General features: G+C 43.6%; 3 protein-coding genes across 3 annotated transcripts; 1 reads left to right on the top strand and 2 right to left on the bottom strand.

Moving 5' to 3' along the window:
- Positions 1-2547: 2547 nt before the first annotated feature.
- Positions 2548-10432, bottom strand: LOC135542406 (zinc finger CCHC domain-containing protein 3-like). Its single transcript, XM_064969336.1, has 3 exons — positions 9857-10432; positions 4353-6026; positions 2548-3589 (listed from the first exon to the last, which is right to left on the bottom strand). Exon 3 carries the CDS (start codon positions 3550-3552, stop codon positions 2560-2562), a length of 993 nt encoding a protein of 330 aa, XP_064825408.1. The 5' UTR covers positions 3553-3589; positions 4353-6026; positions 9857-10432; the 3' UTR covers positions 2548-2559.
- A 13807-nt stretch (positions 10433-24239) lies between these two features.
- Positions 24240-37633, top strand: LOC135542380 (zinc finger protein ZFP2-like). Its single transcript, XM_064969306.1, has 2 exons — positions 24240-24859; positions 34616-37633. Exons 1-2 carry the CDS (start codon positions 24493-24495, stop codon positions 36022-36024), a joined length of 1776 nt encoding a protein of 591 aa, XP_064825378.1. The 5' UTR covers positions 24240-24492; the 3' UTR covers positions 36025-37633.
- Positions 37634-55954: 18321 nt separating this feature from the next.
- On the bottom strand, positions 55955-60905 carry LOC135542394 (zinc finger protein OZF-like). Its single transcript, XM_064969322.1, has 2 exons — positions 60333-60905; positions 55955-57556 (listed from the first exon to the last, which is right to left on the bottom strand). Exons 1-2 carry the CDS (start codon positions 60670-60672, stop codon positions 56505-56507), a joined length of 1392 nt encoding a protein of 463 aa, XP_064825394.1. The 5' UTR covers positions 60673-60905; the 3' UTR covers positions 55955-56504.
- Between the last annotated feature and the right edge of the window lie 11184 nt (positions 60906-72089).

The following is a 72089-nucleotide window of genomic DNA, read 5'->3' as shown; positions in this document are numbered from 1 at the left end:
CTAATGGCAGCCCCCAGAGGCTCCATGTACAGTACGAAGAGGAGGGCCGAGAGTGGGCATCCCTGCCTGACCCCAGACGAGAGGTCAAAAACGTCACCTAAGTGACTATTTACACTAACTCGACACCCCGCTCCGACATATAATGTACGGATCCATCCTATAAACTTCTCCCCAAATCCTAATCTACCTAACTCCCTGAATAGAAAAGATCTATTCACGCGATCAAAGGCTTTCGCCTGATCTAGCGCTGCTACCATTAAAGGCAGCCCTCTATCTTCAACCCAGGCGATGGGGTCCCTGATCAACTGTAGGTTCCATCTTATTGAGCGGCCCTCTACCCCGCACGTCTGATCCTCATGGACGACGTAGGGAAGGGCTGTGCGCAACCGGTCTGCTAAAACCTTTGCAAGAATCTTGTAGTCTACACACAACATGGTCAACGGCCGCCAGTTGCCAAGGTCAGTTGCTTCCCCCTTCTTATAAAGAAGTGACAGCACACCAACAGCCATTGATCCCCCCGGGACACCTGTCTCAAGGATGGCCTTCAAGACTTCGAGGACCACTGGACCAAGTATACCCCAAAACTTGAGGTAAAACTCAGCCGGCAGCCCATCCATCCCAGGCACCTTCCCTTTTCCCATCCTCCTAAGAGCGCTCTCAACCTCTTCTAGTGAGATCTGGGCCTCCATCACGTCTCTAATGTCCTCCGGCAGCCGCCGGGACAAGTGTTCTAAAAACACGTTTTCCTGCTCTACATCTTTCTCCCTTTTTTTAAAAACCCTCGGAAATGATCAGTTGTCTCCCTGACCATTTCCTCTGGTTTTCTAACTATACTACCATCTTCTTTTCTAACTCCATGCATTACCTTCCTACTCTGCCTGGCCCTAACCGACTTAAAGAACATAGCGGAACAAGTCTCATTATGTTCTAGAAAGCCACTATGCGCACGCTCCAGGAAAGCTCGAGCCTTCTGCTCCTGCAGCTCCCTGAGCTGCGCCTTTAGGGTTGCAGATCTCTCCCAGTCAATCGACCTGCCGAGGTTGCCTGCCTCGTACTCGAGTTCAATTAACCTTTGGATACGATCCACCTCCCTCCTTTCCTCCCTTTTTTTCCTTCTACAATATCCTATTATAAAAGCCCTAATCCTCACCTTAACTAAATCCCACCACTCTAACACCCCCTCGCACATGGACCGGAGGCCGTCAAGCCTCCGAAAGAAACAAAAAAATGCGTCAACGAAAGCCTGCTCCTCCAGTATATCCCGATCTAACTTCCAGTACCCCCTACCGAAAAGGCAGACTGGAAACCCCACCTGCAGGAACACCCCGTCGTGATCCGTGAAGAAAACAGGCAACAGCCGCCCAGACAACTGACCCAAAGACCTGGATACAAAAATGTAGTCGAGCCTCCGCGCAACCCCCCTGGAGTTGTGCCATGTAGGACCGACCATTGCCGGAGTAGTGTGCAGGCCACCATCAACCAGACCATGGCAAGCCATTAGCCCAGAGATGGCACCTGCACTGCTATCACCGCCTACCCCTAAATCTATATTAAAGTCTCCTCCTATCACAAAGTGCCTGTTTGTAACACACAGGGGCGCCAGACAGTACACCATCTCCCTCCTGTCTGCCGCCACCTGTGGCCCATACACCCCATTTAACCTATATCTAGCTTCTCTAAACTTAACATCTATCCCCAAAACTCTACCCTGCATTATTACAAAAGTATTCTCTATTTTAACCTCTCTATGCCCACACAAAATCCCTACTCCTGTTGAGTGCACCCCTCCTATGCCCCAAAAAGATTCCCCCTTATCCCACTCCATCTTAAATCTACACAAATCCCCACCATCCCTCAGGTGAACCTCCTGTAAAAAACAGAAATCAAACCCCACACCCTCTAAATAACAAAAAACAGCCCTCCTTTTAACATTATTCCTTAACTCCCTAACATTTAGACTAAAAAAAGAAACAGAACTATTCATTTAATTATTAACAACAAATAAAACCAAAGAAAAAACAGGAGACTCACCCGATGCTCCCCTGGTCCATCTCCACCGGCGGGGACGTCCTCTCCTCTCCTGACGCCCCCCCGTCCTCCATCCCAACCCATGACCCAGGCAGTGTGTTGGGTCCTCCCTCCCCACCCACCATCCCCCCCTCCCTGTTTGCCTCGGAGCTGCATGTAGGGGACCCCATCTCCTCGAACAGGAGTTGGGATCCCTCTAACAAACAGCCCACCGACCCCTCACTGGAGTCATCCACTAAAATGCAAGGGGCTGAGGCAAACCGGGAGGACAAATTACCCTCCCCTCCCCCCCGCCACTCTCTTAGCCCCCCCCCTCCCCCTCCCTCTCACTTCCTGCCAAGCTCCCCCTCTTCATCCCTTTCTTCTTTGGTGAAGGAGGTAGCGGGGAGACACAACGTCCCATCCCCGCTAACTCCTCCACCAAATCCCTCATTTCGACCTCGAGGAAGCCTGGCAGGCTGTCCCCCCACTCCTTCCCCCCATCTCCTCCCACCCCCTCCCCTCCCACCTCCACTCCTCCCTCCTTCTCCGTCACTGTCCCCATTCCCTCTTCCACTCCTTCTCGTACCACTGTCCCCTTCTCCCTCTTCTCTGCTCCTCCACGTTCTTCCACCTTCTTTTTAATCTCTCCTTTTTCCTTCTTTCCATCTTCTCTCCTCTTTCTTTTCGCCTCTTCCTTCTTCCCTTCTTCGTCCTTCTCCGTCCTTTCCCCTGTGCCATACGTACAATCCGCACGCGTCCTTTCTTTTCTCCCCCCATCCCCTGCTCCCCCCCAGCTGCAGACGCGTATGACCTGTGACGAGCCGGGCAATCACGCCACAGGTGTTCTCTGGAGCCACACCCGTGGCAAGCCTTGGGCTCGTCACACTCCCTGGCCTTGTGGTCTTCCGACCCACAAAACCGACATTTCTTGTTACTGCACAAGGCCAGGGTATGGCCGTAGGCCATACAACGCCTGCAGAACGGGGGCTGACGTGCATAGTAGAGTGTTCCCCTGTCAGCCCCCAGGGAGAACATCGCCGGAGGATGGAGGTAGCCATCCACACTCTTCGGGGACTCCCTGAGTAACGCCTGGAACCCTCTCTTTCCGTTCCAGAAACCCAGGGAGTCCCTGAGGTACCTCGCTGAGGAGACATTGTCCATATATCTCCCCAGAAAGGCCCTCACCTCTTCATCCTTCACATGCGGATTGTACATGGTTACGGTGACCACCCTGAAGTTGTTCCTTGCCAGGCTGGTCACCGTGTAATGGCACAGGGGTCCTTCTTCTTTCCCTTCCCTCACCATCTTCATAATCTCGTCATGCTGTTCTTCCAAATGTACAGTCACATCAAACCCTTTCTCCACCGGATTCCCCTGAAGGCAGAGGACATCTTTCACCTTCAACTTCAGATGCCCCATCAGAATGGTCCTTGCAAAGGTTTCTCTCCCCCAAGGCTCCATCTCTCTTTCCCTCCAAGAAAAACGCACCGTATTGGCCAGCCCAACTGCTGGAACCGATCGTGACGCTTTTTCCTGTGCCATCTCCGCAAGGAGAATAGCACACCTGGCTCTCCAACCTCTTCCAAAAAACAAGAAAGAGTTAAAAACAGGAAGTAAACCAAAAAGGTAGCGCAACTAAAGGTGTTGACTCTCCACATCTATCAAGACAACTGGAGCACTGGGCCAGACACTCTTAAATAGAACCTGGACCAGCTCAGGTGAAACACCTTCCCAGTAAGGAGATGGACAAGCCAGCACAGGTGTAACACATACTGACTAACGAGGGGACCCCAATCAGTGCGTCTTACACGCTGATGAGCTAGACGTGCTTGCGAGCTAAGGTTCAACCTCAAAACATAAATGGAGAAACCAAAGCATGTAAAACCTTCCCCTTTAAGACAACAAATATATCCTATATTTTTGTTGGACAAGTTTGCTCACCCCCAACAGAAAACAACTTCCATTTTACATTATAATCAACCACAATGCTTAACATTCACCAATATAAACATGGTGTCTGCTGGCTGTCAACAATTATAAACAATCGTATTATTTTTTCACCTTTTTCTTTCCAAAGAATCCTAAAACTCACTAGCTTCTAGAACTATCGTACCCTTGGAAAGAGCCAAAACAAAACTCAAATCAAATTGTATTCGTCACATGCGCCGAATACAACAGTGAAATGCTTTCTTACGAGCCCCTAACCAACAGTGCAGTTTCAATACGAAAAATATGAGATAAAACTCATAAATTGTGATCATGGTAACACACTGCCTAAACGCAAAACACAAATCTTTTTGACTGCCCACCCCAGAGATAATCAGCAACTACGTTTTCCTTACCACAGACATGTCTGATTTCAAGAGGAAACTCCTGCGATATCCGTAGTAACTTTCCACCTCACTGCGGAGCTTCTCTCTATTTTCAGGGTTCACTCGTTTTCCATGTTGCTGGATCGGGGCCCAGTCCCCAATGTCATGATCTCGTACATTTGGTTTGGCACATGTGAGAATTAACCCTGATATTCTAAAAACAGGGCAACAATGTCAAAATAATTGTACCGAAAATTGTCAGTTGGTTGGATGAATAAATATCACTACCAAATGTTACATGAAATGTAAATATTAAATATTTGATTGCATAGTCATATTTTCAACGTCAGCCTCCAGTATTTTGCTACGTAGTTTGTGTGTCGGGGGGCTAGGGTCAGTTTGAAATATCTGGAGTACTCCTCCTGTCTTATCCGGTGTCCTGTGTGAATTTAAGTATGCTCTCTCTAATTCCCTCCTTTCTCTCTCTCGGATGACCTGTGCCCTTGGACCATGCCTCAGGACTACCTGGCATGAGGACTCATTGCTGTCCCCAGTCCACCTGGCCGTGCTGCTGCTTCAGTTTCAACTGTTCTGCCTGCGGCTATGGAACCCTGACCTGTTTACCGGGCGTGCTACCTGTCCCAGACCTGCTGTATTCAACTCTCTAGAGATAGCAGGAGCGGTAGAGATACTCTTAATGATCGGCTATGAACAGCCAACTGACATTTACTCCTGATGTGCTGACCTGACGCACCCTTGACAACTACTGTGATTATTATTATTTGACCATGCTGGTCATTTATGAACATTTTGGCCATATTCTGTTACAATCTCCACCCGGCACAGCCAGAAGAGGACTGGCCACCCCTCATAGCCTGGTTCCTCTCTAGGTTTCTTCCTAGGTTTTGGCCTTTCTAGGGAGTTTTTCCTAGCCACTGTGCTTCTACACCTGCATTGCTTGCTGTTTGGGGTTTTAGGCTGGGTTTCTGTACAGCACGTTGCGATATCAGCTGATGTAAGAAGCGCTATATAAATAAATTTGATTTGAACTCTTTGTTTGTCAATTTTTGTTAAATCACATAAATAGTACTCTTCCATTTCAGAGCCTGGATTTTTCCCGAGGCTAATATCCATGTCATGTTGAAATCAATTCATAAGGGGGAAAAACGTTTAGGCTTCTACATTGTGAAATCATTAAAATAACCCTACTACAATGTTAAAACATTCCACTTTGTGACATTAATTCATTGAAATCATGAAACAACTCCTTCATGTATGTATTTTCTAATATTTGATCAGAGATCTTTTATCAGATTATCTCTGGTCTCAGCTATGAGATTTTTCTCCTGTGTGTTCTATGGTGTTGAGTCAGCTGGTCAGATTGACCAAAACTTTCCCACATTGACCACAGCTATAAGGTTTCTCTCCTGTGTGTTTTCTCTGGTGTCGAATCAGATGGCTTGATGTAGGAAAACTCATCCCACATTGATCACAGCTATAAGGTTTCTCTCCTGTGTGTGTTCTCTGATGAATTTTAATGCCTGATGAGGAGGTGAATCTCTTCCCACAGTCCGAGCAGAAGCGAGTTCTCTTCCCTGTGGATCTCTGCAGGTGTTTCTTGAGGTGTTTTGATCTGGAGAGACTCTTCTCTGCCTCTTCAGCATCATGAGGTTGTTGAGGATCCACGATAGTCCCCACTCTCTCCTGTGTGAACAACAAAGTCAGATGATTAAAGGCCCACAACAGCGGAAAACCACTGTAAAAGAAAGTTGAGGCCAACAAAGTAGCCATGATGTTGTACAACAATTGATGTCTGTAATGATGGAAAAAATGTTTGACAATTGTCTTAAAATGAGCAAGAATAGTCATATTTGCCTTGTTTTCACATTAGTAGTAACATTGATGACTGTAGACTATTCAGTTATTCATTTTGTTGAAACTCTAAGCAGTGTGCCAGACAACTTTTGGTTTCCAATATAGACCCCTTTCTGTGTTTAATAAAATTGCGGCGCAAGGGCGATGCGTACACAATTTGATTGCAGAAACACCTCCCTGCTAATGAGGAAACCGATAGTTATGGATGTACTATATCTGCCTGGAGCAAAAATGGTGAGCAAAGATTTTAGTTTTTCACAATGTATTCTGAATGTGAATGGGGGAAAACTCAGGGGAGGAACCTCTATTTTCAGGTTGCTTACGATTACATTTCACACTACTTTGGATTATAATTGTAAGGCTTGTTTGAATGTCCTGTTTAATATAATGTTTGCTACAGTATTAAGAATTATGTGTATTTGTTGAACCGCGTTAATGACAGTATCCATTTGGGTGTTGCTAATAAAGTTAAGATTTTATTTTGTATTTCACCTTTATTTAACCAGGTAGGCCAGTCGAGAACAAGTTCTCATTTACAACTGCGACCTGGCCAAGACAAAGCAAAGCAGTGCGACAAAAAAATAAAACAGAGTTACATACACTTGGGATAAACAAACGTACTGTCAATAACACAATAGAAAGTCTAGATACAGTGTGCAAATGGAGTAAGGAGGTAAGGCAATAAATAGGCCATAGTAGTGAAATAATTACAAATTAACACTGGAGTGATGGATGTGCAAATGATGATGTAGATGATGCAAGTAGAAATACTGGTGTGCAAAAGAGCAAAAAAAGTAAATAAAACCAGGGGGATGAGGTAGGTAGATGAATGGGCTATTTACAGATGGGCTGTGTACAGCTGCAGCGATCGGTAAGCGGCTCAGATACCTGATGCTTAAAGTTAGTATGGAAGATTTGTCTCCAACTTCAGTGATTTTTGCAATTCGTTCCAGTCATTGGCAGCAGAGAACTGGAAGGAAAGGAGGCCAAACGAGGTGTTGGCTTTGGGGATGACCAATGAGATATACCTGCAGGAGCGCGTGCTATGGGTGGGTGTTGCTATGGTGACCAGTGAGTTAAATCAGCCTAGCAAAGACTTATTAGATAACCTGGAGACAGTGGGTTTGGCAACGAATATGTCGCGGGGGCCAGGCGACGAGAGCATACAGGTCGCAGTGGTGGGTGGTATATGGGGCATTGGTGACAAAATGGATGGCACTGTGATAGCCTCCTACTTAGCAAACTGGATGCAGTCTATTTTGTAAATGACTTCGCCAAAGTCAAGGATCGGTAGGATAGTCAGTTTTATGAGGGTGTTAGGCAGCATAAGTGAAGGAGGCTTTGTTGCGAATTAGGAAGCCAATTCTAGATTTATTTTTGGATTGGAGATGCTTAATATGAGTCAGGAAGGAGAGTTTACAGTCTAACCAGACACCTAGGTATTTGTACTTGTCCACATATTCTATGTCAGAACCGTCCAGAGTAGTGATGCTAGTCGGGCCGGCGCGGGCAGCGATCGGTTGAAGAGCATGCATTTAGTTTTAGTAGCGTTTAAGAGCAGTTGGAGGTCACCGAAGGAGTGTTGTCTGGCATTGAAGCTCGTTTGGATGTTTGTTAAGACAGTCAAGTGAGCAACAATCACATTTTGTCTTATTTTCACATTAGTAGTAACATCGATGATTGTAGACTAGAAATAAGTTATTAAAGTTGTTGAAATCCTAAAAAGTGTGCCAGACGACTTTCTGTTCGCTGAAATTGAGGAACGAGGGCGATGCTCACACAATCTGGTTGCAGAAAATCCTCCATGCTGATGAGGAAACCGCTAGTTATGTTTGTAGTATATCTGCCTGGAGCAGAAATGGTGAGCAAAGATTTTAGTTTTTAACAATCTATTCTGAATATTACAGCTCACTATCAACGCAAGATCAGGAGTGCTACTCAAGAAACTCACATTGTCTATTCACTAATTTACCACCGTGGGGGCAAACTCAGGGGGGGGTTCTCATAGGCTGACAGCAAAAATAGCCTCTATTTACAGGTTGCTTATGACTGCATTTCACAGTACTTTTAGATTTTCATTGTAAGGATCACTTGAATCTTCTGTTTGTGTTACTGTCGCAAATCAACTGCTTTATACTTTTAAAAAAACACTTCAACCAGTAAAATGCTCTGGCTTTAACATCAGACTGACAATGAGGTTGTACACTAAGTGCATGTCAAATTGGACCATAACTTCACCTAACAATAACACAGACCTACTGTACGACCCATAAATTCACCTAACAACATAGACCGAGGACTATGAATAATTTAATATTTCAGGTGAAACATGTAAACTAAAATGTCTTTGTCATGACATTTCATACCCTGATCACCAGATAATTTTGTGAATAATCCCACCAGGCTAGTCTGTAATGTGTTATCATTCTAAATGTCCTGAATAAAAGGAAAATAGCTCTGTGTGTTGTTCAATAGCTTATTCATCAAGGAACCGTTCTCTACACATTATGAGCAAAGTATCAGACTAACAACTAACGAGACAAACAGACTAACGAGAACCTACTGTAAATCAAGCAGACAATAACACATTATAAACACCAATTTGTTAGTGATGTTGGATCCAACGTGGAGCACGGCATAAATGTCTTTACCAGAGTAATGAATGAAGAAGTACTTTGGTTGTTGTTGCATGTTGTGATGTTTGTCATTTGACTGTCCAAAAAATTGTCCGACAGAAAGATCCAGTATTTAAGTTCATCATATGACGAGCTTAACGTTATGGCTATAACTACTGTTCCCTGAAGGAGGGATACTAAACTAAACGGCCCATGACCTAACCCCACAAGATGCGTCAGTTTTATAAATTTACTCATTGTCTTTCATTTGAAACACTCCTGTCAATGTTGAGTAAGGATGCACACCTGAATACACATATAGAAGTAGGACTAGTCTACCTGGCCTGCATGCAAATGTAGGCCTATAAAATGTGCCCATTTGGGGATGTCTGATAGTATTACTTATTGTCTTAACACACACCACCACTAATGAGTTCTGGAGTTTCTCAAAGTATATGTTCTTCTACAACTCAAACAGCAAGTAAACAAAGTCTTAATGAAATCCACACGGCATGAGTGGTTACATTTCTCCAGCCTCCATCCCTCAGCTCTTTACCAAACCAAGTCTCTGAGCAGCCATTTTGTTTCTATTTAAACCCTAGGTTGTCCCTTTAAAAAAGCCATATAAATCAATCAACCAACTTGCAGTTGAAACAATAACAAAGCTGTAATGCCACCACTGTTTTGCTAATAAGAGAAATGGAGAAATGTAACTACTCTCAAATTCATAGACAGACCTATGGATGCAAGGACAGACCATCCATGATATCAACATTATAGATTTAACCATGTTGAGGCTATACAGTGTTGATTTACATTGTTTCTAAACATTGGCGTAAAAAAAGCTTATTTGGGGTTCTGATGGGGTACAACAGTTGAACTAAGCTCATGAGGCATGTGTTATATTCTGAAAGAATCAATGGCTATAAATAAATAATTTAAAGGTCCAAATATGGATGGAGCAATTGCAGATTTCCCCTTTAACACCAAACATCAGTTCAACAACTGCAGAGTTTATATCTCTGTTTTTATGACAGTACTTACTAGTGTTAATCAGGGAACGTTCATCATTAGAACCATTGGATGCCTTAATATGCCTTTGGGAAACCGGGCCCAGATATCCCGTTTCCTCCTCTTCTTCCCCCTCCTTTTTCGATGTGACAGTCATCTCCCCCTTCTCATCTTTCACTTCAAAAACTGCATCCTCCTCTTCTTTTACTCTGAACACGTCTTCATCTTCTTTCACTGAAACGTCTTCATCTTCTTTCACTGAAACGTCTTTCTCTTCTTTCACGGTAATGGCCTCACCCTCTACTTGTTTTTGTATTGTAACATCCTTCTCTTCCTCCTCTTTCACTTCTTTATCAGGAGAGTAGCTCAGTGACCTCATGGTCGGAGATGTTAGCTAGCTAGGCTAAATGCTAACTTAACCAGCCCGCTAGGTGACTAATAACAACAACACAGTAAATATGAAATGAAATCGGATAAGTAGAGGACAGAATTGGGTTTAAAACACAGTGGCTAATATACACTAAAGCGTCGAAAGTAATGTATTGTTTCAGCTATTTTGTCTAGCAAGCTACCGAGGTGGCGGACAAACTATTGCTGCGGTAAAAAGAAGCGTTCTGTCCACTAGATTATACGTCACACCAGCAGCATCGCCTTAAAGTCGCAGACCGCAATCTGCTGACTGGAGTGGGTAACGCAGTTGAATAAAACGTATATTTAAAATGTTCAGACAAGTTCAATGTAGGAAGCATGAGTTTTAGGTCCCGGGGATAGAAATGTATAAAGTTGACATTACATCATAAAATCAACCTTTCACATCGTACATTTATGTTTTAGTAACTACTGTTGTTGGTTTTGTGTCAAGTAAGTGTTGATGAATAGATACATGAGAAATGAGATCAAGTTGAGACTCTGGACAAGGCGGATAAGGTATAATAAAAGACCGTTTATTCAAGCGTAATGATATCTGGCAAAGCGTGCTGCACGGCCCCTTCGTCTAGCTCTTATGGAACCATCGGAAAAAGAGGCCGAAACATGATGTGCAGTCCCTTTAATACATAGAAATGACATAGGTAGATTCTGGTAGTCCTGGCTTCTGGTAGGTTGCTTGTAGGTGATAGACAGTCCCCTCCAGCCTGGTGTCCGTATCCCATTAGTTCTCGACAGAGGTCTTTGTCCTTGGAGCCCATCCCAAAGGGGGTCGGGTGTTTGTGTTTTAGGAATTTCAGTGTATATGTTCAGTGTATATGTTATCTCAGTCAGCCACCCGTACAGGGTTGTACCAGTGCGATTAGTATCTACAGAAGGACAGGGGGAGGGGAGGGTTATGACACAGTGTGCAAGCCACAATTGCATGGTTAGGCCACAGGCAGACAACAGTCAGTGAATGCGTTATTACATGCGTTTAATATGTTTATTACAAATCCCCCTCTTCACGTCTGAATAGACGTGACAAAAACTAAAGTAAGAAAAATAGAACAGGAAAATTGTAGTCCCCCTCTTCACGTCTCCAAAGAGACGGGAAAACTACTCATATGTGCATGTGTCAAACTCCACCGGAGGATCCTCCTGTAGTAGGAGGGGAAACATCAGTGCAGGGCCATTATTAGGTGCAATAGCAGAGGTAATAACTCGAGAAAGCAGAGAGCGTGCACATGGGATGCAACAACAGCCACAGAGGGTTAATATAGCAGCAAACACAGAGATAGAGACCAGAATAGAAGAGACCAGGACCTTATATTTACCAAATGCATCCATCCAGGAGTCCCACATGACAGTATCAACCCCAGAGTGGGATTTCATTTTACCATTAAGGGTACGCAGGCCTTCTAATGCCACAGTGAGGCTGCCATCAGAGGCTGTGTTATTGGGGATAAATGTGCAACATTGCTCCCCAAACATAAAACATACCCCACCCTTCTCAGCCAGCAACATATCAACGGCAATGCGATTTTGGAAAGCCATAAGGGAGGTGGCAGCCAGTTGACCATGTACGGCCTCAAAACCTTGTTGAGTCCAGTTACCTAATTTTTGGACATTGAAATGTATATAGTTAATGCGGTCAACATTTTTATTAACAGTGCACCACCAGCAGAGAGATGATTCAAAACCTGCTGCGACCTGGTCCACCAGCTTGTACTCATCAGGGAACCCCCTAGGAACACCTATGGCATCAATATACGTGGGATCCCTGACAGTCAGGGCTGCTGCCCGCTTGGTTCTGGTAGGCAGAAACTGTGGGTCCACAGCCTGTATCCGGGTCACCAAATCACCCACACCTATAGGGTAAACAGAGATAGGCAGCAGAAGTGTTACAAGCGCACAAGTACCCGTAGTATCACTGGGAATTCTGTCAAAAACCCGAGTTCCCCCACACCACCAGATGTCAGCCCTGACCACTGGCTTAAAACCACCAACTAATACGATAGTAGTTGCACACCAACCCTCAGGGAGTAACCCCAACTGTAGTACACCCCCTGTCAAGTTAATACAGGAGAATTCGGCCCTGGCAACATCAGAGGAAAATTGTGGTGCCCTGACCATAGCGGAGACAACAGGGTAAACTGCATCCCAGAAGGAGCAATTACCAGTCGGATTGTCTTTGTCCATAAGGGGCATTAAACATCCGACCTCGACAGTGGCCGGAACAATGCGGAGCAATGGTCTGGCGCTCATGCAAACTACGCAACTAGTGGGGGTTGTATTGGCTGCTTGTTCGGTCAATAATAACCAATTGTTAGAAAAACCTGAGACACCTGTAGCAACCTGAATGTTCTCATCCGGGGTAGAGGTAGTGGCCACTAAAACAGCAGAACCCCACCCATCCTTGTCCCGGTGTAGGGTATGTGGCTTTGCCATATCGTCACGCACCGTCACAGAAGTAGGCTGTGGTTGTGGCGTAAAGCAGATATATAGTGTGAAATGGACTTCAGCCCTGCTGCTATCTACATATGGGGCCAACGTAAAAACCTGACAACCCATAGTGGTCCCAGGTCGTACAATCAGCTTTAGTTGAAAACCAGTGCGTGAAAGTGTAAGCCGTTTGCGCCAGGCAAGGACAACCCGTCCCTTAGAATAGCTGGACCAGTCATACCCTCTTTCCACCACCAGGTTTTTCCAAGACCACTCACCATATCCCCCTTTGGTTATATACCAGTTAAAACTGGAATAGGTCCAGGCCGGTAGCCCCAGGCTATTTCGCACATGACCCAAAAGGCTCCAAGGCAGGTAAGCGGTGGTGGTGGCATTGAAAGGCAAACACAAGGTGGTGCTCTTCAACTCCTGGGGGGTGCACTTAGTGACCCCCACCTCACACCTAGAAACGGTATGGTCTTGTGGTAGATAAGAGGGAAGAGAGAGAGAGTTAGTTTCACCTGGCAGAGTAGAATTCAGGGTGTGAGTCTGTAGTGGGTGCATCTGTTGGTCTATAAGCCATGTGAGTGTGCCTACAGTGACTCCCCCTATGAGAAGAAAAGTAACAAACAGGGGTCCCGAGATCCCCAAACGTTCCCAGGGGGAAAAGTGTAATTTAGTCAAAGAGTATGGGGGTGCACCTCCCATTTTCCTTGGCTAAATAGATGTAGAATTTGGGACCGAATGTAGACCACTTAGGTCAGTTCTGACTTCCGTCAGTGTGCGGGAAGGGATTGGAGCTGGTGTGCAATGTGTGAGGTGGTGCCAAGGTGCGCCTGATTTACCTTTGACCTGGACTGAGTGTGAAGTAACCTCCTTCACTTCGTACGGTCCAGTCCACCTGGGTTCCAGCCACTTTCTCTTGTGGACTTTAACCCTCACCCAGTCACCAACCTTTACCTTCAGTGGTGGCGTGTCCCCCGGCAGCTCCCCCTCCTAGACCTTGTGAACCTGGGTAGAGAGTGCTGCACAGAGAACCGTCAGTTTTTTCACATAATTAGACATTACAATTTGTTGTATATCAAGGGTGGGCATATGACCTCCCTCCCTTGGTGGACCAGGCATGACTCTCATGAGGAGAGAGATGGGTGCCTGCTCCTGGTGAGGCTCTCATGGCCATCAACACCAGAGGCAGGACTTCAACCCATCTCAACTTCGTACCTGCACATACTTTAGCTATCTTAGCTTTCAGCCTTTGGTTTAACGTTCCACCAGATTTTGGGACTGGGAGTAGTACACAGAACCAAATCTGTGTGTTATGCCAAATCTTTCTTCCACCTGCCTCAGGTGTTTGTTAAATGTGAACCATTTGTCAAATTTGATTTGTCTTGGGATGCCATACCTGGGTATTAGTTTGGTTTGTAGCCACTTAACGACTGACCTAGCATCCTCACTTGGAAAACCTGTCTACCATTACCAAGAGGTACATTTTCCCATTAACCACATTATCCGCCCCCATGTCTGTGTAATCTATGCTAATGTCCTGAAAACATGCGTCGGGTACTGGGTAGGAGCCCATGGGTATCTGATAGGGTTTCTTAGGATTGTAGCTACCACAAATGCTGCACTCGTCACAGAATAAATCTGTCATATCTTTCATGTGAGGGTGCCACCAGATGTGAGACACCCTCTGCAAAGTCCTTAGTTTGCCTTCGTGGGTGGGCCCATGAGCTTCCCGTATTAGTTCTGGGCATAGATTGGCGGGAGCCACCAATCTGCCGTCATGGCATCTCCACAGTCCATCCGGTCCTTTGGTCGCCCCCTTCTGTCCCCAAACTGAATGTTCATATGGTCCTGCCGAGATCTGGAGCTCTTTTATGTGTTGTTCTGTTAGTTCAGTCTGGGGTGGTTGAGTCTGCAGCACCATTTGTCTTGGAGTGTAACCACCAGCTTCTTTGGCTGCTTTGTCAGCTGCATCATTCCCCTCACTGACTCTGTTTTTCAGTTGTTGATGTCCTTTACACTTCATGATGGCCACCTTTCCGGGTAGAGAAACGGATGCAATCAGTTTTTCCATCTGTGCCTTGTGTTTGATTGGAAGGTTCCCGGTGGTGGTGAAGTTGCGCCTGACCCATTGTGGTCCATCCGTATGAACTGCTCCATGGGCATGTGCCGAGTCTGTATAGATATTCACAGTCTTTCCTTTTCCTCTGATGAGGGCCTGCGTCAATCCGATGATTTCAGCTAATTTGGGCAGGTGCTGGTTGAGGGATGATGGCTGATTCAAGGGTAACGTGTGAGCCGTCTGGGAGTTGCTGCACCATCGCATAGGCTGCTATGTTTCCTCCTTTTCCTTTGTAGCAGCAGCCATCAGTGTACAGCCATTGGTCGGGATTGGTCAGTGGTTCATTCTTCAGGTCTGGTCTCAGTTTGACCTTGTAGCCCTTGGTGGCTAGGAAGTCTTGCAGTGTTTTTGTTATTTGTAGGCAGAGGTCAGATGTAGGAGCGCCTAGTAGTAGATCGTCAACGTATATGGAAACAGATGACACCATTTGGGGGAACTTGATAGCAGAATAGGTGTATCCTGTGTCTACCAGGGATTGGTGGGTCACTCCTTCCACCCCACACAGTACGGTGGGTTCTGTGTGAAGAGGAAAAACCTGACCCCCCTTCCCGTCCGGTGGTGGTGGGCATCTTCCGGGCCAAGGGGCATATTCATCCGACATGCCCTGGAAAGGAGGTGGTGGTTGCTGATTTGGGTCTGGAGTAGGGTGGTTGTATGCAGGTTGAGGGGGAGCTCGTGGTTGATACATTGTTGGTCGGACTCCTCCTCTTGCTCTTGGTGCGTATCCTCGTCCCCTGTTTGCCATCCAGTGGTTTTGGGCCGCTGTCATTGGATATGGGCCCTGTCGAGCCATATGTCCAGCCTGCTTGCAGTTATAACATCTCCCCCATGGTGCAGGGTGGCATGAGTTTTAAACGGGTTGTGTGAGAGGTGTGCGAATGGATTTTGAAAATAGGGAGGTGGCGCTGTAGTTTTCTCTTCCTGTGGCAGTGGCGGGTATAGAGAGAGCGGGGCCAATGGGGTGGTCACGGTGGGCGGTGGTGTGTTGTGGTTGTTGATTGTGCCTTCTGTGACGTCAGCTGAGGCCCCAGCAAGAACACCCATCATATCAGGTTTTTTTGTAAGGGCGTGTCCTCTTTGTCTCCTCTATTGCCCATGTGCCTATTCTCAGCTCAGCCTCCGCTCTCTCTCTCTCTTTTGTTCCTTCCTTCTTGAATAAATGGCTCCTATTTCTTTCTGCATCACTATCTTTTCTGTGCTTCACTGCCTCCTCTAGCTCTCCCTCCATAATGATGAGTTGCTCTCTTGACGGGGCAACTCCACTAAGGTAACCTGCCTGGGTCCATCTCAGTCTAATCCCCCCCCCCATATCTTCCTTATCAATTTATACTCCTGTTTTCCTCCTGCCCTTTCCTGTATTCTCTGATCTAAATATTTGTTGAATTTGAGTTTGGGAACGGTAATTGAGGCCATATTGACGATGCACTATGTCTGGGTCCTATAGCTATCTTCGTGCACTTAGCCCGTCGCTTGGTCGAAACCAGCGATGTATTCCTGGTGCCAACACAAACTTATCTCTTGTGCCTCACCCTCGTGCACAAAGAGTTTTGTAGAATTACTATACTATAATATCGAAAAGGGATATTCGCGAGATAATTATGCGTCTAGGGTAGTTTATTGGAGTAGACTGTACTAAAATATTGAAAAAGGATATTCGCGAGATAATTATGCGTCTAGGGTAGTTTATTGGAGTAATTTTACAACTTCACACACTTCTACTGCCTGGCCAAATGTTAGTGTCCCAAACACCTACTTTTGGGTCAATGACAATGCATTCAAATGCCTTCTGTAATATTTGTCAAATTAATTCTAGGCAACACCAACAGCACAAAGGGAACAAAAATAAATTCGTTACACAGCACGGCGGCCGCACGCCCCCGCCCAAACTTTTGACTCAGCGGTCAAATTTAGAGTCGGTGGTCGGTATCACTCGGTCTCATGAAATGGTCAATCAGTGACATTAATCTGGAGAGATCAGGTTTAATTCCTTCACTCCTAGTCCAATTTTTAACTTATGAACTGATTCTCCTAGTGGGATGTCAACTCCACTAGTCCCAGTCTTGCTTATACGTCTCTATCAATTAACAAAACATTTCATCATCTCATTCACATTTCATTTCACTAAGTCATCAAATTCCTCACTGTTACACCTAGTTGATCGCCACATCCACTAGTGCCAGGCTATATGAATAAGATTTAACAATGTATCACATTTCACATTTCATTTCATTATGCCATCAAATTCCTCACTGTTACCCCTAGCCGATCGCTACATACGCTAATGCCAGACTATATGAATAAGATTTGACAATGTATCACATTTCACATTTCATTTCATTATGTCATCAAATTCCTCACTGTTACCCCTAGTTGATTGCCACATCCACTAGTGCCAGGCTATATGAATAAGATTTGACAATGTATTTACACAGATATCATTACGCAATGCCTTTTGTTATCGGATAATTTTTCATAAATTTAACAGCAATTCATACTCACGCCTCAGTACTACTGATCATAATTTGGGATATTGACTATGATATAATATGCAGATTTTGATTTAACAGGTTCTGCTTACCTTATAGTGTCGAGCTCTTGGATCAGTTTCAGTTGAATCCCTGATGGCTCCTTTCTGACAGGTCGCCCGTCCTTCTGGAATCTGTGGTTAACTTGTCTTTTCTCTCATCAACTCTCTATGGACCGAATTCATGGGTTAAAACCATCCTCTGCTACCATTTTGTTGATGAATAGATACATGAGAAATGAGATCAAGTTGAGACTCTGGACAAGGCGGATAAGGTATAATAAAAGACCGTTTATTCAAGCGTAATGATATCTGGCAAAGCGTGCTGCACGGCCCCTTCGTCTAGCTCTTATGGAACCGTCGGAAAAAGAGGCCGAAACATGATGTGCAGTCCCTTTAATACATAGAAATGACGTAGGTAGATTCTGGTAGTCCTGGCTTCTGGTAGGTTGCTTGTAGGTGATAGACAGTCCCCTCCAGCCTGGTGTCCGTATCCCATTAGTTCTCGACAGAGGTCTTTGTCCTTGGAGCCCATCCCGAAGGGGGTCGGGTGTCTGTGTTTTAGGAATTTCAGTGTATATGTTCAGTGTATATGTTATCTCAGTCAGCCACCTGTACAGGGTTGTACCAGTGCGATTAGTATCTACAGAAGGACAGGGGGAGGGGAGGGTTATGACACAGTGTGCAAGCCATAATTGCATGGTTAGGCCACAGGCAGACAACAGTCAGTGAATGCGTTATTACATGTGTTTAATATGTTTATTACATAAGCCTCACTTTATATTTCAATGAAACAGGCAGGGAGCAGGTTTCGAACCTTCGACCTTCGAGCCCGAGGTCCGGCGCACTGTCGACTGTGCCGCAAAAGCATGGTCGTGCGGCAAAATCGATTTCCGCGCTTATAAACCCTCCTTTCAAAGAGCGCGTCCTCGAGCTAGCTTGCGGCTCTACATCTTAAAGGAACGCGCTCACCGGTCAAGCACACGCACTGTCGTGGATGCAAGGTCCCGATCACTTCCGACACCAATGTAATGAAACAGGCAGGGACCTCGACCTTCTAGCCCGAGGTCCGGCGCGCTATCGACTGTGCCGCAAAAGCATGCATGCTCTAGTCGATTTCCGCTTATAAACCCAGGGTCGTTACATTATGTTATTTGTCCAAATCTCAGTTTTCCATATGGGTTTTATGCTAAAGTCCCCTCTTTCAAGTTTGTAGCTAACTGGAAAATCTAATCAAATCAAAAATCAAATTTTATTAAATCATACATTAGCAATTTATGTTTTAGTATCTACTGTTGTTGGTTTGGTGTCAAATAAGCCTCTCTTTATATGTTATTTGCCGAATCTTAGTTTTCCATGTGGGTTTTACACTAGCTGAAGTTCCCACTTTCAAGTTGGTAGCTAACTGGAAAATCTAATCAAATCAAATGTTATTGGTCATGTATATATGGTTAGCAGATGTTAATGCGAGTGTTGTGAAATGCTTGTGCTTCTAGTTCTGACAGTGCAGTAATATCTAACAAGTAATCTAACAATTTCCCAACAACTACCTAATACACACAAATCTAAAGGGGTGAATGAGAATATGTACATAGAAGTATATGGATAGGCGATGGCTGAGCGGCAGTGGCGGACTGGCCGTAGGGAGAACCAGGACATTTCCCGGTGGCCTGAGGGTAGTTTTGGCTTGAGGGTCATTTTGGCCTGAGGGTCATTTTGGCCTGAGGGTCGTTTTGGCCTAAGGGTCGTTTTGGCCTGCTGTGAATAGTCAACTTGACCAGCGATAATATAGCAAGCAGGAATGAGTTGATGGAGAATCCATGCATCAGGTGCGACTCTCACTCTCTCGCTGCAGTGTCCCTGCGCAGAAATTACATCACTCCGCGACGCACAAGGCAACCGTCAACATGCTTCTCTACCGATAACATTTTAGACAAATCACACTGCGAAATGGACGGTCAGAAAAGGAAAGATGGAGCAGAGAGGGAGAGAATATAAAAAGAGAAAGGCCCTTGCCACAGACGCAGCTAAATGCTGCAAAATAAGCAACGTATTCACCAGTAAGGGACCAGGTCAGTCAAAAACACACACACTGATACACACACACACACGACACCCAGCATGGCTAGCTAAGTAGCCTAGCTAATAATAGTGACACAACGGCCGGTAGGCATTGGAGGAGTACAACACCAGGGCTGCCGCCGCCAGTGATGAATCAGGGGAAGGCTTTGAGGATCCTGATGAAAGTGTGGAGTTGGTGAGCAGAAGTTGTTCCACATGTAAAAACTACCCAATATGCTGCTATCTTCTCCTGGCTCAGTACAATCTGCTCACGGATTTGTATCACATCATTGATTTGGGCTACAAGTTCCTCCTCACCCTATCCATCACTCTGGTGGCTTGTGAGAGGACCGTCTTCACCATGAAATTCGTGAAGAACCGCCTAAGAACCTCCCTCACTCAAGAGAACCTTGAAGCGTTCCTTTAAATGGCAACAGAGAAGGAGATTCTTATGAGACTTGACAAAGATGATATCATTGACAAGATGTCAGAGAGCAGTGAGTTACTGCGCCGCCTACTGGTAATTACTTCCTGGTTACACTGAAGTAGCTTTGCTTTGACTCTTCCTTAACAGGCTGACAAGGGGGAAAGAACATTTGCTGTGAGTTAAGGCTTTTGTACAGAGGCATGTTTTTGGGACTTTCGTATTATACTTGCAGTTATGTAGCCAATGTTCAATTTCATTGACTCAGTGTTTATTTTTGTTCTGTTTGCTTTATGGACACCAGTGAGTGAACATTGTAATCTACATTTTTTTTGTAGAGGAGCTTTTCGACTTTTATATTATACTTACATTGTTGTAGCTTATGTTCAAGTTCAGTGGATGTGTGTGAAGTTTTTTGACACTTTTGATATGCTTGATGCTGGAATATAAAGATAATCATTTGAACATTTCAGCTAACTCTGAATATCTCATTCTCTTTAAAAAAAAGTGTAGGCTAATTGTTTTGTGTGTCTAGCCTTGTACATTTATATGTGCTATGATTGGTGTATTCCTAGTGAGTTTTTGAGGGTGCACCCATAGCCATAGCATATCTGAAAAGTCAGTGTTCAGACAGGCTACTTGTTGGTCAGTCCCAAATGTTTGTATTTTGTAATGTGGATAACTTTCTTCCCAGATAAACATAGTAGCCAAATGTATAACTAGTTTGTTACATGTTACATAAAAAAAAGGGTTAGCCTACAATATGAGCGGTCTGGTGGTTTACGTAAACAGGGTGGCCTGGGATGGAGTCAAATTCCTTGCCTAAATTATTGGTTCAGTCCGCCCCTGCCAAGCGGCATAGGCAAGGTGCAGTAGATGGTATAAAATACAGTATATACATGTGATATGAGTAATGTAAGATATGTAAATATTATTTAAAGCTCTAGTTTGCCAACCTCATGAGGTCATGCTAGGTTGATATCTAGCTCAAAGTTCACCTCATGCTTTTCATGAACTGTGTGGTTGTGTTATCTAGTGGGAACCCGATAGCACTGTAGGCTCTGGTGCCTTCTTGCAGTGGGTTCAAAACGACAGAGGAAATCAACCTGCCTGCTCCTTTTTGTTTTGTCAACTTTTTCATGGGGATGTTACGTTTGATACCGGAGCTACGAGGGATTCATTGAAATCGCTAAGCAGTATACTTCAAAGCAGTATACTTTAAAACAGTGTGCCGATGCCTGTATCCCTTTATCAGCAGCATGTGATCAATGACGTCTGAAGCTTAATTTTGTCGAACAACCACCTGTTTGGTTTGGTACTGGGCCTGTTCGACATTGCAGCCGACAGTGCAGGCGACTGCTGACTGACTGATCTACAAATCACTTTGCATCATAAATAACTACTCATTATTATTTATAAATCAGTCAGCCAGTGACCATTTACCTACAATGCAGCATGGATTTGATGCTCTCGAACAACGGCAGTGGTTTAGTAGGACATAAAGGCTACGCTGCTATGCACTACGGTGTGTGGGACATCATCTTTAAACATGTGGCTGCTCTAAATTGTGTCGCTCAAAGCCTGAATCGATTTTTGACACAATGGGCTCGAAAGCATCAATGCTTCAGGAAGCTTTGTTTCCCATCAGTACATTTCAGCATGTTCTTTGTGAAGTGGACTACAGGAGTTTTGTAAGGTTTTCCACTTTGGCTTACTGCGCGCTATCTGACTGACATCAGAAATCTATCTATTTTGAATGTTTGTGGATTTTCCCTGCCATTCTTCTGTATGTCTCTGCTCTCTTGATCTGCAGTTGGGTTTTGTTAGTTGGGTTCTAACTGGTCTCCGGTAGTTGGGCTCCAGCTCGCTGACCATAGTGTCACGAACCGGCTCGTTGGCTAAATAGCTAATGTTGGCTGCCTGGCTAAGATAACCCTGTATAGAAAATATTCTTTGATATTTGGTTCGATGGCGTTATGTATTTCCAAAACATTGGTTTACTTTAATCGCACAAATCATGAGTGCACACGATTGGTTTAATTTGAAGATATACACTTGAAATTATTTCTGTTGTATTTTACATGACAGGGAATAGAGCCTCCATATTACTTCAAACCTGACTTCGCCATTCTGATCGGTTTTATGTAATAAAACATAACTGCAACTTTTAAACGTTATAAACAATACAAAACATACACATACAAACATTAATTGCATCACACCTGCCCAGAACCACTAGAACACACCTCCATCTCCATTAACTACATCACACCTGCCCAGAATCACTAGAACACACCCCCATCTCCATTAACTACATCACACCTGCCCAGACACACTATAACACACCTCCATCTCCATTAACTACATCACACCTGCCCAGACCCACGAGAACACACCTCCATCTCCATGAACTACATCACACCTGCCCAGACCCACTAGAACACACCACCATCTCCATGAACTACATCACACCTGCCCAGACCCACTAGAACATACCTCCATCTCCATTAATTACATCACACCTACCCAGACCCACTAGAATACACCTCCATCTCCATTAACAACATCACACCTGCCCAGACCCACTAGAACACATACCCATCTCCATTAACTACATCACACCTGCCCAGACCCACTAGAACATACCTCCATCTCCATCAATTACATTACACCTGCCCATACACACTAGAACACACCTCCATCTCCATGAACTACATCACACCTGCCCAGACCCACTAGAACACACCTCCATCTCCATGAACTACATCACACCTGCCCAGACACACTAGAACACACCTCCATCTTCATTAACTACATCACACCTGCCCAGACCAGCATCAGCACCATTTTATTTCTCTCCGTCACTTTAAACTTTTAAATAATAAAGCATTTGACGTTTCTATTGAATTAACAACAGAGGATTGGTTGATTTCCAGGTATTAATAAAGTATAATTTTTAAGATGATTGACGAGAAAAGTATCGTCCAACTCTGGGGTATCTCACTACACAGACAGATTAAAAGTAATTTTACATTGTATAATTGTACTTCTGACAGCCAACTTTCTAACTCCTCCCGTAACTTTATGACGTCATAACATTCCCAGAAGGATTATTGAGTCATTGTTCGTTTTACACTTAAGACATGACTCTGCCGTTGTGCTGTAGAATTTGTGAATTATGTCTCTTGTATAATAAGGGACTATCATTTGTCCCAACATCACAGTCCACAGACTTTGATACAGTTGAAGAATTCCAAAAGTTTTTCCTCTGATTGAAATCAGCTGTTTTTTTTACACCTGCCAATTTAAAACCATTAAACGAGACAAGTCACCAGACAGGACATATTGCTAATGTTCTTCCTATTGATAACCTGAATGACTATTAACTTGTGGGCGGTGGTGATGACGGCCTATTGGATGACGTCGTCCATCGGGATTCCCCAAAAAAGAAGACACTCTGGATTGATCACTGTAGTCATATGTGAAGGAGGAGGTTGATCATCAGGAGTCAGATGTGAAGGAGGAGGTTAATCATCAGTGAACCTCTAGGATTGTGGCTGGGCTGGTGTTTACACTTCCAGCTTGGTCATATATTTTGATACATTGAATGTTGATATTGTGAACCTCTGTTATATATTTGTACCTCCTGTTTCAGGAAGTGATGTCACTAAGTACTGCCCCTATATTTACAGCACATTTGGAAAGTATTCAGACCCCTTCACTTTTTCCACATTTTGTTACATTACAGCCTTATTCTAAAATGGATGAAATTATTTTTTCCCCTCATCAATCTACACACAATACCCCATAATGACATCACAATACCCCATAATGACAAAGCAAAAACAGGTTTTTATAAATGATTTTCATTATTATTTTTTTATTTCAAAGACAAGGACATTTCTAAGTGACTCCAAACTTTTGAACGGTACTGTACATCTACATCGTGTATTGTTACACCATGTATGAGCAGTATAGACCTAGTCTGTTCATGATATACATCTACATGATGTATTGTTACACCATGTAGGAGCAGTATAGACCTAGTCTGTTCATTATATACATCTACATAATGTATTATTATACCATGTAGGAGCAGTATATACCTAGTCTGTTCATTATATACATCAACATAATGTATTGTTATACCATGTTGGAGCAGAAAAGACTGACAGTAGCTAGCTAATTATTTAGAATAAGTTAGACTTAATGAAACTGCCTTAAATGTGCTGTAGTAAACATGTTTTATTCACACTAATCAATCAACACATTCAGGTCTTTGTGTGTCTCAATATAATAGTATTATTTAATTAAATCAATTTAAAATAATCTTTGTCTGAAAATAAAATATGATCCTCAACTGAGTTTCCCCTCCAGTCAGCAGACGGCGATGTGCGTCTTTCAGGCGACGCTGTCAGCGTGACGTATAATCTAGTGGACGGTTCTTCAGAAACAGCTCGTCAACCACCTCGGTAGCCTGCTAGACAACATAGCCGAACGATTCAAGCTATTTATACGTTTTCTGTCTATATTAGCTACTGTGTTTTAGACACACTTCTGTCGTATCTACTTGTTAACATATTTAATTTAATATTACGTTATTTTGTATTAGTCAGCTATAGTATCTGGCCGGTTAAGTTAGCACTAGCCTAGTCGCTAATGATAGCTAGCTAACACCCCCGACCATGAGCTCCCTAAACTTCTCCCCTCCTGTTAAAGAAGAGGAGGTCTGCTGGATGGAGAAAGAAGCTCTGGGGCTGAACATTATCGTGAAAGAGGAAAAGGAAGAAGAGGATGTCACAGTAAAACAAGAAGTAGAGTGTGAGGCTGTGACACTGAAAGAAGAAGAGAAAGACGTTTTAGTGAAAGAAGAGGAGGATGTTACTGTGAAAGAAGAGGAGGATGTTACTGTGAAAGAAGAGGAGGATGTTACTGTGAAAGAAGAGGAGGAAGAGAAAGGGGAGGATGCAGTTTTTGGAGTGAAGATGGAAGGGGAAATTACTGTCACATTGAAAGATGAAGAGGTGGAGATAGGAGATCTGATTAACACCAGTAAGTACCGCCTTAAATTTGTTTTTAACTTTGGATATTCAGGGTTGGCTCGTCAATACCTCTTCAACGGAGGGCCCTAGGATGATGACATATATGTCTAGAATCAGACGAGGTAGAGAGTAAGCTACCCCTTGTTTTCTCAGTTCCGTTTCCAAAAAGTGACTTAACATGGGTGGGTATAATTTGTGGAACGTTCCAACAGGAATATGTTCCAAAAACTTTGTAACAAATAACGCATACAATGTAGCACGATCAATTAACCTTGCTAACGAATAGGCATCAACTCACCACGTAGTTTATTCTTAATGTTTGTCCATAGGCTACCAGAGTGAGGACAGACATTTTTTGGAATAAACGTGGTGGAGTTAAACACTTAATGAAATAGCCCACTCCCTCCCTACCGGGTATCTTATTCGGCCGCAATACGACTCTGTATGCGTTGTTTGTTGGAAACCTTGTTTTTTACGAAGTTTTTTGGAACAGATTCCAGTTGGCAAGTTCCACAAATTATACCCACCCACTTAACATATCTATTTGAGAAGGGTCAATCTGCTGACCGCAGACTGGGGGGCACGGCATGTAGTGATTTTTCATGTAGTGATGTTTTACTACACACTGTGCCCCCCAATCGTGTCATGTGAGTTTGATTGGCTACACCAAAGATTATGGATATACTGACAAGATGTCTCTCAGCCATAACAAGGGGAGTTGATGTCCACAAAGCTGCACTGCGGGTTGTCTAGCTCCGCCTATCCTGTCTTTGGATTGGTGAATTCATCTTTTTATTGTAATCTATTGTTTATATTCTATGAGGGTTGTTGTCGTCAACCGCCTGTATTCAATGGAGAGAGATGCTAAGCTACTAGCATGAATATGCATAGTGATCTGGAGACAACTCCTATAGCTTTTCTATCAAAGTTGTCAGTATGTCACGTGTCCACATAACAACTTAAGCATTACGAAACTTCTGTTGGCTCAAGTAAACTTCACGCATCAAATAAGCCTTTCATTTTGTTGTTGACCAAATTCAACACTTTCCACATTAAATTGATAATTGTTTCCACTTGGATACAACCTACTGTAGCCTACTAGCAAGACCTAGAGAGTTACAACCTACTGTAACCTACTGGCATGACCTAGAGAGTTACAACCTACTGGCATGACCTAGAGAGATACAACCACTTGGATACAACCTACTGTATCCTACTGGCATGACCTAGAGAGATATAACCTACTGTAACCTACTGGCATGACCTAGAGAGTTACAACCTACTGGCATGACCTAGAGAGATACAACCACTTGGATACAACCTACTGTATCCTACTGGCATGACCTAGAGAGATACAACCTACTGTAACCTAATGGCATGACCTGGAGAGCTAGAACCTACTGTCGTCTACTGGCTTGACCTAGAGAGATACAACCTACTGTAACCTACTGTCATGACCTAGAGAGTTACAACCTACTGGCATGACCTAGAGAGTTACAACCTACTGTAGCCTACTGGCATGACCTAGAGAGTTACAACCTACTGTAACCTACTGTCATGACCTAGAGAGTTACAACCTACTGGCATGACCTAGAGAGTTGCAACCTACTGTAGCCTACTGGCATGACCTAGAGAGATATAACCTACTGTAACCTACTGGCATGACCGAGAGAGTTACAACCTACTGGCATGACCTAGAGAGATACATCCTACTGTAATCCACTGGCATGACCCACAGTGATAAAACCTACTGTAACCTACTGGCATGATCTGGAGATATACAACCTGCTGTAACTGACAGGCATGACCTAGAGAGATTGTAGCGGTATTTATTAGATAGGGGTAAAGAAAGATTTTGTTCGGGCAGGTATTAACCATGCCGAAAGGAAAAGAGTAGAATAGAGAGAGTACCACTACCAGACCCACACACATCAGCAGAAGAGACTGCCTAGAGTGTAGCCTGTTTACCAGATAGCCAGTCGAGAGAAAAGAGAATACACACCATATAAAACCCACATTACAGCACAGGGGTAACCCCAACAAGAATACCTCATACAATAATACTAATAATGGCAGAGCAATTAAACAGCAACTTCATACAAGAACGAATCCAGTCATCAACAGAGGATTTGCAATAATCTGTATTATTTTCTAGTGGATGAGCGCAGAGGGTATGAATGTGGGGGGTGTTCATTGACACAACAACGGCCTTAAAAATGTCCACAGTCTTCTTGGCCACATGTCATTAGCACACCTCACCTCAATACAGTTCACATAACAATACACAACTTGCAAGCAACCTCCCTTTTAACTAAAATGTACATCAAAATACTTCTGGCAGTCTGTTGCAGGGTAAAGCACTGGAACGAGAGGGAAGAGAAAGAGAGAGAAAAAGAGATCTTAGCTGTGGTCTTCAGGCCTGCCGGTGTACGGTCTGACTGTCCGATGGTTTGTTGGTTTGTATGTTAAAGCTTCGCAACAATGTTGCTACTAATCAATGCGATCCATAAAGGGCGCAGTCCCAAACAAAAACAACCACGATCTAAAGCGATCACACCGATGATCGAGTTAAATACTTTATAAACTACAAACGCTGAAAACAAACAAAATGTCTACAGCACACACAATCAAACTGTCGCTCCAGCCAAGATCCCCTCGCCAAAGAGCTGAACGAGCTCTCTTTATTTCCTCCTTCCTTACTGCTCATGCGTTCTTAAAGTGGCAGTGCACAGTGAAGGCTCCGAGCAGATTTCGCTACAAGATAGAACCTACTGTAGTCTACTGGCATGACCTAGAGAGAGAGTTACAACCTACTGTAACCTACTGGCATGACCTAGAGAGATACAACCTACTGGCATGACCTAGAGAGATACAACCTACTGTATCCTACTGGCATGACCTAGAGAGTTACAACCTACTGTAACCTACTGGCATGACCGAGAGAGATGACCTAGAGAGAGACAACCTACTGTAGCCTACTGGCATGACCTAGAGAGCTAAAGTTGTAAAATTCCTGGATTTTAAATGAATATTTTCCAGTAATAATGATAATATGTACAGTGGGGCAAAAAAGTATTTAGTCAACCACCAATTGTGCAAGTTCTCCCACTAAAAAGATGAGGCCTGTAATGTTCATCATAGGTACACTTCAACTATGAGAGACAAAAATCCAGAAAATCACATTGTAGGATTTTTAATGAATTTATTTGCACATTTTGGTGGAAAATAAGTATTTGGTCAATAACAAAAGTTTATCTCAATACTTTGTTATATACCCTTTGTTGGCAATGACTGAGGTCAAACGTTTTCTGTAAGTCTTCACAAGGTTTTCACACACTGTTTCTGGTATTTTGGCCCATTCCTCCATGCAGATCTCCTCTAGAGCAGTGATGTTTTGGGGCTGTTGCTGCGCAACACAGACTTTCAACTCCCTCCAAAGATTTTCTATGGGGTTGAGATCTGGAGACTGGCTAGGCCACTCCAGGACCTTGAAATGCTTCTTACGAAGCCACTCCTTCATTGCCCGGGCGGTGTGTTTGGGATTATTGTCATGGTGAAAGACCCAGCCATGTTTCATCTTCAATGCCCTTGCTGATGGAAGGAGGTTTTCACTCAAAATCTCACGATACATGGCCCCATTCATTCTTTCCTTTACACGGATCAGTCGTCCTGGTCCCTTTGCAGAAAAACAGCCCCAAAAAGCATGATGTTTCCACCCCCATGCTTCACAGTAGGTATGGTGTTCTTTGGATGCAACTCAGCATTCTTTGTCCTCCAAACACGACGAGTTGAGTTTTTACCAAAAAGTTATATTTTGGTTTCTCTGACCATATGACATTCTCCCAATCTTCTTCTGGATCACCCACATGCTCTCTAGCAAACTTCAGACGGGCCTGGACATGTACTGGCTTAAGCAGGGGGACACGTCTGGCACTGCAGGATTTGAGTCCTTAGCGGCGTAGTGTGTAACTGATTGATGGTAGGCTTTGTTATTTTGGTCCCAGCTCTCTGCAGGTCATTCACTAGGTCCCCCCGTGTGGTTCTGGGATTTTTGCTCACCGTGCTTGTGATCATTTTGACCCCACGGGGTGAGATCTTGTGTGGAGCCGCAGATTGAGGTAGATTATCAGTGGTCATGTATGTCTTCCATTTCCTAATAATTGCTCCCACAGTTGATTTCTTCAAAACAAGCTACTTACCTATTGCACATTCAGTCTTCCCAGCCTGGTGCAGGTCTACAATTTTGTTTCTGGTGTCCTTTGACAGCTCTTTGGTTTTGGCCATAGTGGAGTTTGGAGTGTGACTGTCTGAGGCTGTGGACAGGTGTCTTTTATACTGATAACAAGTTCAAACAGGTGCCATTAATACAGGTAATATGTGGAGGACAGAGGAGCCTCTTAAAGACAGAATTACAGATCTGTGAGAGCCAGAAATCTTGCTTGTTTGTAGGTGACCAAATACTTATTTTCCACCATAATTTGCAAATAAATTCATTAAAAATCCTACAATGTGATTTTATGGATTTTTTTCTTCTCATTTTGTCTGTCATAGTTGAAGTGTACCTATAATGAAAATTACAGGCCTCTCTCATCTTTTTTTAAGTGGAAGAACTTGCACAATTGGTGGCTGACTAAATACTTTTTTGCCCCACTGAATCTTCCTATCCACATGTGGAATCTCTCCTTTGTCTTCCTCTCTACACCAATAACAGACAGCTACTGTGGGATCCCTCTCCTTTGTCGTCCGCTCTACACCAATAACAGACAACTACTGTGGGTCTCTCAATCACAGCCGGATGTGATACAGCCTGGATTGGAACCAGGGATTGTAGTGACGCCTCTTGCACTGAGATGCAGTGACTTAGACCGCTGCGTCTGTGTGTGTTCACTTTTTAACTGTACTAGAATGCTTAAAAGGCCACTAAAATTTTAAATATCAGTTATCGGTATTGTTTGTTTGGGGCAAGGAAAATATTGGCCAAAAATGTCATATCGGTGCATCCCTTTATTCTAAAATTGATTATTATTTTTAAATCCCCATCAATCTTCACACAATACACCATAATGCCATCACAATACCCCATAATGCCATCACAATACCCCTTAATGCCAAAGCAAAAACAGGTTTAGATTTTTTGCAAATTTATTAAAACTATTCCCCAGGATAACTCGTCTGAGTAATGTAAGATCCCAGGATAACTAGTCTCAGAGTAATGTAAGATCCCAGGATAACTAGTCTCAGAGTAATGTAAGATCCCAGGATAACTAGTCTCAGAGTAATGTAAGTTTCAGATAGTTTAACCCGTTATAGCCTAAGCCTTGTCTGAGGGGGAGGTCCTTCAAAGCTATGTGGAATTGTTTTAAGAAGGTTTAAATAACACAAAGGGCTTTTCCAGTATAGTACTGTAGAAACACCCTCCAACATGAAGGGCTTCCCCAGTATAGTACTGTAGAAACACCCTAGAACATGAAGGGCTTCCCCAGTACAGTACTGTAGAAACACCCTCCAACATGAAGGGCTTCCCCAGTATAGTACTGTAGAAACACCCTCCATCATGAAGGGCTTCCCCGGTATAGTACTGTTTTAAGGTTATACCAAGGATAATTAGGCTTTCTGATTTTGAATTGTAAGACTCCTTGAAGTATCAACCAAAAATATTCACAAGTTAATTTATGTCAAATGATTAGGCCATACTGCTATAACCCATAGTAACACATTGGATAACATTCACAACATGGAACAACAGTAACACATTGGATAACATTCACAACATGGAAAAACAGTAACCATAGTAACATTGTTTCCCCCAAAACATCTAAAGGAAGTTTATTCTGAAGTGTCTGGTTTCCTAATTAGCAGTGAGGAGTTTCTACAACCAGATATACCACATCCATAACTAGTGGTTTCCTCATTACCAGATATACTACATCCATAACTAGTGGATTCCTCATTACCAGATATACTACACCCTCATAACTAGGTGGTTTCCTCATTACCAGATATACTACACCCATAACTAGGTGGTTTCCTCATTACCAGATATACTACATCCATAACTAGTGGTTTCCTCATTAGCAGATATACTACATCCATAACCATCGGTTTCCTCATTAGCAGGGAGGGGTTTCTACAACCAAATTGCATTTGCATCGTCCTCATGCCGTAATTTTATTAAACGCAGAAAGGGGCCTATATTGGAGACCAAAAGTCATCTGGCACACCACTTACAGTTTCAACAACGTTAATAACTTATTTCTAGCCTACAATCCTTGATATTACTACTAATGTGAAAACAAGACAAAATATGACCGTTCTTGCTCATTTTAAGACACATGTTAAATAATCATTACATTCATTACAGATGTCAATTGTTGTACAACTTCATAGCTACGCTGTTGTGGCATCACTTTTTACAGTGGATTTCCACTGTTGTGGACCTCTTGCAGCTCCCCCCCTACTTTGTGCAATTTCCGCCTGAAGACATACCCAAATCTAACAGCCTGTAGCTCAGGCACAGAACCAAGGATATGCATATTATTGGTACCATTTGAAAGAAAACACTCTGAAGTTTGTGTAAACGTGAATTGAATGTAGGAGAATAACACACAATAGATCTGGTTTAGATAAAACAATGAAAAAAAGCATACGATTTTTATTTTTTTATCATCATCTTTAAAATGAACAAGATAAAACAAACATTCAGATAGGATGATGGGGACAATTTCAGTGAAAAATATAAGAGGGCAACAGTACTTGTGCAAAGTTTCAGAATGATAACTTCCAAAATGGGTGTGCTCCATGACATTTATCATCAAGTCACCCAGGTGTCCCACACAAGTAGCCCAAGTGTACCCAAGTAGCCAAATTGGTGAAGGTATACATTTTGAAACAAATGACTATATACAAAATGGTATTCTAACACCACCCCCCCCCCCCACAAAAAATGAGAAAAAAATGGGGGGAAAACATCATTATTGATACAAAAATATATGATATATATATATATATATATATATATATATATATATATATATATATATATATATATATATATATATATATATATATATATACATTTACAAAATAACATGGGTAACTATTTACACACTTTCAATATTTGGAAGACCCTCAGTCCTCTATCAAATCTATTTATATAGCCCCAGCCTAAAACCACCAACAGCAAGCAATGCAGGTGTAGAAGCACAGTGGAACAGTTTAGGGTTCCATAGCTGCAGGCAGAACAGTTGAAACTGGAACAGCAGCAAGGCCGGGTGGACTGGGGACAGCAAGGAGTCATCATGGCAGGTAGTCCTGAAGCAAGGTCCAAGGGCTCAGGTCCTCCGAGAGAAAGACGGAGAGAAAGGGAAAGCAGACTTAAATTCACACGACACCGAATAAGACTGGAAAAGTACTCCAGATATAACAAACTGACCCTAGCCCCCGACACATAAACTACGGCAGCATAAATACTGGAGGCAGGAGGGGTCAGGAGACTCTGTGGCCCCATCCGATGAAACCCTCGGACAGGGCCAAACAGGAAGGATATAACCCCACCCACTTTGCCAAAGCTCTACACAATATTGTGCTGCTGATGCCAGGTGCCATAGCAGTCTCTTTCTGCTGTAAAGCAGAGGGTCACCAAGCATGTGGTGCAAGTGATCGGGGACTTCATCTTGCAAACAACACAGCGACGCCTCCATGCTGAGCCCTTTTGGACCTTAGGCACATCCATACCTGCAGAAATAAATAAATTACCTGCAGATGAGCAGAAGGGACAGAGGTAGAGTAGGTAGGTCTTCTCCCCATACTTATTTGTGTTAGACACGAGCGACTCGACAACGGATTGGGTGAAAAATAGCTGAAAAAGCTGAAGGGGGCTGTAAGTTGATGTCATGCTCACCTGAGGTCCTGGCTCCCTTTTTGGCCTAAATGTTGCTTGAGGTGACTCCATATCATCTAGGACAGTGTGCCAACGCCCTTCTGTCCCTTCATTTGCAGGTGGCACACTTCCCCTCCTCCGCTTCTTTGTCAGTGCCTTCACACCTCTAGATGGCCCGGGAGGTGTGGAGCCGGAGACAACAGGTGTCCGGCTGGATGAACCAGCTTCAGTGGGGGATAGACACCATGGCACTCGGGGCTCCCATTTGGAGTCAGTGTCACTGTGAAAGAAAATGTTCAGTTAGAATAGTTTTACATTTGAGCCCTGTATCAACAGGTATAATAAACAGATATATAGAGTACAGGGAACATAAAGTGCTGTTCCATTTCACTTTGGCCATTGTAGTGGGCCTGCCCTCCCCTCAACAGCCTCAAATAGGCTATTTCATGTGGGGGTGGGGTGGACCGGCAGACACACGCATCTCAACCATGCTCCCTCTAATCCATAATATGTAGACTGAGAGGAGGAAGCATGGTCGCTGTGTTGCGATGTGTGGGTTTGCTGTTACATTCTACATAAAAAAATATATATATATATATATATATATATATATAAAATACACACAAACATAGGCTAAGGGTCATTCACATACATACAAACATACCCCCACGCACGACGCATAGACAATGTGTACTTTACACATTTCATTAAATTTGTATATATTGCAAATAAAATGTTTTAAAAAATCGCAAAGAATATTTTATATTATTAATTTCAAACAACAGCATTAGCATGAGAAGAACTTACCAGTCCAAAATGATGTCCTCGCCGTTCAAAAAATATGCTTCCATTTTGGAGTCAAAGCTATGGTCGCTAGCTGAATCTTCTTCCAAAAGAAGATCTGTTTCACTGTCACGATCAATTTCCTCTATAATTTTGTCTACATTTGTATATCTAGTCTTAGATTGAGCTTTTCCTGACTTATTCGCCATGATGTTAGATATATAAACAGCTGAAGATGCGCGTTACCGAAAAGGAGCTGTGTCACAAGCCTGGCTCCTTCCAGTATGACTGTTCAATGGCGAATGACCGTCTTTACGCAGGAGTTTCCTACATGGGTTGGTCTTCCAACACATAACCATTGCATATTGCAGTGTTCCTCAGCTCATTGGCTATCTACCCAGCTAGATTTCAAGACGATAAGTGGTCATTGGGATAAAATTCAGTCAATCAACGAAACAGCGGGCAAATCATTGGTGCACAATGATGTCATGACTTGTTGTCTTCAAATCGGTTTTTCACAGTCAATATGTTCTGCGAAATGACCCATCAAGTTTGATTGTGTTACAAACAAACCAGTTGATTGTAGTGAAACCAAACATGACTGGAAAAGTCACATTCTGTGTGGGTTATTTACCTGGAATGTGTCGTCGAAAATGGAATGAGACGGAATTCACTACAAGCGGTTCACAAAATGTTTCGTGTTAGGCTACAAAAACGGATTTTATCAAACAAAAGATCATTCATTGTGTAACAGTGAGGATTGGGATTGCAAACAGACGAAGATCGTCAAAGGTAAACGATTTATTTTAATGCAGTTTGTGTTTTCGTTACACCTGTGCTCGTTTAAATGTTGTTGTTTTTTATGGGGCTCTATGCTCAGATAATCGCATCGTGTTCTGTCGCAGTAAATCCTTTTTTAAATCTGACAACGCAGTTGGATTAGCAAGATTCTAGGCTTTCGATACATGTGAGACACTTGTATTTTCATGAATGTTTAATATGACTATTTATGTAGGGATCACCGTATGTTGTAGAATTTCAGCCCGCTAGCAGGTTCCGTGCTCAGAGAGGTTAACCATCTGTCTGACTTTGTTGTTCACACAGGAGAGAGACGGGACTACCGTGGGTCCTCTGGGGAGCCTCAACAACCTCATGATGCTGACAAGGCAGAGAAGAGTATCTCCACATCAGAACACCTCAAGAAACACCTGCAGAGATCCACAGGGAAGAAATCTCACTGCTGCTCTGACGGTGGGAAGAGACTCACCTCCTCAGCAGGCATTAAAATTCATCAGAGAATCCACACAGTGGAGAAACCTTTTGGCTGTACTCAATGTGGGAAGAGTTTTACTCATTCAACCAGCCTGATATCACACCAGAGAACACACACAGGAAAGAAATCTTATATCTGTAGCTGTGGTATATGTGGGAAGAGTTTTACTCGGCTGAGCACCCTGATATCACACCAGAGAACACACACAGGAGAGAAACGAGAGAAACCGTATAGCTGTGATGAATGTGGGAAGAGTTTTGATACATCTAGCCATCTTACTGTACACCAAAGAACACACACAGGAGAGAAATCGTATAGCTGCACTCAGTGTGGGAAGAGTTTTTTTACATCTAACCATCTGAAGATACACCATAGAACACACACAGGAGAGAAACCTTTTAGCTGTACTCAATGTGGGAAGAGTTTTACTCAGCTAAGCAGCCTGATATCACACCAGAGAACACACTCAGGAGAGAAACCGTATAGCTGTAATGAATGTGGGAAGAGTTTTACTCACCTAAGCAGCCTGATATCACACCAGAGAACACAGACAAGAGATAAACCATATAGCTGTAATGAATGTGGGAAGAGTTTTATTAGCCAAAGCAGCCTGATGTCACACCAGAGAACACACACAGGAGAGAAACCTTTTAGCTGTACTCAATGTGGGAAGAGTTTTGTTCAATCTGGCAATCTAAAAGTACACCAGAGAACACACACAGGAGAGAAATCTTATATCTGTGGTCAATGTGGGAAGAGTTTTTCCTCATCTAGCATTCTGACTCAACACCAGAGAACACACACAGGTGATAAATCTTATATCTGTGGTCATTGTGGGAAGAGTTTTACCTCATCTAGCAGTCTGACTCAACACCAGAGAACACACACAAGAGAGAAATCTTATAGCTGTAATAAATGTGGAAAGAGTTTTAATACATCCAGCATTCTGACTCGGCACCAGAGAACACACACAGGAGAGAAGCCTTATACCTGTGATCAATGTGGGAAGAGTTTTACTCAGCTAAGCGGCATGATATCACACCGGAGAACACACACGGGAGAGAAACCGTATAGCTGTGATCAATGTGGGAAGAGTTTTGCTACATCTGGCCAGCTTACTTTACACCAGAGAACACACACAGGAGAGAAACCCTATAGCTGTAATCAATGTGACAAGAGATACTCTGATAAAAGGTGTCTGATCAAACATCAGAAAATACATGAAGGAGTTGTTTCATGATATCAATGAATTAATGTTGAATGTTAACACTTTGTAGTAGGAGTATTTTAATAATGTCACAATGTAGAAGCCTAAACGTTTGCCCCCTTATCATTTGATTTCAACATATGGATATTAGCCTCAGGAGGAAAATCCAGGCTCTGAAATGGAAGTGTACTATTTATGTGATTTAACAAAAAGTGACTAACACAAAAAGAGTTGTGTTACATTTACCATGTTGGTGACCCACTTGAATCAAAATGCAACACTTCAAAATGTATCTAGCTGTTTTCTACAAATTGTCCTCTAACCAGGGATGTACACATTACTCCCTGATTCCGTGTGGTTTTTGAGCTGTTAGTGTGGTTTTTGAACAGGATGTGCAAACTCATCTCCCTCCTCTCGCTCAATTGATTTTAACATGATATCGATGAGTTATGACAAATAAGTGTTGCATTCCTTTGTTTAGCGACACCTACATTTAAATGCATCACTCCAAAATGTGGCTAACTGTCTTCGGCAGGTTGTCCTAGAACCAGTGAGCTAAAAGATATCTCCCATTTCCATGTGTTTTTTTTAGATGTTAGTTTCAACAGCAAGTACAACCTGATTTCCCCACAAATCGATATCAGTGATTTATGGCTACTTGTCAAAACAATAGGGGTTTTGGTGCTTGTGTCCATGGTGAGGACAACTTGGTTTCTGATTGTCTCAAGGTTGGGCAGTCAAAAATATTTGTGTTTTGTGTTTAGCCAGTGTGTTCCATGGATCACAAATTATTTTGAATTTCCGTATTGGAGATGAGTTTTGTTTGGGCTCATTCCAAGGGGACGAGAGTTCTAGAAGCTAGTGGGTTTTAGGAAGGGAAAAATTCACATTTTTTCTTGTTTTTAATTGTTGATAGCCAGTAGACAGCATGTTTATATTGGTGAAGGTGAAGCATTGTAGTTGATTATATTGTGAAATGGAAGTTGTTTTCTGTTGGCGGTGCGCATTCTTTTAAGGTGTTAGTCTTTGTTTTTTCCATTTATGTTTTGATGTTGAACTTTAGCGAGTATAGCTCGTTAAGCTCGTTAGCGCTAGGACGCACCGATTGGTGTCACCTCCTTAGTCAGTATATGTTACACCTGTGCTGGCTTGTCCATCTCGTTAGTGGGAAGGTGTTTCACCTGAGCTGGTCCAGGTTCTATTTAAGAGTGTCTGGCCCAGTGCTCCAGTTGTCTTGATAGATGTGGAGAGTCAACACCTTTAGTCCATCGACCTTTTTGGTTGGCTTCCTGTCTAAGTTTGGTGTGGGTTTTTCTTTCGTTTTTCTCTTCTTGGGCATATTTAGTGGGTCTCTTGGTGGGTGTCTTTTGGGTCCCTGTTGTTATTACTAGTCAACTTCCAGTGGACACCCCCATAGTGTCTTTCAGAACCCCTCCTAAAAAACAAGCTAATATTTTGGGTTGGATATTTTAACATTTTAATCAATTACATTTCCTTAGGATGCTCATTTGTCTTTAAGTTTTTTTTATCCTCTTATGTTTGTGTACTAAATATTTCTGTTTTTCTGTTTTTTCCTGTGAAGCCATTGTGTTGCATCCATGTCTGAAATGTGCTGTATAAATAAAGCTTGATTTGATTTGAATATATTGCAAAACAAATTAACCCAATGACTGACCAATCAACAGACTAACAGTCCATCTTAGTATGAAAAACAGTATCAATCCCACTTTTCCAGCCTGCTGAAGGTGTGGTGGAGTGGTAAACACCACCCCCGGCTCTACCAGGGGCTTGAGGTGGTCTCCCACAGCTCTGCTTATGTCATGTTCTGTGGTCTTGCCGTTCCATTTATTGACTGCCCCTGCAACACAGAAACACATTTAGTCATATTATCAAACACTCAAAGTAATGGATATGGAGCATCTATAGCCTCAGATACACCTGGCACCTAAATGTGACTTCTGTCATCTGATCATTCCAAGCTGCATTAGGTTCAGATCTACCAGGATGGGCCTTTGACATTGTCTGGAAGTAGCCAGACCACTGAATATGCATACGCAATGTCAAAAGATGAGTGGGGAAAAGTACATTTTACACAAGTGACCTTCATAATAAATCAAATCATATGTTATTGCGGGTGTAGAGAAATGCTTGTGTTCCTAGCTCCAACAGTGCAGTAATATCTAACAATTTCACAACAAATACCTAATACCTAATACATATACCGTATTCTCCGGTTCCGGGTTGGAGCGAGCGGTCGCATCTACACTTCGGTCCGAGGGTAGTATAACTTTTCATTACATTTCATTATAGTACAACGGTTTGATTTATCTAATCTTAGCAATTTCTTCTTAGCTAGCTACATAGCCGTCTTTGTATCAAAGATAATTGCGTAATTATCGTATTTCGTCGTCCTAACGTAGTCTACACTGCTATCTGCCCAGCAGCTAGCTAACGTCTACCGTCTACTAGCACTGTAGAAACTATTACACTTAACTGAACGACTCGATTAGTGTAGTGTTAGCTAGCTACATAGTTGTCTTTGCTGTCTTCGTATCCAAGATAATTGTGTAGTTTAGAGTGTGTAGACTTAGAGTGATTATCTTAATTTACCGAGGTTAGCTAGCCAGCTATTTGTCGTCCTTAACGTAAGAGTTACTGCTAGCTAGCTAGCCAACAGCTAGCCAACGTCTACCGAATTAACTTCAACAACCCGGTCAACATTCCGCTTCGCTCCACAGGTAGTATCACATTTTCATTTCACTTCATTACAGTATAACGGTTTGATTTGTTTGATTGTAGCTAGCTAGCTACATAGCTGTCTTTGTATCTAAGACAATTGTGTAGTCTAGAGCGATTTTCTAGGTTAGCTAGCCAGCTATTGTCGTTCTTTTAACGTAACGTAACGTAATCAACACTGCTAGCTAGCCAGCTAGCCCCCGAATAGCAGCACTGTAGAAACTATTACACTCGACGGAACGACTTGATTAGTGTAGTGTCAACAACGCAGCCACTGCCAGCTAGCCTACTCCAGCAGTACTGTATCATTTCAATCATTTTAGTCAATAAGATTCTTGCTACGTAAGCTTAACTTTCTGAACATTCGAGACGTGTAGTCCACTTGTCATTCCAATCTCCTTTGCATTAGCGTAGCCTATTCTGTAGCCTGTCAACTATGTGTCTATCTATCCCTGTTCTCTCCTCTCTGCACAGACCATACAAACGCTCCACACCGCGTGGCCGCGGCCACCCTAATCTGGTGGTCCCAGCGCGCACGACCCACGTGGAGTTCCAGGTCTCCGGTAGCCTCTGGAACTGCCGATCTGCGGCCAACAAGGTAGAGTTCATCTCAGCCTATGCCTCCCTCCTGTCCCTCGACTTCTTGGCACTGACGGAAACATGGATCACCACAGATAACACTGCTACCCCCACTGCTCTCTCTTCGTCCTCCCACGTGTTCTCGCACACCCCGAGAGCTTCTGGTCAGCGGGGTGGTGGCACCGGGATCCTCATCTCTCCCAAGTGGTCATTCTCTCTTTCTCCCCTTACCCATCTGTCTATCGCCTCCTTTGAATTCCATGCTGTCACAGTTACCAGCCCTTTCAAGCTTAACATCCTTATCATTTATCGCCCTCCAGGTTCCCTCGGAGAGTTCATCAATGAGCTTGATGCCTTGATAAGCTCCTTTCCTGAGGACGGCTCACCTCTCACAGTCCTGGACGACTTTAACCTCCCCACGTCTACCTTTGACTCATTCCTCTCTGCCTCCTTCTTTCCCTCCTCTCCTCTTTTGACCTCACCCTCTCACCTCCCCCTACTCACAAGGCAGGCAATACGCTCGACCTCATCTTTACTAGATGCTGTTCTTCCACTAACCTCATTGCAACTCCCCTCCAAGTCTCCGACCACTACCTTGTATCCTTTTCCCTCTCGCTCTCATCCAACACTTCCCACACTGCCCCTACTCGGATGGTATCGCGCCGTCCCAACCTTCGCTCTCTCTCCCCCGCTACTCTCTCCTCTTCCATCCTATCATCTCTTCCCTCTGCTCATACCTTCTCCAACCTATCTCCTGATTCTGCCTCCTCAACCCTCCTCTCTTCCCTTTCTGCATCCTTTGACTCTCTATGTCCCCTATCCTCCAGGCCGGCACGGTCCTCCCTCCCGCTCCGTGGCTCGACGACTCATTGCGAGCTCACAGAACAGTGCTCCGGGCAGCCGAGCGGAAATGGAGGAAAACTCGCCTCCCTGCGGACCTGGCATCCTTTCACTCCCTCCTCTCTACATTTTCCTCCTCTGTCTCTGCTGCTAAAGCCACTTTCTACCACTCTAAATTCCAAGCATCTGCCTCTAACCCTAGGAAGCTCTTTGCCACCTTCTCCTCCCTCCTGAATCCTCCTCCCCCTCCCCCCTCCTCCCTCTCTGCAGATGACTTCGTCAACCATTTTGAAAAGAAGGTCGACGACATCCGATCCTCGTTTGCTAAGTCAAACGACACTGCTGGTTCTGCTCACACTGCCCTACCCTGTGCTCTGACCTCTTCCTCCCCTCTCTCTCCAGATGAAATCTCGCTTCTTGTGACGGCCGGCCGCCCAACAACCTGCCCGCTTGACCCTATCCCCTCCTCTCTTCTCCAGACCATTTCCGGAGACCTTCTCCCTTACCTCACCTCGCTCATCAACTCATCCCTGACCGCTGGCTACGTCCCTTCCGTCTTCAAGAGAGCGAGAGTTGCACCCCTTCTGAAAAAACCTACACTCGACCCCTCCGATGTCAACAACTACAGACCAGTATCCCTTCTTTCTTTTCTCTCCAAAACTCTTGAACGTGCCGTCCTTGGCCAGCTCTCCCGCTATCTCTCTCAGAATGACCTTCTTGATCCAAATCAGTCAGGTTTCAAGACTAGTCATTCAACTGAGACTGCTCTTCTCTGTATCACGGAGGCGCTCCGCACTGCTAAAGCTAACTCTCTCTCCTCTGCTCTCATCCTTCTAGACATATCGGCTGCCTTCGATACTGTGAACCATCAGATCCTCCTCTCCACCCTCTCCGAGTTGGGCATCTCCGGCGCGGCCCACGCTTGGATTGCGTCCTACCTGACAGGTCGCTCCTACCAGGTGGCGTGGCGAGAATCTGTCTCCTCGCCACGCGCTCTCACCACTGGTGTCCCCCAGGGCTCTGTTCTAGGCCCTCTCCTATTCTCGCTATACACCAAGTCACTTGGCTCTGTCATAACCTCACATGGTCTCTCCTGTCATTGCTATGCAGATGACACACAATTAATCTTCTCCTTTCCCCCTTCTGATGACCAGGTGGCGAATCGCATCTCTGCATGTCTGGCAGACATATCAGTGTGGATGACGGATCACCACCTCAAGCTGAACCTCGGCAAGACGGAGCTGCTCTTCCTCCCGGGGAAGGACTGCCCGTTCCATGATCTCGCCATCACGGTTGACAACTCCATTGTGTCCTCCTCCCAGAGCGCTAAGAACCTTGGCGTGATCCTGGACAACACCCTGTCGTTCTCAACTAACATCAAGGCGGTGGCCCGTTCCTGTAGGTTCATGCTCTACAACATCCGCAGAGTACGACCCTGCCTCACACAGGAAGCGGCGCAGGTCCTAATCCAGGCACTTGTCATCTCCCGTCTGGATTACTGCAACTCGCTGTTGGCTGGGCTCCCTGCCTGTGCAATTAAACCCCTACAACTCATCCAGAACGCCGCAGCCCGTCTGGTGTTCAACCTTCCCAAGTTCTCTCACGTCACCCCGCTCCTCCGCTCTCTCCACTGGCTTCCAGTTGAAGCTCGCATCCGCTACAAGACCATGGTGCTTGCCTACGGAGCTGTGAGGGGAACGGCGCCGCAGTACCTCCAGGCTCTGATCAGGCCCTACACCCAAACAAGGGCACTGCGTTCATCCACCTCTGGCCTGCTCGCCTCCCTACCACTGAGGAAGTACAGTTCCCACTCAGCCCAGTCAAAACTGTTCGCTGCTCTGGCCCCCCAATGGTGGAACAAACTCCCTCACGACGCCAGGACAGCGGAGTCAATCACCACCTTCCGGAGACACCTGAAACCCCACCTCTTCAAGGAATACCTAGGATAGGATAAAGTAATTCTTCTCACCCCCCCCCCTTAAATGATTGAGATGCACTATTGTAAAGTGGCTGGATGTCAGAAGGTGAATTCACCAATTTGTAAGTCGCTCTGGATAAGAGCGTCTGCTAAATGACTTAAATGTAATGTAATGTAAATGTAAATCTAAGTAATGGATTGAGAATATATAAATATATGGATGAGCGATGTCAGAGCTGCATAGACTGATACAATAGTATAGGATATAATACAGTATTTACATATGAGATGAGTAATGCCAGATATGTAACAATGATTTCAAGTCTGTGTATGTAGGCAGCAGCCTCTCTGTGTTAGTGATGGAAAAACAGCTTCTGTCTCTCGGTCCCAACTTTGATGCACCTGTCCTGACCTCGCCTTCTGGATGATAGTGGACTGAACAGGCAGTGGCACTAATATAAATAAACATAGATAAGGGAACATATTCCCTTTTGCTTACGTGATGAACTGCTAAGGGGACATAAATATTTACCATCTAAACCATCTGTGACCTCTCACCTCTCTGTCTGTAGAAGTGTTCTTCATAACCAGTCCCTCAACAGCTCTCTGACTGAGCTCCACCCTCACTGGGTCTTCAGAGGAGAGGAATGCTGAGGAGGGATGGAAGAATGAATGGATCAATCAGTCGATAAAGTGTAGAGCTGCTGTCTGACAAAATCACAATTTTAGTATTTCATGAAAGTAAATAAGGCTTTATGACTGCTGAATATCAACTATCAATCACTTGGATCATGTACTTTCAGGTAGAGGTACGTCCCTAGCCCATTGAAGTTGATAGAGATGGTTGGTAGAGATGTCCCAAGGATCCCAGATAGCATTGACCATTGTGCATTCTTCTGTCTCTTTTACATAGCAGGTGATGGGTTCGGACTTCTGAATTTAAATTTATGAAATATCCTTATTATGTGAAATTGAATGTAACAATAATGAATGTTGATGCTAATATGATGTACAATATTCCATGATGTTTCTATATGAAAACAATAGAGTAATATATTTAATATGATGTACAATATTCCATTATGTTTCTATATGATAACAATAGCGTAATATATTTAATATGCCATATACTATTTTTTAACAGTTTCCCAAATTATTGTCATTGGTTACACTAATTGCATTGTCTGTACACATAACCCGGTTCAAGTATTCATGACATCACCCTGAAGAAGGCACAGTGATGCAGAAACGTTGGTAAAAAAAAACATTAAATTACTGGGAGTTTATACATGGAGAGACTTTATTTTGATAGTTTATAGTTTATTCGCCGTTAGTCAGCACCCCACACAAACTATTTTTCTGGGTGTACGCCAGCTCATGATTTTTAAGGGTAGGTAACAACACATCCGCCACGCTGATCCTCAACACAGGGGCCCCTCAGGGGTGCGTGCTCAGAATGAATGACTGACTGCCCAGTTCAACATCAGTTCACCGTCTCAACTCACACTGTATTGGAGCAGCAGCAGCAGCTGACTGCCCAGTTCAACGTCAGTTCACCGTCTCAACTCGTACTGTATTGGAGCAGCAGCAGCTGACTGCCCAGTTCAATGTCAGTTCACCGTCTCCCTTCATACTGTATTGGAGCAGCAGCAGCAGCTGACTGCCCAGATCAACATCAATTCACCGTCTCACCTCATACTGTGTTGGAGCAGCAGCAGCTGACTGCCCGGTTCAACATCAGTTCACCATCCCACCTCATACTGTATTGGAGCAGCAGCAGCTGACTTGATCGTTGATGCTAATCAGCATGTTTGAATCTGAGAGTAAATAGAGCCGACTACACTCTAAAAATGAAGGGTTCAACTGGAGTTGTTCTCAGATCCCCTAAGAACCGTAGGGTTCTTGGTCAATGAAAAACAGCCCCAAAAGGTTCTTCAAAGTACTTGTTAGAAGGTGGGTTCATCGAGGAACCTCTGTTGTTGCTGGACTTCTTCTGGGAACTTCACAATTACAACTGAAAAGGATGGTGACAAGTTTGAATGCGACAACAGTTAAAAAGGTTAAGTTGGGTTGATGTTTGGCTCTGAATATGTCTGGAAATACTTTATATAATAATATAACATACTAATAATGAATAATGAAGACAATGATGGTTTTATGTGAATATCTTCCGTAACGTTACTATAGTTAATTACCGTAAATATTAGAAAGCCGGGTTTGACCGTCGGCGTTGTATGAGCTACAGTACAGTACCGTTATCTAGCTAGATAACATTATGTCCTAACTAGGCACAACTACAGTGCCTTGCGAAGGTATTCGGTCCCCTTGAACTTTGCGACCTTTTGCCACATTTCAGGCTTCAAACATAAAGATATTTTTTTTTGTGAAGAATCAACAACAAATGGGACACAATCATGAAGTGGAACGACATTTATTGGATATTTCAAACTTTTTTAACAAATCAAAAACTGAAAAACTGGGCGTGCAAAATTATTCAGCCCCTTTACTTTCAGTGCAGCAAATTCTCTCCAGAAGTTCAGTGAGGATCTCTGAATGATCCAATGTTGACCTAAATGAATAATGATGATAAATACAATCCACCTGTGTGTAATCAAGTCTCCGTATAAATGCACCTGCACTGTGATAGTCTCAGAGGTCCGTTAAAAGCGCAGAGAGCATCATGAAGAACAAGGAACACACCAGGCAGGTCCGAGATACTGTTGTGAAGAAGTTTAAAGCTGGATTTGGATACAAAAATATTTCCCAAGCTTTAAACATCCCAAGGAGCACTGTGCAAGCGATAATATTTAAATGGAAGGAGTATCAGACCACTGCAAATCTACCAAGACCTGGCCGTCCCTCTAAACTTTCAGCTCATACAAGGAGAAGACTGATCAGAGATGCAGCCAAGAGGCCCATGATCACTCTGGATGAACTGCAGAGATCTACAGCTTAGGTGGGAGACTCTGTCCATAGGACAACAATCAGTCACAAATTTGGCCTTTATGGAAGAGTGGCAAGAAGAAAGCCATTTCTTAAAGATATCCATAAAAAGTGTTGTTTAAAGTTTGCCACAAGCCACCTGGGAGACACACCAAACATGTGGAAGAAGGTGCTCTGGTCAGATGAAACCAAAATTGAACTTTTTGGCAACAATGCAAAACGTTATGTTTGGCGTAAAAGCAACACAGCTCATCACCCTGAACACACCATACCCACTGTCAAACATGGTGGTGGCAGCATCATGGTTTGGGCCTGCTTTTCTTCAGCAGGGACAGGGAAGATGGATAGAGCCAAATACAGGACCATTCTGGAAGAAAACCTGATGGAGTCTGCAAAAGACCTGAGACTGGGACGGAGATTTGTCTTCCAACAAGACAATGATCCAAAACATAAAGCAAAATCTACAATGAACTGGTTCAAAAATAAACATATCCAGGTGTTAGAATGGCCAAGTCAAAGTCCAGACCTGAATCCAATCGAGAATCTGTGGAAAGAACTGAAAACTGCTGTTCACAAATGCTCTCCATCCAACCTCACTGAGCTCGAGCTGTTTTGCAAGGAGGAATGGGAAAAAATTTCAGTCTCGATGTGCAAAACTGATAGAGACATACCCCAAGCGACTAACAGCTGTAATCACAGCAAAAGGTGGCGCTACAAAGTATTAACTTAAGGGGGCTGAATAATTTTGCACGCCCAATTTTTCAGTTTTTGATTTTTTTTTAAACGTTTGAAATAATTAATTAGCCCCTCCTAAATAAATCAATATCAATCAATATATTTTTTCCTGTTATTAATTTTTTTCGTCAACCGTTCCATAAACTTCCTATCTATCATGTTGCTCCAACCTGGGACGGCTGGGTAGACTAGTGGTTTGAGCGTTGGACTAGAAATCGAAAGGTTGCAAGTTCAAATCCCCAAGCTGACAAAGTTTACGTTCTTCCCCTGAACAAGACAGTTAACCCACTGTTCCTCGACCGTCATTGAAAAATAAGAATTTGTTCTTAAACAACATAACTGTTTTTCTGACATTTAAGGGAAAATAAAAAATTGAGACGTCCTCGAGGGCGTGGATGTTCTCCCCATCAAAGGCCAGCGGATTTTCACTCTCATGGTGAAATGGATTTCCGCCGATTTGCAGTAAAGGAGTGAAGAGCAGTGAAATCTGTGTCAACAAAAGTAAGAAAATATTAATACACATACAATTAACAAAGAACATAACAAATGTTCAGATGTAGTTTTATATAAGCATGCACACTTATGTTTATGAAGGAACAGATGACTGGTGCATAGGCATACCTTGTCACGGACATAAAGGCCACTCGGGTTCTCATTGAAGAGGTAGGTCAAGAGCAGAATCGCTGCCGTGGTCTCCAGTCCTAGTAAAGTAAAGCAATGATCTTACTACGCTTGCTAATTTTATTACAAAATACATTAAAGAAAGGGAAGGAATAAGAACAAATACCTCTTCTGTATTGTCCTTCAGGGACTGTCAAAATAGCAGGATGATGTCCTCACCCCTGCCTCGCCTCTCTACCTCTGCTGGTCCTTGAAATCTCGTTTTGTCTATATCCATTCCATGGACTTGATTAATTTCTGAGAATATCTGAAAAGATAATTAAGATAATTCACGCGGACATGTAACGTTTCCAAAATGGGATAGTATTGTCCATGTAACGTTTCCAAAATGGGAAAGTATTGTCCATTTAACGTTTCCAAAATGGGATAGTATTGTACATGTAACGTTATGCCCCCTTGTGAGTTAATAGTATTGCATGCTGTAGCAGGCTATATAAAGAGGAAGACCTCCATTGACGATTCAGTTCGTTGTAACATCTCGTCAGGACAGGTCACCGTCCTGACTTAGTTAGTTAACGTTTGCTAGTTCATTATCACAAAACTGAGAACTGCTCTAGATTGGAAACTTACGTTAATGAGTAATGTTGGCTTTATGAAAACGATATACAATATATGGGAAAGAATATAGCTGAGGGAAATAATTCAAACCTAATTGAGCCTAGTTAGGACATAACGTTATCTAGCTAGATAACGGTACTGTACTGTAGCTCATACAACGCCGACGGTCAAACCCGGCTTTCTAATATTTACGGTAATTAACTATAGTAACGTTATGGAAGATATTCACAGAAAACCATCATTGTCTTCGTTATTCATTATTAGTATGTTATATTATTATATCATTTATTTATTGACATATTCAGAGCCAAACATCAACCCAACTTAACATTTTTAACTTCTGTTGTCGCATCCAAACTTGTCACCATCGTTTTCAATTGTAATTGCAAAGTTCCCGGAAGAAGTCCAGCAACAACGGAGGTTCCCCACCCCCACCTTCTAACAAGTTCTTTGAAGAACCTTTTGGGGCCGTTTTTCATTAACCAAGAACTCTACGGTTCTTATAGGATCTGAGAACAACTCCAGTTGAACCCTTCATTTTTAGAGTTGTAGTCGGCTCTATTTACTCTCAGATTCAAAACAAGCTGATCAGCATCAACGATCAATTCAGCTGCTGCTGCTCCAATACAGTATGAGGTGAGACGGTGAACTGGGCAGTCAGCTGCTGCTGCTCCAATACAGTATGAGGTGTGACTGTGAATCGACATTGAACCGGGCAGTCAGCTGCTAGTGATCCAATACAGTATGAGGTGAGACGTGAACTGACGTTGAATCATAATGATTAAGTTAATTCGTGAAACTGTTAAAAAATAGTATATGGCATATTAAATATATTACGCTATTGTTATCATATAGAAACATCATGGAATATTGTACATCATATTTGCATCAACATACGTTATTTTTTCATTAGATTTCACATAATAAAGATATGTAATATTTTCAAGGTCAGAAGTCAGATCCCATCACCTGCTATGTAAAAGAGACAGAAGAATACACAATGCTCAGTGCTATCCGGGATCCTTGGGACATCCCTACCCTAAACCCTAACCTTAACCCCTTTAAAAGTCAACTTCAATGGGCTAGGGACGTCCCAAGGATGTATCTCTACCTGAAAATACATGATCTAAGTGATTGATAGTTGGTATTCAGCAGTCATAAAGCCTTTAACTACTAAAATAGTGATTTTATCAGACAGCAGCTCTACACTTTATTGACTGACTGAGCCATTTATCCTTCCATGCCACCTCAGCCTTCCTCTCCTCCGAAGACCCAGTGGGGGTGGAGCTCAGTCAGAGAGCTGTTGAGGGACTGGTTTGGAAGAACACTTCTACAGCCAGAGAAGTGAGATGTCACACATGTTATTTATTTTGTACCTTTATTTAATGGGGCAAGTCAGTTAAGAACAAATTCTTATTTTCAATGACAGCCTAGGAACAGTGGGTTAACTGCCTGTTCAGGTGCAGAACTACAGATTTGTACCTTGTCAGCTCGGGGATTTTAACTTGCAACCTTTCTAACCACTAGGCTACCCTTAGATGGTAAATATTTATGTCCCCTTAGCGGTTCATTATGTAAGCAAAAGGGAATGTATTCCATCTATGTTTATTTACATTATTGCAAATTGTCCACTGATATTGGTGTAATTTCTCACCCCTTTTGGCTGTATGAAAGTTAATTTCCCCTCAGGCACATTCATTTGTACTTTGTTATTATGAAGGTCATTTGTGTTGAATGTCCTTTTCCCTACTCATTCACCCCATCTCTTTTCATTGCTTATTTATATTCAGTGGCCTGACTGCATCCAGACTATGTCAAAGGTCCATCCTGGTAGATCTGAACCGAATACAGCTTGGAGTGATCAGATGACAGAAGTCACATTTAGGTGCCAGGTGTAACTGAGGCCATAGATGCTCCATATCATTAAATTGAGTGTTTTATATAATATGACTAAATGTGTTAATTTATATGTTTCAGGAGCAGTCAAGAAATGGAACAGCAAGGCCACAGAACATGACATAAGCAGAGCTGTGGGAGACCACCTCAAGCCCCTGGTATAGCCGGGGGTGTTTTTACCACTCCACCACGCCTTCAGCAGGCTGGAAAAGTGGGATTGAGCTGTTTGATCCATTTTTCTGTTTCAATTTTCAGAAACGGAATTCTTTGAAATGGGATTGATGCTGATTGTCATACTAAGAGGGACCAGGAGTCTGATGATTAGTCAGTCATTGGGTTCATTTGTTGAAATCAAATCAAACTTTATTTATACAGCACATTTCAGACATGAATGCAACACAATTTCCTTCACAGGAAAAAAAACAATGAAAATAAACAGAAATATTTAGTACACAACATAAGAGGATAAAAAACAAGACTAATGAACATTGTAAGGAAATGCCATTGATTACATTATTAATTGGATGCAACATCCGACCCAAAATATTAGCTTGTTTTTTAGGAGGGGTTCTGAAAGACACTATGGGGGTGTCCACGGACTAGTAACAACGACAGGGGACCTAAAAGACACCCACCACGGGACCCACTAAATATGCCCAAGAAGAGGCAAACAAAAGAAAAACCCTCACCAAACTTAGACAGAAAGCAAAACAAAAAAGTGGTTAAAATAATTTATTTACAATCAATACCATTCACACTTTACAAAATCATATCTCTCATTCATTCTTAATTACTTATATTTACAAAACCAAATCACCAAACACCAAACAAAAACAAACCTCAGGGGAGCATCGTCCCTCCCCGTCATACCTAACCAATACCTAACCCTTTCCCTATCTCCCCTTCCCTAATCTATCCCCTTACCAAACTCACTTTAACACTCCCAGCCCTAAACCCCCTTTCCACCTCTCCCGTGCCGCATGCTTCCCCCACTTCCTCTCCTCCCTCTTCATCCTCCCCCTCAAATCACCTTCCACCCTTCTCACTATCCCTTCCACCCCCCAATCTCTCCCTGTCTTGACTAAATTCTTCCTGGCTTCCCACAGTCCCTTTTTAAAGAGACTCATGAGAAGCCAGAGCAGAAACCTGTCCCTATCCGTTCCCTTTGCTCTCCCTACGCCTCTCTCTAGCCTAGCCCATGTCAAAACAAAATCACTCCTAACCACACCTAGCATCACCCGTGCCCTAGCCCAGACTAGTCCGGCAAAGGCACAGTCCCAGAAGGCATGGGGCACAGTCTCCTCCCTGCCACAAGCAGATCTTGGACAGGTGGGGGATCGCACCACACTATACCGGTACAAGATGGAAAATACCGGCAAGCACTTATGGAGGCCCAACCAATTCAGGTCCTTGAGCCTGTTGTCCAGGCCCCGCGCCTGCACTCCCTCCCAGACCACTGACGAGATGCCCGCTACAGGCGCAGGACTCCCTGCCTGCCTGACCTCTTCGTACAGGTGCCTGTGATCTAAACCTACTCGGGCAACTTCAACCTCGGGGTGCGCACGCAGCCACTTTGCCGCATGGCCAAAGTGCCACGGCAGCTGTTCGGCCCGAGGACCCGCGTTAGACCACACCATTACGCTTCTCGCCTGGTACGAGAAGAACACCCGCAGGAGGTAACCGGACGGGTGTATCACTGGCTGAGCAAGCTCCGCTAACAAGAAAGAAACAAAAAATGGGGCCAGCTTGAGGGGGAAATGTGGTACCCCCCTACCTCCCTCCCCGATGGGACAGATCATGCGTGCCCTGGCGACCCACTCGCACCTGCCACCCCACATGAACTGAAACACAAGTCTCACTAGAGACTTTCTCAGACAAGCCGGCAATGGGTAGATGTATGCCAAATACAAAAGAGATGACAATACATCCACCTTTAGGACCAGGACCTTACCTATAAAAGACAAAGACCTAGCCTTCCACATTGCTAGCTTCCTCTGTACCACTGCGATACGCATGTTCCAGTTTAGCGTCGCTGAGCCAGAGGTCTCAAAATGGACCCCGAGAATCCTCAGGGGCCCTTCACAGAGAGATAACCCCCCGGGCACATCCGTCCTACCACGCCATCTTCCGAAATACTTAACGGAAGATTTTGCATGATTCAGAACTGCCCCCGACGCTTGGGTGAAATCCCCAATGATGGCAAGGGACCTTGTCAGGCACGAGTCCTTACATAACAGCAAGGAATTGTCGTCGGCGTACTGCGTCATCTTAACACGCAGCCCACCGCTCCCAGGGATCAACAAGCCCTCCACCCCTGTGTCTGCCCTAATGGCAGCCCCCAGATGCTCCATGTACAGTACGAAGAGGAGGGCCGAGAGTGGGCATCCCTGCCTGACCCCAGACAAGAGGTCAAAAACGTCACCTAAGTGACTATTTACACTAACTCGACACCCCGCTCCGACATATAATGTACGCATCCATCCTATAAACTTCTCCCCAAATCCTAATCTACCTAACACCCTGAATAGAAAAGATCTATTCACGCGATCAAAGGCTTTCGCCTGATCTAGCGCTGCTACCATTAAAGGCAGCCCTCTATCTTCAACCCAGGCGATGGAGTCCCTGATCAACTGTAGGTTCCATCTTATTGAGCGGCCCTCTACCCCGCACGTCTGATCCTCATGGACGACGTAGGGAAGGGCTGTGCGCAACCGGTCTGCTAAAACCTTTGCAAGAATCTTGTAGTCTACACACAGCATGGTCAACGGCCGCCAGTTGCCAAGGTCAGTTGCTTCCCCCTTCTTATAAAGAAGTGACAGCACACCAACAGCCATCCCCCCGGGACACCCGTCTCAAGGATGGCCTTCAAGACTTCGAGGACCACTGGACCAAGTATACCCCAAAACTTGAGGTAAAACTCAGCCGGCAGCCCATCCATCCCAGGCACCTTCCCTTTTCCCATCCTCCTAAGAGCGCTCTCAACCTCTTCTAGTGAGATCTGGGCCTCCATCACGTCTCTAATGTCCTCCGGCAGCCGCCGGGACAAGTGTTCTAAAAACACGTTTCCCTGCTCTACATCTATCTCCCTTTCTTTAAAAAACCCTCGGAAATGATCAGTTGTCTCCCTGACCATTTCCTCTGGTTTTCTAACTATACTACCATCTTCTTTTCTAACGCCATGCATTACCTTCCTACTCTGCCTGGCCCTAACCGACTTAAAGAACATAGCGGAACAAGTCTCATTATGTTCTAGAAAGCCACTAGGAAAGCTCGAGCCTTCTGCTCCTGCAGCTCCCTGAGCTGCGCCTTTAGGGTTGCAGATCTCTCCCAGTCAATCGACCTGCCGAGGTTGCCTGTCTCGTACTCGAGTTCAATTAACCTTTGGATACGATCCACCTCCCTCCTTTCCTCCCTTTTTTTCCTTCTACAATATCCTATTATAAAAGCCCTAATCCTCACCTTAACTAAATCCCACCACTCTAACACCCCCTCGCACATGGACCGGAGGCCGTCAAGCCTCCGAAAGAAACAAAAAAATGCGTCAACGAAAGCCTGCTCCTCCAGTATATCCCGATCTAACTTCCAGTACCCCCTACCGAAAAGGCAGACTGGCAACCCCACCTGCAGGAACACCCCGTCGTGATCCGTGAAGAAAACAGGCAACAGCCGCCCAGACAACTGACCCAAAGACCTGGATACAAAAATGTAGTCGAGCCTCCGCGCAACCCCCCTGGAGTTGCGCCATGTAGGACCGACCATTGCCGGAGTAGTGTGCAGGCCACCATCAACCAGACCATGGCAAGCCATTAGCCCAGAGATGGCACCTGCACTGCTATCACCGCCTACCCCTAAATCTATATTAAAGTCTCCTCCTCCACCAAGTGCCTGTTTGTAACACACAGGGGCGCCAGACAGTCCACCATCTCCCTCCTGTCTGCCGCCACCTGTGGCCCATACACCCCAATTAACCTATATCTAGCTTCTCTAAACTTAACATATATCCCCAAAACTCTACCCTGCATTATTACAAAAGTGTTCTCTATTTTAACCTCTCTATGCCCACACAAAATCCCTACTCCTGTTGAGTGCACCCCTCCTATGCCCCAAAAAGATTCCCCCTTATCCCACTCCCTCTTAAATCTACACACATCCCCACCATCCCTCAGGTGAACCTCCTGTAAAAAACAGAAATCAAAACCCACACCCTCTAAATAACAAAAAACCGCCCTCCTTTTAACATTATTCCTTAACCCCCTAACATTTAGACTAAAAAAAGAAACAGAACTATTCATTTAATTATTAAAAACAAATAAAACCCCAAAACCAAAGAAAAAACAGGAGACTCACCCGATGCTCCCCTGGTCCATCTCCACCGGCGGGGACGTCCTCTCCTCTCCTGACGCCACCCCGTCCTCCATCCCAACCCATGACCCAGGCAGTGTGTTGGGTCCTCCCTCCCCACCCACCATCCCCCCCTCCCTGTTTGCCTCGGGGCTGCATGTAGGGGACCCCATCTCCTCATACAGGAGTTGGGATCCCTCTAACAAACAGCCCACCGACCCCTCACTGGAGTCATCCACTAAAATGCAAGGGGCTGAGGCAAACCGGGAGGACAAATTACCCTCCCCTCCCCCCCCGCCACTCTCTTAGCCCCCCCCTCCCCCTCCACACCCCCTCCCTCTCACTTCCTGCCAAGCTCCCCCTCTTCATCCCTTTCTTCTTTGGTGAAGGAGGTAGCGGGGAGACACAACGTCCCATCCCCGCTAACTCCTCCACCAACTCCCTCATTTCGACCTCGAGGAAGCCTGGCAGGCTGTCCCCCACTCCTTCCCCCCATCTCCCCCTCCCACCCCCTCCTCCCTCCGTCACTGTCCCCGTTCCCTCTTCCACTCCTTCTCGTACCACTGTCCCCTTCTCCCTCTTCTCTGCCCCTCCACGTTCTTCCACCTTCTTTTTAATCTCTCCTTTTTCCTTCTTTCCATCTTCTCTCCTCTTTCTTTTCGCCTCTTCCTTCTTCCCTTCTTCGTCCTTTCCCCTGTGCCATCCGTACAATCCGCACACGTCCTTTCTTTTCTCCCCCCATCCCCCGCTCCCCCCCCTCCCCTCCCACCTCCACTCCTTCTCCGTCACTGTCCCCGTTCCCTCTTCCACTCCTTCTCGTACCACTGTCCCCTTCTCCCTCTTCTCTGCTCCTCCACGTTCTTCCACCTTCTTTTTAATCTCTCCTTCTTTTTCCTTCTTTCCATCTTCTCTTCTCTTTCTTTTCGCCTCTTCCTTCTTCCCTTCTTCGTCCTTCTCCGTCCTTTCCCCTGTGCCATCCGTACAATCCGCACGCGTCCTTTCTTTTCTCCCCCCATCCCCCGCTCCCCCCCAGGTGCAGACGCGTATGACCTGTGACGAGCCGGGCAATCACGCCACAGGTGTTCTCTGGAGCCACACCCGTGGCAAGCCTTGGGCTCGTCACACTCCCTGGCCTCGTGCTCTTCCGACCCACAAAACCGACATTTCTTGTTACTGCACGAGGCCAGGGTATGGTCGTAGGCCATACAACGCCTGCAGAACGGGGGCTGACGTGCATAGTAGAGTGTTCCCCTGTCAGCCCCCAGGGAGAACATCGCCGGAGGATGGAGGTAGCCATCCACACTCTTCGGGGACTCCCTGAGTAACGCCTGGAAACCTCTCTTTCCGTTCCAGAAACTCAGGGAGTCCCTGAGGTACCTCGCTGAGGAGACATTGTCCATATATCTCCCCAGAAAGGCCCTCACCTCTTCATCCTTCACATGCGGATTGTACATGGTTACGGTGACCACCCTGAAGTTGTTCCTTGCCAGGCTGGTCACCGTGTAATGGCACAGGGGTCCTTCTTCTTTCCCTTCCCTCACCATCTTCATAATCTCGTCGTGCTGTTCTTCCAAATGTAAAAAAAAGGTGGAGCAACTAAAAGGTGCTGACTCTCCACATCTATCAAGACAACTGGAGCACTGGGCCAGACACTTTTAAATAGAACCTGGACCAGCTCAGGAAAAACACCTTCCTACTAACGAGATGGACAAGCCAGCACAGGTGTAACACATACTGACTAATGAGGTGACACCAATCAGTGCTAACGAGCTATACGTTCTAAAGTCCAACCTCAAAACATAAATGGAAGCCTGCAACACCTTCCCCCTTAAGACAACAAATATATCCTATAATTTTGTTGGACAAGTTTTCATACCACCAACAGAAAACAACTTGCTGTCAACAATTAAAAACACATATTTCTAAATAATAATATACAATCATATGATTATTTTCTCCTTTTTCTTTCTATAGAATCCTAAAACTCACTAGCTTCTAGAACTCTCGTCCCTTTGGAATGAACAAAACTCAAATCAAATTGTATTGTATTAGTCACATGCGCCGAATACAACAGGTAGACCGAACAGTGAAATGCTGACTTAGGAGCCCCTAACCAACAGTGCAGTTTTTTAAAAATACAGAAAAGAATAAGAGATCAAATTTATCTCCAACACGGAAAACATGTCAAAATAAATTGTGATCCATGATAACACACTGGTTAAATGCAAAACACAAATCTTTTTGACTGCCAACTCTTGAGACAATCAGCAACCAAGTTGTCCTTGACACGGACATGTCTGATTTCAAAAGGAAACTCCTGCGATATCCGTAGTAACTTTCCACCTCACTGCGGAGCTTCTCTCTCTTTTCAGGGTTCACTCGATAGGCATGTTGTTGGATCGGGGCCCAGTCCCCAATGTCATGCTCTAGTACATTTGGGTTGGCACATCTGAGAATGAACCCTGATATTATAAAAGCAGGGCAACAATGTCAATATAATTGTACCCAAAAATTGTCAGTTGGTTGAATAAATATGACTAAATGTTACATAATTGTAAATATGAAATATCAAAACCAAATGTACACCCATTTGTTAATATGTATTGGCATTAATGAACTTAATGGTGAGGCATGGAATAATAAAACGTAACTTTTGTCAGGCTGGATGTTTGAAATATGAGGTGATTTGAGTCATGCTTCTTCAGTAGTGGAATAAAGACAATTAGCACTCGAATGTTGTCAAGAAATTCTGGGGTGATGTAAGATTTTTAATAAAATTGATTATTGGTGTATAAGCTGCAAGTACATTGAAATTAAACTGTTTTCAAGTCATTGAAAAATGACATCTTTTCAACTTTCATTTTCAACTACAACCAAGCATATATTGAACATTGGGCATAGTCTTATTTTCAAACATCTTTTCAATGACATTTTGCTAAATGGGAATAGTGCAATGTCCAAACACAGGTTTAACGTGTCCAAATCAATAATCAATATGCAGAAACAGTTTGGGATATATTGAAAACCTAAACCTTTCGAAGTGTTGCATTTTGATTCAAGTGGGTCATCAACGTGGTCAGTGTAACACAACTCAATTTTTCTTAGTCACTTTTTGATAAATCTCATAAATAATACTATTTCAATTCATAGCATGGATTTTTTCCCCTGGGGCTAAAATCAATTTAACTGAACAGGGGGACAAACGTTTAGGGTTCTACATTGTGACATCATTAAAATACTCCTACAATGTTAAAACATTCTACAATGTGACATAATTTCATTGATATCATGAAACAATTTCATGTATTTTCTGATGTTTAATCAGAGATCTTTTATCAGAGTATCTCTTCCCACATTGATCACAGCTATAAGGTTTCTCTCCTGTGTGTGTTCTCTGGTGTGATATCAAGCCGTTTTGCTGAGTAAAACTCTTCCCACATTGATTACAGCTATAAGGTTTCTCTCCGGTGTGTATTCTCTCGTGTGATTTCAGGGTTTGTAGCCGAATAAAACTCTTTCCACAGTGATCACAGCCATAAGATTTATCTCCTGTGTGTATTCTCTGGTGTATAGTTAGATAGCTAGATGTAGTAAAACTCTTCCCACATTGATCACAGCTATATTTCTCTCCTGTGTGTGTTCTCTGGTGTGATATCAATCCGTTTTGCTGAGTAAAACTCTTCCCACATTTATCACAGCAATAAGGTTTTTCTCCAGTGTGTGTTCTCTGGTGTATAGTTAGATAGCTAGATGAGGTAAAACTGTTCACACATTGATCACAGCTATAAGGTTTCTCTCCTGTGTGTCCCCGCCGGTGTACTATCAGGCTGCTCAGCTGAGTAAAACTCTTCCCACATTGATCACAGCCATAAGGTTTCTCTCCGGTGTGTGTTCTCTGGTGTATAGTTAGATAGTTAGATGTAGTAAAACTTTTCGCACATTGATCACAGCTATAAGGTTTCTCTCCTGTATGTCCCCGCTGGTGTCCTATCAGGTTGCCTAGCTGAGTAAAACTCCTCCCACATTGATAACAGACAAAAGGTTTCTCTCCAGTGTGTGTTCTATGGTGTGATTTCAGGGAGCTTGACTGAGTAAAACTCTTCCCACATTGATCACAGCTATAAGGTTTCTCTCCTGTATGTACTCGCTGGTGTATTTTAAGTTCTGATGAAGATTTGCAACGTTTCCCACAGTCAGAGCAGCAATGAGATTTATTCCCTGTGGGTCTCTGCTGATGTTTCTTGAGGAGTTCTGATGTGGAGAGACTCTTCTCTGCCTCATCAGCATCATGATATTGTTGAGGATCCCCAGAGGATCCACGATAGTCACATCTCTCTCCTGTGTGAATGACAACGTCAGACAGGCGGTTAAAGGTCGAGCAGAAATACACTGTTTATTTGAGGTAAAAGGTGATACCCATGAAGTAGAACAGCAATTGACGCCTGTTAAATTATATGACAATTGTCTTGTTTTCACAGTAGTAACATAGATGATTGTAGGCTAGAAATAAGTTATTAAAGTTGTTGAAATCCTAAGCAGTGTGCCAGACAACTTTTTGTCTCCAATATAGGCCCCTTTCTGTGTTTAATAAAATTGCGGCGCAAGGGCGATGCGCACACAATTTGATTGCAGAAACACCTCCTTGCTAATGAGGAAACCGATAGTTATGGATGAAGAATATCTGGTAATGAGGAAACCACTAGTTATGGATGTAGTATATCTGGTAATGAGGAAACCACTAGTTATGGATGTAGTATATCTGCATGGAGCAAAAATGGTGGGCGAAGATTTTAGTTTTTCATAATGTATTTTGAATATTACAGCGCAAGATCAGGAGTGCTACTCAAGGAAACTCACAGTAAGCTGTGTCTATTCACTAATTCACCACCGTGGGGGAAAACTCAGGGGAGTTCTCATAGTCTGTCAGCAAAAAATAGCCTCAATTTCAGGTTAGAGTGCATTTCACACTACTGTCAGGCTCTTTGGAATGTCCTGATTAATATAATGTTTGTGTTATTGTTTGTGTTATTGTCAAAAATGTACTACTATTTAAGAACCACTTCAACCAGTAAAATGCTCTTTGGCTAGTTTGCCATCAGCCTGACAATGAGGGTTTGTACATTAACAAATTGGCCCATAACTTCACCTAACAACAACATAGCCCTGCTGTAGGACCCATAACTTCACCTAACAACAACATAGACTTACTGTAGGACCCATAACTAACAACATAGACCTACTGTAGGGCCCCTAACTAACAACATAGACTTACTGTAGGACCCATAACTTCACCTAACAACAACATAGACCTACTGTAGGACCCATAACTTCACCTAACAACAACATAGACCTACTGTAGGACCCATAACTTCACCTAACAACAACAACATAGACCTACTGTAGGACCCATAACTTCACCTAACAACAACAACATAGACCTACTGTAGGACCCATAACTTCACCTAACAACAACATAGACCCACTGTAGGACCCATAACTTCACCTAACAACAACAACATAGACCTACTGTAGGACCCATAACTTCACCTAACAACAACATAGACCTACTGTAGGACCCATAACTTCACCTAACTACAACATAGACCTACTGTAGGACCCATAACTTCACCTAACAACACCATAGACCTACTGTAAGACCCATAACTTCACCTAACAATAACATAGACCTAGAACTATAAATCATTTAATATTTCAGGTGAAACATGGAAAATAAAATGTCTTTGTCATGACATTTCATAACCTGATCACCAGATAATTTGGTGAATAATCCCACCAGGCTACTCTATAATGTGCTGTCATTCTAAATGTCCTGAATAAAGGAAAATAGATCTGTGTGTTGTACAATAGCCTATCCATCAAGGAACAGTTCTCTACACATTATGAGCAAAGTATCTCCGTGTCCAAACAGACTAACGGGACCCTACTGTAAATCAAGCAGACCCTACTGTAAATCAAGCAGACAATAACACATTATAAACATCAATACGTTAGGGATGCTGGAACCAACGTGGAGCACGGCATAACTGTCTTTACCGGTGTAATGAATGAAGAAGCACTTTGCTTGTTGTTGCATGTCGTGATGTTTGTAATTTGACTGTCAAAATTGTCCGACAGCAAGATCCAGCATTTAAGTTAAGTTAAGTTCATCATATGACTTGTGCTTAACGTTCTGACTATAACTACTGCTCCCAGAGTTTTTATACCTAGCTGACCCAAACGGATACTAAATTAAACTGGCAGACCACCCAGACCTTACCCTGCAAGATACGTCAGTTTTGTCAATTTATTAAACTGTCTTTCATTTGAAACACTCCTGTCAATGTTGAGTAAGGACACACAACTGATTGCGCATATAGAACTAGGAAGTAGGATTAGTCTACCTGTCCTGCATGCAAATGTAGGCCTAGAAATGTGCCCAACTAATGAGTTGTGGAGCTGCTTCTCCAAATAATGTTTTCTTCACCTCAAACAGCAAGTAAACAAAGTCTGATCAAAATCAATTGCGAATGACAATAGTTCCTCAAAGTATTTTCGTAAAATATTTCCAGCTCTCGCCCTTTCACCATTCGGCACTTGAGTTTTCTCCAGCCCTCATCCCTCAGCTGTTTACCAAACAAAGTCTCTGGGAAGCCATTTAGTTGCTTTTTAAAACCTAGGTTGTCCCTTTAAAAAAGGCCACAATCAATCAACCAATCTGCAGTTGAAACAATAACAAAGCTGGATTCCACCACTGTTTTGGTAATAAGATGATGGGAAATGTAACTTCTCTCAAATTCATAGACAGACCTATGGATGCAAGGACTGACCATCCATGATATCAACATTATAGTTTTAACCATGTTGAGGTGATACAGTGTTGGTTTACATTGTTTCTAAACATCGGAGTAAAAAAAGCTTACTTGGGGTTCTGATGGGGTACAACAGTTGAACTAAGCTCATGAGGCATGCGTTATATTCTTCAAGAATCAATGGCTATAAATACATAATTTAAAAGCCAAAATAGTGACGTAGTAATTGCATATTTCCGCTTTAACACCAAACATCAGTTCAACAACTGCAGAGTTTGTGCCTCTGCTTTTAAGACAGTACTTACTAGTGTTAATCAGGGCCCGTTCATCGTTAGAACCATTGGATGCCTTAAGATGCATTTGGGGAACCAGGCGCAGATATCCAGTTCCCTCCTCTTCTTCCTTCTCCTTTTTCGATGTGACAGTCATCTCCCCCTCCCCCTCTTTTACTCCAAAAACAGCATAATCCTCTTTCTCTTCCTTCACTGTAACGTCTTTCAATTCTTCCTTCACGGTAACAGCCTCACCCTCTACTTGTTTTTGTATTGAAACAGTCTCCTCTTCCTCCTCCTTTTTCAAGATAACTTCTTCCTCTGTCCAGCAGACCTCTTCTTTAGCAGAAGGAGAGTAGCTTAGAAACCTCATGGTTGGAGATGTTACCTAGCTAGGCTAATGCTAACTTAACCAGCCCGCTAGCTGAATAATAACAACAACACCATTAATATAGAATTCAATCTGATAACTAACTAGACCACAGAAGTAGGTTTTAAAACACAGTGGCTAATATCAACGAAAGCGTCTAAAGAGCTTTATTTGTTCGGCTATTTTGTCTAGCAAACTACCAGGTGACCGACGAACTGTTGTTGCTGTTGAAAGAAGCGTTCCGTCCACTAGATTATACGTCACACTAACAGCAATCCCTTAAATTCACACATCGCCATCTGCTGACTGGAGTGGGTAACGCAGTTGAGCAAAATGTACAGTCCTGGCCAAAAGTTTTGAGAATGACACAAATATTATTAGCAGTAGCAGTATGGACCAAGTTTGTTCATTATATACATCTACATAATGTATTGTTACACACTGTAGGAGCAGTATAGACCTAGTCTGTTCATTATATACATCTACATGATGCATTGTTACACCATGTAGGAGCAGTATAGACCTAGTCTGTTCATTATATACATCTACATGATGTATTGTTACACCATGTAGGAGCAGAGGGCCCTAGGATGATGATTGATATGTCTAGAATCAGACGACGTAGAGAAAAAGCTACCCCTTGTTTTCTCCGTTCCGTTTCCGAAAAGTGACTAAACATATACAGTGGTGCAAAAAAAGTATTTAGTCAGCCACCAATTGTGCAAGTTCTCCCACTTCAAAAGATGAGAGAGGCCTGTAATTTTCATCACAGGTACACTTCAACTATGACAGAGAAAATTAGGGAAAAAAATCCAGAAAATCACATTGCAGGATTTTTAATGAATTTATTTGCAAATTATGGTGGAAAATAAGTATTTGGTCAATAACAAAAGTTTATCTCAATAATTTGTTATATACCCTTTGTTGGCAATGACAGAGGTCAAACGTTTTCTGTAAGTCTTCACAAGGTTTTCACACACTGTTGCTGGTATTTTGGCCCATTCCTCTATGCAGATCTCCTTTAGAGCAGTGATGTTTTGGGGATGTTGCTGGGCAACACAGACTTTCAACTCCCTCCAAAGATTTTCTATGGGGTTGAGATCTGGAGACTGGCTAGGCCACTCCAGGACCTTGAAATGCTTCTTACGAAGCCACTCCTTCTTTGCCCAGGCGGTGTGTTTGGGATCATTGTCATGCTGAAAGACTCAGCCACGTTTCATCTTCAATGCCCTTGCTGATGGAAGGAGGTTTTCACTCAAAATCTCACGATACATGGCCCCATCCATTCTTTCCCTTACACGGATCAGTCGTCCTGGTCCCTTTGCAGAAAAACAACCCCAAAGAATGATGTTTCCACCCCCATGCTTCACAGTAGGTATGGTGTTCTTTGGATGCAACTCAGCATTCTTTGTCCTCCAAACACGACGAGTTGAATTTTTACCAAAAAGTTATATTTTGGTTTCATCTGACCATATGACATTCTCCCAATCTTCTTCTGGATCATCCAAATGCTCTCTAGCAAACTTCAGACGGGCCTGGACATGTACTGGCTTAAGCAGGGGGACACATCTGGCACTGCAGGATTTGAGTCCCTGGTGGCGTAGTGTGTTACTGATGGTAGGCTTTGTTACTTTGGTCCCAGCTCTCTGCAGGTCATTCACTAGGTCCCCCTGTGTGGTTCTGGGATTTTTGCTCACCGTTCTTGTGATCATTTTGACCCCCATGGGTGAGATCTTGCGTGGAGCCCCAGATCGAGGGAGATTATCAGTGGTCTTGTATGTCTTCCATTTCCTAATAATTGCTCCCACAGTTGATTTCCTCAAACCAAGCTGCTTACCTATTGCAGATTCAGTCTTCCCAGCCTGGTGCAGGTCTACAATTTTGTTTCTGGTGTCCTATGACAGCTCTTTGGTCTTGACCATAGTGGAGTTTGGAGTGTGACTGTTTGAGGTTGTGGACAGGTGTCTTTTATACTGATAACAAGTTCAAACAGGTGTCATCAACGCAGGTAACAAGTGGAGGACAGAGGAGACTCTTAAAGAAGAAGTTACAGGTCTGTGAGAGCCAGAAATCTTGCTTGTTTGTAGGTGACCAACTACTTATTTTCCACCATAATTTGCAAATAAATTCATTAAAAATCCTACAATGTGATTCTCTGGATTTTTTTTCTCATTTTGTCTGTCATAGTTGAAGTGTACCTATGATGAAAATTAGAGGCTTCTCTCATCTTTTTAAGTGGGAGAACTTGAACAATTGGTGGCTGACTAAATACGTTTTTGCCCCACTGTATATTTGAGAAGGGTCTATCTGCTGACCGCAGACTGGGGAGCACTACATGTAATGATTTTCATGTAGTGATGTTTTACTACACACGGTGCCCCCTAATAGTGCAATGTGAGAGTTGGGTTGGCTACACCAAAGATTATGGATATACTTTCAAGATGTCTCTCCGCCCTAACAAGGGGGGTCATTGTCCACAAAGTGGCACAGTGGGTTGTCTAGCTCCCGCCTATCCTTTCTTTGGATTGGTGGATACATCTTATTATTGTAATCTATTGTTTATAGTCTATGAGGGTTGTTGACGTCAACCGCCTGTATTCAATAGAGAGAGATGCTAAGCTACTATAATGAATATGCATAGCGATCTGGAGACAACACCTGTACTGTTTTTATCAAAGTTGTCAGTATATCACGTGTCCACAAAACAACTTAAGCATTACAAAACTTCTGTTGGATCAAGTAAACCTCACATAGCAAATAAGCCATTCATTTTGTTGTTGACCATATTCGACACTTTCCACATTGGGTTGATAATTGTTTCCACTTGGATACAACCTACTGTAATCTACTGGCATGACCGAGAGAGATACAACCTACTGTAACCTACTGGCATGACCTAGAGAGATACAACCTACTGTAACCTACTGGCATGACCTAGAGAGATACAACCTACTGTAGCCTACTGGCATGACCTAGAGAGTTACAACCTACTGTAGCCTACCGTCATGACCTAGAGAGATAAAACCACTTGGATACAACATACTGTAGTCTACTGGCTTGACCTAGAGAGCTAAAGTTGTACAATTCCTGGATTTTAATGATAATAATGATAATTTGTATCTTCCTATCCACATGTGGGATCCCTCTCCTTTGTCGTCCGCTCTACACCAATAACAGACAACTACTATGGGATCCCTCTCCTTTGTCTTCCTCTCTACACCAATAACAGACAACTACTGTGGGATCCCTCTCCTTTGTCGTCCTCTCTACACCAATAACAGACAGCTACTGTGGGACTCCCAATCACGGCCGGATGTGATACAGCCTGTATTCAAACCAGGGACTGTAGTGACGCCTCTTGCACTGAGATGCAGTGACTCAGACCGCTGCGTCCGTGTGTGTTTAACGATTTAACTGTACTGGAACGCTTAAAAGGCGCTAAAATTTTAAATATCGGTTATCGGTATTGTTTTTTGGAGCAAGGAAAATATTGGCCAAAAATGTAATATCGGTGCATCCTTTTATTTTAAAATTGATTATTATTTTTTAAATCCTCATCAATCTACAAACAATACCCCATAATGCCATCACAATACCCCATGATGCCAAAGCAAAAACAGGTTTAGATTTTTTTCAATGGTATTGAAACTATTCCCCAGGATAACTAGTCTGAGTAATGTAAGATGTAAGATCCCAGGATAACTAGTCTCAGAGTAATGTAAGTTTCAGATAGTTTAACCCATTACAGTCTAAGCCCTGTCTGAGGGGGAGGTTCTTCTAAGCTATATGGAATTGTTTTAAGAAGGTTTAAATAAGATGAAGGGTTTCCCCAGTACAGTACTGTAGAAACACCCTCCATCATCAAGGGCTTCCCCAGTATAGTACTGTAGAAATCAGGAATGACTAATCAGAATACTATTATGTTAGTGTATAGATGTATGAATTTTCTTTTAATCCTAGTCCTGAATATAATGTGTGTAATTATAATCAAGAATTAGAACAAAGACTTTCTGTTCCTTGGTAGAAACAAATGAACTTATCGTCAGACTGGCTAGAATGCTTATCTACACAGGGGGGCCTTGGCCTAGTTATAAATTATCTAAACTGGTGGAGGAGGATGTAGGAAGGCTTGAGAACTATACTGCCATTGTACCGGAGTGGAGGAGGGACGGGACAGTTTGAAACCTGATAACGTCATTTTCAGTTTATAACCTGTTGTAAATTGTATCATGTTCAGTACTCTCGAGAATAAACGCCAGTGCTTGATTTTGAGACTGGTCTCCGCCCATTTTATGCAAATAAGTTTCTTACAAATCCTTAGAAATGGGCTGAGTGTATTAATTGAATTGGGTAATAAACATATAGGAATTTAATTCCTCTAACAAGTTTACAGAATGGTGTCGTCTGCATAGAGGTGGATCAGAGACTCACCAGCAGCAAGAGCGACATAATTGATGTATACAGAGAAGAGGGTCGGTCCAAGAATTGAACCTTGTGGCACCCCCATAGACACTGCCAGAGCTCCGGACAGCAGATCCTCCGATTTGACACACTGAACTCTATCAGAGAAGTAGTTGGTGAACCAGGCGAGGCAATCATTTGAGAAACCAAGGCTGTCGAGTCTGCCGATGAGGATGTGGTGATTGACAGAGTCGAAAGCCTTGGCCAGATCAATAAATACGGCTGCACAGTAATGTTTCTTATCGATGGCGGTTAAGATATTGTTTAGGACCTTGAGCGTGGCTGAGATGCACCCATGACCAGCTCTGAAACCAGATTGCTTAGCAGAGAGGGTATGGTGAGATTCGAAATGGTCAGTAATCTGTTTGTTGACTTGGCTTTTGAAGACCTTAGAAAGGCAGGGTAGGATAGATATAGGTCTGTAGCAGTTTGGGTCAAGAGTGTCCCCCCTTTGAAGAGGGGGATGACCGCAGCTGCTTTCCAATCTTTGGGAATCTCAGACGACACGAAAGAGAGGTTGAACAGGCTAGTAATAGGGGTGGCAACAATTTCGGCAGATAATTTTAGAAAGAAAGGGTCCAGATTGTCTAGCCCGGCTGATTTGTATGGGTCCAGATTTTGCAGCTCTTTTAGAACATCAGCTGACTGGATTTGGGAGAAGGAGAAATGGGGAAGGCTTGAGCGAGTTGCTGTGGGGGGTGCAGTGCTTATGACCGGGGTATGGGTAGCCAGGTGGAAAGCATGGCCAGCCGTAGAAAAATGCTTATTGAAATTCTCAATTATAGTGGATTTATCAGTGGTGACAGTGTTTCCTATCTTCAGTGAGGTGGGCAGCTGGGAGGAGGTGGTCTTATTCTCCATGGACTTTACAGTGTCCCAGAACTTTTTTGAATTAGTGCTGCTTGAAGAAGCTAGCCTTGGCCTTTCTAACAGTCTGTGTATAATGGTTTCTAGCTTCCCTGAAAAGCTGCATATCACGGGGGCTGTTCGATGCTAATGCAGAACGCCATAGGATGTTTTTGTGTTGGTTAAGGGCAGTCAAGTCTGCGGAGAACCAAGGGCTATATCTGTTCCTGGTTCAAAATTTCTTGAATGGGGCATGCTTATTTAAGATGGTTAGGAAGGCTTTTTTTAATAACCAGGCATCCTCTACTGACGGGATGAGATCAATATCCTTCCAGGATACCCCGGCCAGGTCGATTAGAAAGGCCTGCTCGCTGAAGTGTTTCAGGGAGAGTTTGACAGTGATGAGTGGAGGTCGTTTGACCGCTGACCCATTACAGATGCAGGCAATGAGGCAGTGATCGTGTGAGATTGAGGGCATCAAGCTTAGATTGAAGGATGGCTGGGGTGTTAACCATGTTCCAGTTTAGGTCGCCTAACAGCACGAGCTCTGAAGATAGATGGGGGGCAATCAGTTCACATATGGTGTCCAGAGCACAGCTGGGGGCAGAGGGTGGTCTATAGCAGGTGGCAACGGTGAGAGACTTGTTTTTAGAGAGGTGTATTCTTAAAAGTAGAAGTTCATATTGTTTGGGTACAGACCTGGATAGTAGGACAAAACTCTGCAGGCTATCTTTGCAGTAGATTGCAACAGCTCCCCCTTTGGCAGTTCTATCTTGTATGAAAATGTTGTAGTTAGGGATGAAAATTTCAGAATTTTTGGTGGTCTTCCTAAGCCAGGATTCAGATACAGCTAGAACATCCGGGTTGGCAGAGTGTGCTAATGCACTGAATAAAACAAACTTGGGGAGGAGGCTTCTAATGTTAACATGCATGAAACCAAGGCTATTACGGTTACAGAAGTCATCAAAAGAGAGTGCCTGGGGAATAGGAGTGGGGCTAGGCACTGCAGTGCCTGGATTCACCTCTACATCACCAGAGGAAAAGAGGAAGAGTAGGATAAGGGTACGGCTAAAAGCAATAAGAATTGGTTGTCTCAAACATCTGGAACAGAGAGTAAAATGAGGTTCTGGGGGTGATAAAATAGATTCAAGGTATAATTTACAGACAAAGGTATGGTAAGATGTGAATACATTTGAGGTAAACCTAGGTATTGAGTGATGATGAGAGAGATATTGTCTCTAGAAACATTATTGAAACCAGGAGATGTCATCGCATGTGTGGGTGGTGGAACTAATAGGTTGGATAAGGTATAGTGAGCAGGACTAGAGGATCTACAATGAAATATCCAATAAACATTAACCAGAACAGCAATGGACAAGGCATATTGACATTAAGGAGAGGCATGCTTAGTCGAGTGCTCAAAAGGGTCCAGTGAGTAGTAAGGTTGTTTGGGGTCACGGTCACGGGGGTCATGAAGGGCCTCCCCAGTATAGTACTGTTTTATACCAATGATCATTTGGCTTTCTGATTTTGAATTGTAAGACTCCTTGAAGTATCAACCAAAAAAAGTAATACGTTTAATTTATGTCAAATTATTAGGCCATACTGCTATAATCCATCGTAACACATTGGATAACATTCACAACATGGAACAACAGTAACCATAGTAACACATTGGATAACATTTACAACATGGAACAACAGTAACCATAGTAACATTGTTTCCCCCAAAACATCTAAAGGAAGTTTGTTCTGAAGTGTCTGGTTTCCTGATTAGCAGGGGGGAGTTTCTACAACAAGATATACTACATCCATAACTAGTGGTTTCCTCATCACCAGATATATTACATCCATAACTAGTGGTTTCCTCATTACCAGATATACTACATCCATAACTAGTGGTTTCCTCATTACCAGATATACTACATCCATAACTAGTGGTTTCCTCATAACCAGATATACTACATCCATAACTAGCGGTTTCCTCATTACCAGATATACTACATCCATAACTAGCGGTTTCCTCATTAGCAGATATACTACATCCATAACTAGTGGTTTCCTCATTGCCAGATATACTACATCCATAACTAGTGGTTTCCCTATTACCAGATAAACTACATCCATAACTAATGGTTTCCTCATTTACCAGATATACTACATCCATAACTAGCGGTTTCCTCATTACCAGATATACTACATCCATAGCTAGCGGTTTCCTCATGAGCAGGGAGGAGTTTCTACAACAAGATATACTACATCCATAACTAGTGGTTTCCTCATTACCAGATATACTACATCCATAACTAGTGGTTTCCTGTTAGAATTTTTATCAAGGGTTAAGATAAATTATTAAATGATTCTACACCCACACTTATCCATTAGGATTATTTGTTAGGTAGCATGTAGGGGGTAGAAAGGAAGGTCTGTGTGCCTAAAGAAAACTAAGTGGATCATTAATCTATGCTTGAACCGACCCAGCTATAACTCTGTGAAGATAAGATAGGACAGGGAAAGGTCCTCCAGGTCTCTGGTATATGGGGGGGGGGCTGAAACTGTCAGCTAAGTGGTAATAAACTGTGGTAAAAGGCTTCAGGAGAAAATCCAGATTAGTGTGTATGTACATGCGTTAGCAATAGAAGGGGTAAAAAGAATGGTTTTGTGTATGCACGTCAGAGATCTCAGAGAATAAATGCTATTGATGTCGTTTCGATGTCTATTTTATGCAAATAAGGATCTTACAAATTCTTAGAAACGGACAGAGTGTTTGCTTTGTATAATTAAATTGGTTAATGAACATATAGGAAACAAATTCCTTCATCATGGGGTCAGTCCTAGTACAGTGTAGTCCACTAAATGGGGTCAGTCCTTGTACAGTCCACTAAATGGGGTCAGTCCTAGTACAGGGTAGTCCACTAAATGGGGTCGGTCCTAGTACAGTACAGTCCACGAAATGGGGTCAGTACTAGTACAGTGTAGTCCTCTAAATGGGGTCAGTCCTAAAGCAGTACAGTCCACTAAATGGGTTCAGTCCTAGTACAGTGTAGTCCACTAAATGGGGTCAGTCCTAGTACAGTGTAGTCTACTAAATGGGGTCAGTCCTAGTACAGTCCACTAAATGGGGTCAGTCATAGTACAGTCCACTAAATGAGGTCAGTCCTAGTACAGTGTAGTCCACTAAATGGGGTCAGTCCTAGTACAGTCCACTAAATGGTGTCAGTCCTAGTACAGTGTAGTCCACTAAATGGGGTCAGTCCTAGTACAGTGTAGTCCACTAAATGGGGTCGGTCCTAGTGCAATGTAGTCCACTAAATGGGGTCAGTCCTAGTACAGTACAGTCCACTAAATGGGGTCAGTCTTAGTACAGTGTAGTCCACTAAATGGGGTCAGTCCTAGTACAGTACAGTCCACTAAATGGGGTCAGTCCTAGTGCAGTGTAGTCCACTAAATGGGGTCAGTCCTAGTACGGTCCACTAAATGGGGTCAGTCCTAGTACAGTCCACTAAATGGGGTCAGTCATAGTACAGTCCACTAAATGGGGTCAGTCCTAGTACAGTGTAGTCCACTAAATGGGGCCAGTCCTAGTACAGTCTACTAAATGGGGTCAGTCATAGTACAGTGTAGTCTACTAAATGGGGTCAGTCCTAGTACAGTCCACTAAATGGGGTCAGTCATAGTACAGTCCACTAAATAGGGTCAGTCCTAGTGCAGTGTAGTCCACTAAATGGGGTCAGTCCTAGTACAGTCCACTCAATGGGGTCAGTCCTAGTACAGTCTACTAAATGGGATCAGTCATAGTACAGTCTACTAAATGGGGTCAGTCCTAGTATAGTGTAGTCCACTAAATGGGGTCAGTACTAGTACAGTGTAGTCCACTAATGGGGTCAGTCCTAGTACAGTGTAGTCCACTAAATGGGGTCAGTCCTAGTACAGTCCACTCAATGGGGTCAGTCCTAGTACAGTCTACTAAATGGGATCAGTCATAGTACAGTCTACTAAATGGGGTCAGTCCTAATATAGTGTAGTCCACTAAATGGGGTCAGTACTAGTACAGTGTAGTCCACTAATGGGGTCAGTCCTAGTACAGTGTAGTCCACTAAATGGGGTCAGTCCTAGTACAGTCCACTCAATGGTGTCAGTCCTAGTACAGTCTACTAAATGGGATCAGTCATAGTACAGTCTACTAAATGGGGTCAGTCCTAGTATAGTGTAGTCCACTAAATGGGGTCAGTACTAGTACAGTGTAGTCCACTAATGGGGTCCGTCCTAGTACAGTGTAGTCCACTAAATGGGGTCAGTCCTAGTACAGTCCACTAAATGGGGTCAGACCTAGTACAGTGTAGTCTACTAAACGGGGGCAGTCCTAGTACAGTCCACTAAATGGGGTCAGTCATAGTACAGTCCACTAAATGGGGTCAGTCATAGTACAGTGTAGTCCACTAAATGAGGTCAGTCCTAGTACAGTCCACCAAATGGGGTCAGTCCTAGTACAGTGTAGTCCACTAAATGGGGTCAGTCTTAGTACAGTGTAGTCCACTAAATGGGGTCAGTCCTAGTACAGTACAGTCCACTAAATGGGGTCAGTCCTAGTGCAGTGTAGTCCACTAAATGGGGTCAGTCCTAGTACGGTCCACTAAATGGGGTCAGTCCTAGTACAGTCCACTAAATGGGGTCAGTCATAGTACAGTCCACTAAATGGGGTCAGTCCTAGTACAGTGTAGTCCACTCAATGGGGCCAGTCCTAGTACAGTCTACTAAATGGGGTCAGTCATAGTACAGTGTAGTCTACTAAATGGGGTCAGTCCTAGTACAGTCCACTAAATGGGGTCAGTCATAGTACAGTCCACTAAATAGGGTCAGTCCTAGTGCAGTGTAGTCCACTAAATGGGGTCAGTCCTAGTACAGTCCACTCAATGGGGTCAGTCCTAGTACAGTCTACTAAATGGGATCAGTCATAGTACAGTCTACTAAATGGGGTCAGTCCTAGTATAGTGTAGTCCACTAAATGGGGTCAGTACTAGTACAGTGTAGTCCACTAATGGGGTCAGTCCTAGTACAGTGTAGTCCACTAAATGGGGTCAGTCCTAGTACAGTCCACTCAATGGGGTCAGTCCTAGTACAGTCTACTAAATGGGATCAGTCATAGTACAGTCTACTAAATGGGGTCAGTCCTAATATAGTGTAGTCCACTAAATGGGGTCAGTACTAGTACAGTGTAGTCCACTAATGGGGTCAGTCCTAGTACAGTGTAGTCCACTAAATGGGGTCAGTCCTAGTACAGTCCACTCAATGGTGTCAGTCCTAGTACAGTCTACTAAATGGGATCAGTCATAGTACAGTCTACTAAATGGGGTCAGTCCTAGTATAGTGTAGTCCACTAAATGGGGTCAGTACTAGTACAGTGTAGTCCACTAATGGGGTCAGTCCTAGTACAGTGTAGTCCACTAAATGGGGTCAGTCCTAGTACAGTCCACTAAATGGGGTCAGACCTAGTACAGTGTAGTCTACTAAACGGGGGCAGTCCTAGTACAGTCCACTAAATGGGGTCAGTCATAGTACAGTCCACTAAATGGGGTCAGTCATAGTACAGTGTAGTCCACTAAATGAGGTCAGTCCTAGTACAGTCCACCAAATGGGGTCAGTCCTAGTACAGTGTAGTCCACTAAATGGGGTCAGTCTTAGTACAGTGTAGTCCACTAAATGGGGTCAGTCCTAGTACAGTACAGTCCACTAAATGGGGTCAGTCCTAGTGCAGTGTAGTCCACTAAATGGGGCCAGTCCTAGTACAGTCTACTAAATGGGGTCAGTCATAGTACAGTGTAGTCTACTAAATGGGGTCAGTCCTAGTACAGTCCACTAAATGGGGTCAGTCATAGTACAGTCCACTAAATAGGGTCAGTCCTAGTGCAGTGTAGTCCACTAAATGGGGTCAGTCCTAGTACAGTCCACTCAATGGGGTCAGTCCTAGTACAGTCTACTAAATGGGATCAGTCATAGTACAGTCTACTAAATGGGGTCAGTCCTAGTATAGTGTAGTCCACTAAATGGGGTCAGTACTAGTACAGTGTAGTCCACTAATGGGGTCAGTCCTAGTACAGTGTAGTCCACTAAAT

This window comes from Oncorhynchus masou, chromosome 6 (assembly GCF_036934945.1).
Source record: "Oncorhynchus masou masou isolate Uvic2021 chromosome 6, UVic_Omas_1.1, whole genome shotgun sequence".
Taxonomy (NCBI): Eukaryota; Metazoa; Chordata; class Actinopteri; order Salmoniformes; family Salmonidae; genus Oncorhynchus; species Oncorhynchus masou.
Note: the sequence above shows the minus strand (reverse complement) of the source record. Positions and strands in the feature narration are given on the sequence as shown.

What these genes read in the sequence shown, in the direction of transcription:
- LOC135542406 (XM_064969336.1), bottom strand. Translation starts at nt 3,552, where the DNA reads ATGGCACAGGAAAAAGCGTCACGATCGGTTCCAGCAGTTGGGCTGGCC.
- LOC135542380 (XM_064969306.1), top strand. Translation starts at nt 24,493, where the DNA reads ATGAGCTCCCTAAACTTCTCCCCTCCTGTTAAAGAAGAGGAGGTCTGC. An exon ending in AGGAGATCTGATTAACACCA is followed by an intron (nt 24,860 to 34,615) that starts GTAAGTACCGCC and finishes TTGTTCACACAG; the next exon opens with GAGAGAGACGGGACTACCGT.
- LOC135542394 (XM_064969322.1), bottom strand. Translation starts at nt 60,672, where the DNA reads ATGAGGTTTCTAAGCTACTCTCCTTCTGCTAAAGAAGAGGTCTGCTGG. An exon ending in ACGGGCCCTGATTAACACTA is followed by an intron (nt 57,557 to 60,332) that starts GTAAGTACTGTC and finishes TCATTCACACAG; the next exon opens with GAGAGAGATGTGACTATCGT.